General features: G+C 46.1%; 2 protein-coding genes across 4 annotated transcripts in view; one reads left to right on the forward strand and one right to left on the reverse strand.

Moving 5' to 3' along the window:
• Window positions 1-1,307: 1,307 nt before the first annotated feature.
• LOC149366367 (uncharacterized) lies at window positions 1,308-40,605 on the reverse strand. The gene is made up of 8 exons (XM_089570555.1): window positions 40,504-40,605; window positions 37,683-37,789; window positions 35,077-35,275; window positions 31,738-31,789; window positions 18,568-18,674; window positions 9,519-9,607; window positions 7,607-7,832; window positions 1,308-1,331 (listed from the first exon to the last, which is right to left on the reverse strand). The coding sequence occupies exons 1-8, from the start codon at window positions 40,603-40,605 to the stop codon at window positions 1,308-1,310; spliced, it is 906 nt and encodes a 301-aa protein (XP_089426681.1).
• Window positions 40,606-62,080: 21,475 nt separating this feature from the next.
• LOC149366368 (uncharacterized) overlaps window positions 62,081-71,848 on the forward strand; it is a 12,976-nt gene continuing 3,208 nt past the window's right edge. The window contains exons 1-8 of one of the 3 annotated variants that reach the window (XM_089558176.1): window positions 62,081-62,210; window positions 62,858-62,950; window positions 64,194-64,289; window positions 64,910-65,005; window positions 65,847-65,942; window positions 67,255-67,350; window positions 70,880-70,975; window positions 71,365-71,460. In XM_089558176.1, coding sequence (XP_089414302.1) covers window positions 62,093-62,210; window positions 62,858-62,950; window positions 64,194-64,289; window positions 64,910-65,005; window positions 65,847-65,942; window positions 67,255-67,350; window positions 70,880-70,975; window positions 71,365-71,460 — 787 coding nt within the window. In that variant the 5' untranslated portion in view covers window positions 62,081-62,092. The remainder of the gene's footprint in view (window positions 62,211-62,857; window positions 62,951-64,193; window positions 64,290-64,909; window positions 65,006-65,846; window positions 65,943-67,254; window positions 67,351-70,879; window positions 70,976-71,364; window positions 71,461-71,848) is intronic. The other 2 variants (XM_089558261.1, XM_089558341.1) reach the window with 2 other exon arrangements.

The raw sequence follows: 71,848 nt of genomic DNA on the forward strand, positions 1-71,848 counted from the left end.
TGTGCAGGCGAACGGACGGACAAAAATATGCGGTCAAAGAGACGATAGAGCTTCATGCGCTAATACCACCACCCCACAATTTTTTGCGCGTAGCATATCACTAGAGCTACACTACAGCCCATCGAGCGCGGCGGTGGAGCTACCATTGACCTTTAGCGTGACCACGTGACACCACTTGACAACATGACGTCACAGCAGAGGAGAGGTGGGCTGCCGGCTCGCGCGGTCGGCCGCGGCGGTGGAGGCTCCACATCAGAGGCGCGGCGGCGGACCACGTGACAACATGACGTCACAGCAGAGGAGAGATGGGCTGCCGGCTCGCGCGGTCGACCGCGGCGGTGGAGGCTCCACATCAGAGGCGCTGCAGCTGACCACGTGACGCTACAGCAGCGGTATAAAGCTGAGCTTGCCTCGCTCTGCGGGCACTTACGAGGCGGCCAGGTGTTGGGATGCCGCCTAGCAGCAGGGCTGATTTGAACGAGAAGCGAAAGCTTCAGCGTGCCACAGAGACCGATGAAGAGCGGGATGAACGTCAACCAAGGAAAGCCATGTATTACCAAGCTTAGCCATCAATATGCTTCGCATCTGACTAGGCTTAACCTTAGCTAAGCCTCAGCCATTTTTAGCCTAATGTTCTGTGGAAAAAGAATAATGAATGAATGAATGAATGAATGAATGAATGAATGAATGAATGAATGAATGAATGAATGAATGAATGAATGAATGAATGAAAAAAAAGAATGAATGAGGCCTTTATTGCAAGGAAAGGACGGTACTCGGCCGCTGTTGAAGAAATAGGAGGAGGGATGGTGGTGCTGTTGTAGAGGCGACTTCTAGTGGGTTCTCTTCACTGCCTTAATGCTGCGCGTCCTAAGTCCGTCGACCTCTCTCGCACTACTCGAAGCATGCCGCCGTCACTACCCTATGCCGCGATGGCGTGTTATAATGCCCCAACTTCCTGCCAGACATGGTAGATCAAAATCCCTACCGAAAACTGTTCAGTGAAGGATACCCGGTAAAGTAATTATGCACTATGTTGACGTCAAAATAAAGCAGATAGCAGGCTTTGGTGGCCCCTAGTGGCTCCTAGAAACTAGGTTGTCACTTGTAAAGGGAAAAGAGAAAGGGCGTCCTTTGTAGCTCTCGCGGCAAAGAATTTCCAATGGTAAGACAAGCTCGTTTGTAGCGTGCATTTCAAACGCTGATTCTTTATTGAATAATCTTTTAAACATGCTCTGTATGGGAGTGTTTTTAAGATTGATGTCAAGTGGAACTGCTTAGAAGAAGGTTTCCGACCAGTGACGCGTTTAAAAGTAGTATGGGAAAAACTCCTGCAAAAGACAAAAAAGAACGGTTAGCTTGTTCTATTCTTTTTGTTTTAAAAAACGCTGCAAGATTTTGCTTTTAGGGATCCTAAGATTGCAGGGCTATATTCAGTGCCACTTCGATGGGGCGAACGTCACCTAATATTAGCTCGTGAGTATAGATATTCGCCTTGGGTGAGCATACGTTGTGTCACCAGTAGTTTCATTTGTTTAATTATTTATTCCTTAAATTATTTAGTTATTTACAAATACTGCTAATCCCATTTGGGATTGTGGCAGGATGGAGTAAAGTTAAGAAGATAGTGGTCTAGTACTAATTACAACATTGAACAGGCCAACGTAAGAAGAAAACAACACATGGTACAAAGCAAATACAAGAAAGCTATCACGTAAACAATAAAACAATACACGAAATAAGGCTACTGTCGGCAATATTTCACAAAGAATGAAAGAAATGTGGGAAATAGGGGTGCTTTTAGAATACACATAATAAGTACACAAGAAATATTATGAGCGTGCACTGCCAATGCATTGACATGGTATATGGGGTCTTTTAACACTGCACAGGTGAAATAAAACTGTTCTGCATGAGAAAAAGCTATATAACCATCAGTATACCACAACAGGAACAATCGAGATTTAAAGCCGTCACATGGTGTGAGCAGCAGTACTAAATTTTGTCAGTTATGAGCTATTATTGATGAATGGATTAAGGCTCCTGATGGACTACTGCTTCACTTTAGAGCGCTTAAATAACATGTAGTATATAGTCGTATTTGAAGAAAACAACTATTACATCTGGAGCCCAAATTGCGTAATTCTGTTATAAACCTTCCTTCGCTGACTTTAACGTATATGAGCGCTGCGAAAACACCGTAAGCGGGAGGATTACGAACACGACGTGAAAGCACCTCATGGTGATCCAGCTTAAGAAGAACGTTAAAACGATGCCACTTCTCTCCACCAGGATGAATTAAACGCACTATAGGCAGAGCTCCGATCTCCGCATAATCTGCTGGAATATCTCCACCAAGTTCCTTTAGGCACTTCGGAAGAATCACAAACCTGGGGGCATGTTCTGACCCATCGTCGACTTCACCGCGTCGCCGAATCGGGCACTTCGAACTGCCTCCTCGGAAAATTCCCCCTTGAGAGCCAGTACATGGACACATGTGCGCAACTCTAGCCATTCCGTCGTGCGCTTTCCAACGCTGTTTCTGTACCTGTCACTGTTCCTGCCACAAGATACACCCTCGAACTAAACGGTCACATCGGCTTCAGCCCAAACGCGGACGGGCACACAAACATATTCTGGCCGCTTTCGGAATTGACACTAATTAGTACGTTGTTCTCTATCAGACGGAAAATCTGCAGGAAAACGATCAACACTGACACGGACGCGAATGTCTTGCTGGTATGTTCCGATTGGGGAATTTTTCCCTTCTCAGGAAATCTGAGGGTTAATATTAAACAAAAAATAACATTTTGGAGATCAAGAGAATTTGATCTACAAATGTTATCTCACGTATTCCATAGTAACGCAGTTTTCACGCTCCTGATATGAGAGATGCCTTGAAATAGTGAATTTTGAGCTACTCCATGAAGTGCATTACTCTGACGAATTTGGGTTAGTTTGTTAATTAGGAACAGGCAAAGCAGCGCAAAAAACATGGACGACTGAAAAAAGACAAAAACATGCGCTGACCAAATTTGATTAAAGTCAGCGTGTGTAATTGTATTTTATTAGTCGTTGGTGTTCTTTGCCCTGCTTTGCCTCTTCCAGGCGTAACACACCTTCACACCTCAGCTCGCTCGTGCCAGGAATCCACCTAATATTGGAGCAAGACGTCAAATACACCTTTCTTTCTTTTCTTTTTAAGAAGACCCGGAGCTGTGTGTGCACAGGAAGCCCGCACTTACTAGCCGCTGCCTGAAATGCTACCGTTACACCCTGTGAACCAGAAGACCTCCCGGAAACTTAAATCATTGAGAACGGCAAATGCAATTTGCTGCTCAGAACGCGAAGGAAAGAGGGAAGAAGCTGCCATGCTGGCTGCTCCTTAGAAGAACGACTGCACCTAAAGCATTATTTGACACCGTCCGTTATCCCGAAGGTCACATAAACCTGTTACGAACGAAGCGAAGACCAACGTTCGCTCAGGAGCTCCAGCAAAGCGCTGGAACCCATTCTGCACCGACAAAACACCTGCGTGTCCCACAAACACATTATAATGGTCAGCCGCTGTGTTTCGCCACCCAAAGACCAAGTGGTCAGAGAAAAGCCGCTTAGTGGGGGTCTACAATATCACATGTTCCGTATACTACGCCTCGTATGCCGGCGAGACAAAGAATTGGACGAAAGATTCGCACAACACAAAGCTATGTCCACGAAATGGACGGACGTTTTGAGCCCGGAGTGACCTTTGAATGAGTGAAAGTGCTGGTCTCGGAGGTTTTTCCGTTCAAGAGGCTGCATTTCTAATGATGCTACATCCTGAATCCAAAAGGGAACATCAGCAGGCGTCCAAGGCATCCGCCTTCTTCTTACTCGAATGACCTCAGTCAGGTGACTTCAAAGAATCATGGTGACAACATAGTGCAAAAAGACAAGGAACCAGAGAAAGAAAGACACAAGACATGCGCATGTCCTGTACCTTTCTTTATCTGGTTCCTCGCCTTTTTGCGCTGTGTTGTCACCATGAATCTTTACCAACTAGCCGAGTTGAACGTCTTGCTAGACTTCAAAGAAGAATCGAGGTGCACAGCCGGTTGCATGCTTTGCATTTACTCGCCCCTCAGAAAGAAACCGAATTGGCCGTGGAATCTTGGGATCTTAATTTATAGGCTTGATTGATGCGCAATCTCCTGTACGCCTCTTTACATCATCATCATCATCAGCCTGACTACACCCACTGCAGGGCAAAGGCCTCTCCCACGTCTCTCCAATTAACCCTGTCCTTCGCCAGTTGCGGCCACCGTATCGCTGCAAACTTCTTGATCTCATCCGCCCACATAACTAACTAATGAACAAACCTCCTATGAACGCCTCTTTACCACGAGATGCAAATCTTAGTGCCAGAGAGCCCAACCATTATGTGTGTCTCCAAGCTTGGTCTTGTAGAGCAAAATAAGCATCCCTTCATTTTGCCTTTCACACTAGTCTGGAACTTACGAAGATCATCATCATCATCAGTCTGGCTACGCTCATTGAAGAACAAAGGCCTCTCCAAAATTTCTTCAACTAATATTGTCCTGTGCCTGTTGCCGCCTTATACCCGTGAACATCTAAATATAATCCGCTCTCCTAACTTTCTGCAGCCCCTACTACGATTGCCTTCTCTTCAGTCTTTTACCCTTAAGATCAATCGGTTATCTTGCCGTAGCACTCCATGCCCTGTCCAAGCCCATTTCTTCCTCTTGATTTCGACTAAGATATCAGTAACCGGTGCTGCACCACTCTGCCTGCACCACTCTGCCTTCTTCCGGTCTCTTAATGTTGCTCCGATCATTTTTCTTTCCATACCTCACTGCGCTGTCTTCAACTTAAGTTGAACGCTCATTGCTAGCGTCCACGTTTATACCCCATAGGTGTGTATCGGTGAGATACAGGTTTTGGGCAGTCTTCTCTCGATGGATATTAGAAATGGAAAATACCTGTCTGTAAAAGATGACCATAGAATTCGCACGCTCAAATGACCGAAGAGGAAGCCGTGGCGTAAACTGCACAACGAGCAGGGTTGCCAGGTGGGTGGAAAGCTTTCTTTTGTTGCAGAATCTTAGATAAGCGTATGTCCTGCAACTGTCCAGCTGACTCCTTTATTTAACGCCTAATTCCGGTTCAGAACATTAATTTATGTTTCATAAGCCTACTCGCGTGGGTTTCTAACACTGCTTGAAGTAGCCTGGTAGGGGCAACAAACACGAAACAGTAAACCCAGATTTTGCTCCAACGATCCCCCCCCCCCCCCAAAAAAAAACGACTAAGATTTCAGGAAAACAGAAAATCTAGCTAATTGTCACTGGTTGTGCATATTTCACAGGCAAGCAGACGAATGTGGTGAATGGCGTTATTTTTTATTTTAACTTACATTTTGCCAATCAAGCTTGAAGCTGAGAACAGGAAAAGATTACCTCTTCGAACACGAACAGGAATATAACGCGAGCGGTGAGATCCCGATCGAAGCCGAAAACAGCTCTTGTTCGACACATTATTTCTTGCGCAAAGTGTTTTCGTAAATAACTGACAAAAATAATTTTTTTTTTTTACTCAAATGGTAGGATACTGTAAGTTTATGTATTACGAGCTCGATATAACAAATTCGAAGTGCAACAGGCCAGACCACGGCAAGAAATTTCGGTGTTGTACCTCACTGTGTTTGCATCAAAAACTTTTTCGACCGTAAGCAATGAAGTTGTGGCTCTCCTATGTCACTTTAAGGAGGCTTTGTAACGAGGATTTTCTATGATTTTATGACTAAGCATAACCAAATCGAATCAAAACCATAAAGTACACCGCCACTCCAGATGATCCACAGTGATGTGCACAACTACAGTTATGTGCATGACTGCTGGCCACAACAATGTTGGTGACTATAAAGAAAAAATAAGAATTACTATTCTATTACCGGGGTCTAATTAAAACTGCGCTTTCCTTTCTTTGACAAAGAGTTCAAAATTCCTGGAAAGGTGAAAAAATGAATACAGCTCCTGCCACCAATAGCGGTATCGGCAAGCAAGCTGCGTGGGTATAGGTAGTTTTTTTTTAGTGTTGGCAGACACTTGAAGGCCAACAAAAAGGGTTAAGCTTAAGTTAAGGACAATGCAGCGAGCTATGGAAAGAAAAATGATAGGTGAAGCGTTAAGAAATTGGAAGCGGGTGGACTGGGTGAGGGAAGAAACTCTGGTTTATGACATCCTAGTCGAAATCAAGAGGAAGAAGTGGGCTTGGGCAAGGCATGTAATGCCAAAGCATGATCTTGTCCTTAAAGGGAAACTGCATATGTTTTAGAAATCAGCGAGCTTAAGAGGGTAGAATGTGTGAAACTTGGAGGTAAAGCATGCGAAGTCTTTTTGGGCTAGCACTTGAAATAGTGAAGTAATCGCCCATTAAAATCCGGACGCCCTTCAAGCTTCTCCGCAGCGCACAACGCCAAGTTGGGGGGGGGGGGGGGGGGGATGATGACGTAATAGAAGGCATCGGTACATTTGCAACGCACAAATGCCTGCTTTGAAAGAAAAAAAAACAACGCCACCGAAGGCGAACCCTGCCGAGAGTGTTTGGCAGCGTCTAAAGCGTGAGGGCAGGATGTGGCTGACGACAGCGGTAATTTGAAATCATACCTTCCGTGACGTCACGCTGAGTTTTCCTGCACTCCTCCAGTGCATTGAGGAGAAGCGCAAATTTCAATCGTCGATTACGTCACTATTTTAAGTGCTAGTGCAAAAACACTTGGCATGCTTTACCTACAGCTTACATAGATTTGAATCCTTGAATATCGCGAAATTTTCAAAAAAGTGCTGCAGCTGCCCTTTATGGGTAACGGAGGGAATTCCAAGAGAAGGAAAGCGTATAGCAGGGGGCGACAGAAAGTCAGGTGGGTGGCAGATATTGAGAAGTTTGCGAGGATACGGTGGCCGTAGCTGGCAAACGACAGGGTTAATTGGAGAGACACGGGAGAGGCCTTAGTCTTGCAGTGCGCGTAATAAGGCTGATGATGATTATTGGGTTCTTTGCAGTTCACTGGGGCTAGACTCGGATGCCGTTCATTATTAAGCAAGAGTTACATATTCATTTTCAGTCTTTACGTCGCAACTTTAAATCGGGGGGAGAGGAACATTTAAACTGTTAACTGTATTAGAATTTGGTAGTATTGCATTCTACTCATTTCATTCAAATTCTGCTCATTGTTTATTTGAACTGTTGTACGTGATTTGCATATTGTTCCAACTTCTTTGACTTTGTGTTTCATTCATTGTTTGATGCACTACGTCCCCCCTTCCCCCTCTCATGTATTACCCTGCAAAAAGGCCCTGAAGGGTTCCAACTGAACAGACCTGAACATAGGAAAGCAAGGCAATATAATCAGATCTTACAAGCGCACAACTTTTATGAAATTGTTTCAGTGTGCCTTAAAAACGGTCCCTCTGTGATGACAAACTGAGTGCTTTCTACTTGTTGCATCTCTGGAGCCATTCCTGCAGCGTTGACGCCAATGTTGCGTCAAAAAGCGAACAATTCAATGCTGAAGCTGTTGCACGTGATGAAGATAAAAGTTACTTACTTGGTACAAGGCTAAATTGCGCCAATAAGGTATTGTGAAGTTAAAGTAGTTTGTGCCAAAATTATGTCTTGTCGGTTTCGAAATTTCCGTGTTTCCACCGATGTTCATTGAGGCGACCCATTTCGTAGGAGTGTTGTGTATCGTTAAGATAAGTATAGTGCCCGTTGGCAGAAGCCTACCGGGACGAAATGTCACATGTCTGTTGGCGATAAGGATGGTTACTGGGCTGAAAAGGTAAAAGCGTTGTGTGTTAATTGAGGGAACACTAAGAATTGTGTTTTACGCAGAGGTGTTTTAAGGTGAAAAAAAATGAAAAATTCACATGTGCACTGGACGCAAGCTCCGCGCACAATCCCGTAAAAGCAGGCGTGAACACTGACAACGTTAAATATTGGAGCGCTTAGCATAGAGCCGAAACACTCCATACAAATTGGAAACTCAAAGCTGAACGCTCAATATCCAATGCTTGTGTGATGAGCATGTGATATCTCGCAGCACGTGATATTTGGTAGCAGTGTTTGTGGCCAAATGTGGAGATAAAGTTTCCTTGTCACTTCCGAACGATTTTTAAACATAACTGTACGAAGACATGCGAAAATTTCGTCGCGAAAAAATCTGGAAGCACACAAAATACTCTCACCAACAGCTTGACTCCAGCGTTTGCTTGAACTTTTTCGCCCCCCCACAATGTTACGATCTGATTTTATTTATGGCGCTGAGTGTCCCATAGATACTCAGGCTGTGAGGGACGCCGTGGTGAAGGGCTCCGGAAATTTCGGACAACTGGGGTTCTTTAACGTGCACTGAAATCGCGCAGTACACGGGCCTCTCTAATTTCGCTGTCATCAAGATTCGACCGCTGCGGCCGGGATCGAAGCCGCGTCATCCGGGCCGATCGCCGTAACCACTCAGTCACCGCGGCGGCGCAAACATACATCTGAATGGGCCCCTGTAAGTATGCGTGATGTTCTGGCAGCAAGCGAAAATAACGAAACCATCGAGCGCATGGGCAGTTGAGGGAGCCGCTCTGCAATTGTTATTTGCCGTCATCTGCGCTGTCTTTGTGAAGACAAAAGCGCTCCGCCCGCGCGGCATGTACTGATCATGTTAGTTATAGGATCCCGCTGTACGCACCGCTCATCTCGTGGCTGAAAAAAAACATCGATTATGCGTCGGCCATCTGGGACCCGGATCAAGCATACCTTATATAGATGACTTGGAATCTTTGCAAAACCGTGCCGTTAGATTCACCTTCTCGGATTATTCTTGTCATACTAGCGTCACCGCACTAAAGGCTCGCGCCGAGCTTGATACGTTATCACATCGTCGCAAACTATCAGGCGACCCTTTTCCATAAACTTTACCATCATGTTCTGCTCCATGACGATTTTTTTCAATAACCTAAATGTTTTTTTCCACGTCGCGACCACCCGCTTAAAGTTAAGCGCATATCATGCCACACTTCTTCTTTTGCGAACTCTTTCATACTACGTACTATAGTCGACTGGAATAATCTACCATCACACATCGCCTCCGAAAGGAATCTTAACAAGTTTCAGGAACTTCTAACCCAATTGTCTGTTTAGCTTTACTAATTGATTGTACCACATGCTGCATTCAGCTGTATTGTTATTTTGTTTTGTTCCTGCGGTTGTTATGCCTCTAAAACAGTGTCTGTTCTTTTTTCGTGTAAATTACAATGTATACTACAGGTTTTGTTTGTTTCTTGTTTTGTTTTCTACTTGTGCTTTCTGTATTTATGTATTGCACCTGGGCGCTTGCTCATTCTTGTTTTGTGTTCTTGTGTGTCAATGCTCCCCCCTATGTAATACCCTCGATTGAGGGCCTTTAGGGGTTTATTGAATGAAATAAAAATGTGAACAGCGGTAAGTAAAACCGCCAGAATACATACCTATCAGTATTTGCAGTCGTAATCACTTTTCTCGTCATCCTCGAACCGTAGCCAGGGCGGTGCCAGAAAGCTGAAAGTTCTCCCAACACCTGCAAAAAGTAATGTGTCCGGATACGTTTAGAGGGAGAAAGGTTGAGAAAACATAAAAAACTGGCCGGTTATTATAGTTCTGAAAAATGCGCCGAAAGACTTCAAAGTTACCATCGCTGGCACTAACTCCTGTCCTGAGCCACATGTCTTTTTTTATTGATATATTTAATTTATTTCCACAAAACAAGAAGGTACAAGTTTGTGGTGGAAAATAAATGAAAAAAGCTGCAAAGAAGGCAACTTGACTGGCCCCAAGTTTCGTTTACAATGGCTCCAGCAGGGCTGGAGGGACACTTGTTAAACAAAAATAAAAAAGAAGACCGAAAGACCAAATGCAAATTCTTATAACTGCTTTAAGATATGAAGAAATGCTTGAAAAGGAGGTAAGAAAGGAAAAGAAAGAAAAAGTACAAGTACAACTGTATACAGTCAAACGCAAAAAAACTTCACGCAGATTTCCTGAGGGATAAGTGATCACATCGATGTTACATCTGGAAAGGCCATCAAGTAAACTTTGAAGGCGCTGGCATGACATTTGCTCACCATAAGTACCACTTAGGTGAAGAACACACCAGGTCTCAGGAGATCAAAATAAGTAAGCGCTGCATGTTCTGCGTGATTAGCTAGCTGTGAACGCCAATAATTTTGCATGTCTTCTGTGAGTTGACAATAAGGGGTGGTTTATTAGTGCAGGGAAATTTAGGGTTCTAAGCACACAGAAAAGAGGAGCGGAATGAAAGTCGTGAGGCTTATTGCTTAAGATACAAAGAAAGTTCTTCTGAAAAACAAACAGCTTATGGATGTTTCTGTTCGTAGTTGTCCCCCATACGAGAAAGCAGACATGGTGGCTGGGAAAATGTATACCATAAATAAACAGTGTTACGCATTGATGCAGGTACCCGAGGCAATGGACAACACCCAGCACCTGTGACAGTTTGCCAGCGCTGAAATCTCTATGCGATTGCCAGGACATGTCGTGATCAAGGTGGCCAACCAAACCTTTGACTGATCGTAAAACTTGAATTGTAAAGGTGTTAAGAAGCATATCTCCAGGTAAAGAGAAATTCATATTTTTTAGATAACTGCTTAAGGCTTTGGTTTTTTTTTTATGTTGATTACTGGGCAGTTTTCTAGAGACCCCTGATGTAATTTAGAAAGCACGCTGTTAACACGTAGGACTAAATCATCTGGGGATTTGGATGAAAAGAGAAGAGTGGAGCATGTGAGGTAATTTAAAACTACTTGCTTTATCATAAATTTGCTTTCTTACACTAGAGAAAACAAAGTTAAACAAATTAACATGGAAAAGAACGTTGTCTCTGCTTGAGTCGTGCTGAACCGGTTATATTTTGAGCATTTATTTATATCACAAAGACAACGCAGTCAATTCATGGATGCTATTCCTTTTTTTATGCGTCCCCTGGAGCCAAGAAAATTTTGACCACACTTTCCAAGCAAACTCGCCGCTAAGTAAAGCGCGAACCACGGCGGCCACGCAGACTGAAAATGGTGGCATTCCTGACGGAGGAGAAAGCGCGCTCCGCCGAATGCCAGCTTTTCTGCACGATGCGGGCAAGCAATGAACCCTTGCAAGAAGCATTGAAAGCGCTTCTGGGGGCCAGTGATGGTAGCGGCGTGGCTTTGCTCGTGCCGGCGATAAGGCGAGCATAAGATCATCGGATAGGTCAGCCAGATGTGCCGACGCCCCTTGGCTCTCTGCTGGGCATCTGCTGATAGAGCGCACTGGCATGCAGTTTTTCCCAGTTTGACCACCGCTCGCGTATTTGGTAAATTGTTTTTTGAGGAAAGGTTTGGTTTGGTTTGGTTTGGTTTGGTTTATCGGGTTTAACGTCCCAAAACGACTAAGGCTATGAGAGACGCCGTAGTGGAGGGCTCCGGAAATTTCGACCACCTGGGGTTCATTAACGTGCACTGACATCGCACAGTACACGGGCCTCTAGAATTTCTCCTCCAAAGAAATTCAACCGCCGCGGCCGGGATCGAACCCACGTCTTTCGGGTCACCAGCCGAGCACCATAACCACTGAGCCACCGCGTCGGCTGTTTTTTGAGGAAAGGAAATGGCACAGTAACTGTCTCACATCTATCGGCGGACACCCGAACCGCGTTGTAAGGGAAGGGAGGAAGGTAGGAATGAAAAATGAAAGAGAGAAAGAGGTGCCGTAGTGGAGGTCTCAGGAATAATTTCGACCACCTGGGATCTTTAACGTGCACTGAGATCGTACAGCACACGGACGCCTCTTGCGTTTCGCCTCCATCGAAACGCGACCGCCGCGATCGGGTTCGAATCCGGGTACTCCGGCCGGCGTGGGTACGTATATATAGACGCAGTTGGTTCGTCAGTAGACGTTATACCAGACAGCGCACCGAACGCTCTTGCCGATGGCGAGCGCAGCGGTCACTACGCCAGCCACTTTTCTTCGTCGAGCGCGGTCGCACCTTGGCTGTATGCCCGTGGCTGCAGCTTTGCGTCCGACCCGCCGCAAGAGCCGTTCCCTAGCAACCGCCGCACCTGCGCTTCGCTTAGAACGAAAACGATTAATGAACTGCGGCAGTCCAGACTGCTGTGCATTATGCATGGCAATTACACGATTGAAGACAATGTCCTCTTATAAGACATTATTGCGTATGCCGGCCCAAGATGACAATCACTCTGATAAGACATTATTGCGTATGCCGACCCAAGATGACAATAACTGCATCGAACTTTAAGGCGAAAATTCGAGGAAACTACCTATGTGATACCAACAACGTAATCTACGTTCTTGGTTAATCATTTCACAAAATTCAGTATACACCGTGTTTCGTCTACACTGATCATTTTTTACCTCTTTTCCACTGTTAGCGCTGCTTTTTCTTTCGTAACGTATTGCTTATCCCTGAAAGAGCACCACATCTTAGTACCATACCCCTTCACACTAGGCGTTGTTTAATCAAAAATGGTATTCAGTTGGGTTCTTATCGGTCTGATTTTTTTTGTTAGCATTTTCTGGTGCATTTGAGAACACAACGAAAATAATTATTATTATTTTTTATTTTTTCCACAATTTGATTGCAGTGATACTCCACGAAGATTTAATCATTTTTGAGTGTGCTTAGTTGACTACATTTATCTCTCACTGCCGATTGATACTGGGGTGTTTGCCGCTGCGACCAGCCATCCAGAATGTACCCTCCCCGCATACGTGCACTTACAAAATGTGTGTTTTGCTTGTACCATACCACTAGGAAGAAGGCTAGACCCTGGTCGAAACGTTAGAATAAAGACAGTTGTTTCTGTAGCGATAACTACACTACTGCAGCTACACCAGCCGCTTCGCCTCTTCAGCATGGTCGCACTTTCGTCATGGTCGCACCGACCTTGAGCGCTTGCCTAAAACCACCGCCATGGACACCCGAACGGCACCGTACAGCCGTACAGGAAGGGAGGAAGCGGGAATGAAAGAAGAAAGAGAAAGAGGGGCCGTAATGATGAAAATGAAAATTGTATTTCAGGAAAAGAAATTACGGAGTAACTGTCTCGTATATCTCGGTGGACATCCGTCATCCGTTTGTAGAGGGAGGCAGGAAGTGGGAGTGAAGCAAGAAGCAGAAAGAGGGACCTTAATGAAGAAAATTAATTTGAGGAAAGGAAATTGCGCAGTAATTGTTTCACATGTCTCGGTGGACACTCATCATCCGTTTGATGACGTCAGAGATTGAAGGTTTGAAGGTTTATTAAAACGAAATACAAATGAGTTGTAAGTTTCATAAAAAAGTTAGTACAGTAGTAGGTCCCAAAGTGAAAACTGTCTGGGGGACCTCCCATCAGGAATACATGAGGAAAGTGCATAAGTTTGGCAGAGGAGCTATAAAAGTATACAATCAAGTTAAAACCTATTAGTGTAATTTGCGGCAATGAATAAGTTATACAATAGTTAGCGGGCATAATTTAACAAAAAAGGCATAAAATAGCAAAACATAAGAGCAATAGAAAGAACACAAAAAGACATCAGATAACAATGGGCATTGAATAAATGCATGCAGATATAATACACAGGCGGAGAAAGGAAAAAAAAAAAAAGAGGTTCCAGAAGATTAACAATATGACCGTTTGCTGTCAGAGTGGGGAACATAAAATAAGATGAAGGCAACCTTAAGCATGGCATGAAGCTGAATGGGTTGATAGGAGATGTTTTTTTAGTAAAGTGTAGAAAGCGGGCTGCGAACGTGCGGATTTGATTGCTAGTGGTAATGAATTCCAGGTTTTGATGGCGGAGAAAAAAGCAGTTTGTTTTCCATAATTTGTGTTCACTTTTGGTAGAAGCATATTATTTTGTTCAGAGAATCTAGTGTTATTGCTATTAGAAAGGAAAGATACGGAAAAACAGAGAAGTTGATTGTTATTATTGCGAGCGCGGTAGATTAGAAGACCTAACCTAAGATTAAGGAGGCATTTCAATGGCAGAATGTTTAGGTCAGAGTAAAGAGGTGAAGCAGTGGCTGTGTATGGGCTGAAAGATAAAATTCGAAGCGCTTGATTTTGAAGATGAGAAATACATGACATATGGCATGAATAGGTATTACCCCATGATGATAGGCAATAATTAAGGTGACTGTTAATGAAAGCATAGTACAGGGATAAGAGAACATGGCGTTGAAAGAAAAGTCTAGTTTTTATTAACACCCTTATTCCAAATGAAATTTTTTTACTGATAGATTTGGTGTGTAGATGAAATTTTAGATGACAGTCAAGCGTGATGCCGAGAAATGTAACGGATTCGGAGGCAGTGATAATATGATGTCCCAGATAAATGGCTGGGCTCGGGATGACATGCTTTTGATGAGAGCGGAATATCATGAAAGTGGTTTTTGTAGGATTAAGTTGTAGCAAGCTATTTTCACACCATAAAACAATATTCTGTAAGTCCATGTTTAATTTGTTTATTAGGCTTGTGAAATTGCTATCCTGAGTGAATAATGTCGTATCATCCGCGTAAAGTATACATCTTGTGTTAATTAAGGACAAAGGTAAGTCATTGATGAAAATGAGAAAAAGAAGCGGACCTAAAATGGAACCTTGTGGCACTCCTAAATTAATAGTTAAAGGGGAAGACAATGTTTCTTGTAGCTGGACAACTTGTGTACGGTTAGTGAGATAACTGCGTAAAAGAGCTAAAGCAGGCCCACAGATGCCTAGAGATTCTAATTTAGTGTACAGTATAGTGTGGTTAATTGTGTCAAATGCTTTGGTGAAATCTAAGAAAACAGCACCGGCAAACAACCCATTATCAATATATTGCTTAATACTGTCTGTGAATTCGATTAAAGCTAGTTCTGTGGAGTAATTAGGCCGGAATCCAAATTGCTGATCTGCTAACAGCTGGAATTTAATGAGGTAGTTCATTATGCGATTAACAATTAACTTTTCTATTATTTTACTAAAGAAAGGCAATATAGTTATTGGACGGTAGTTACTTAGGCATTCTTAGTCGCCTTTCTTGAATATCGGCGTCACCTTACCTTTTTTAAGTTCAGTTGGAAAAACACCAGCCCTAAATACTAAATTAATAATGTGACTAAGAACACTAGACAGCTCACGACCCACCAGCTTTACTTTGAAAGAAGGAATTTCATCGATCCCAGGAGCGGTATTTTTTAGGCTAGAAATTATTTGGAAGACTTCGTCTGGTGAAGTAGGGCGCAAGTAAAAAGAGTGAGGGCATCGACGAGGGCCACAGTAACTACTTGGAGGCGGGGAACCGCGGCGCGAGAAGAAGGAATTAAATGCATTAGCAATGTCAGTTTGATCAGTTAAAGTACACTCACCGTCAGAGACTTTCGTTATGCTCGTTTTGTTTTCGGCTATATTCAGAAATTCCTTAATTGTTACCCAATTCTTACGAGTGTCATTTCCATTTCTAAGTATTTCATTTTGGTAGTAATCTTGTTTGGAGCGTTTAAGTGCTGCGGAGAGAGTATCTGAGTATTTTTGATAGCGCTGTTTTAGGCACACGTTAAATGGCTGCTTTCTAACCTTTTTGAGAAGGTTATTTTTTTTATTTATACAGCTTAGAAGGCTTTTGGTTATCCATGGATTCCGGGGAACTGAATACCAATGAGTGATGGGAGTTACCGATGTGCATGAGCTAATTATTTCTTTGAGCTTCGCAGAAAATTTACTAAACACTTTATTGGCGCATGTTTCTTGTAGTATGCTATCCCAGTTAGTCTCAGCCACTATCGCAACAAACCGGTTTCTATCAAATGTTTGCTTATAACGTTTTCTGGGGGGCGTGTTATTAGGGCATTCAATTAACAGGAAAGTGGGATAATGGTCCGTGATATCAAAGTTGATGACTCCTGCGATTTGAGGCGTAATGACATTAGATAATATATGATCAATGAGGGTGCTAGAGCCTCGATGAGCAATGCGCGTTGGTGACGCCAGTAATGACTCCAAACCATGGCCGAGAAAGCAGTTTGTGTATACAGAACAAGAGCTGTCAGAAATGTCAGTTATGTCAATATTAATGTCACCTACGATTACAATGTTCTTGTTTTCACGATTTAGAATTTGGAGGATGACTTCTAGTTCGTGGCAAAAGTGCTCGTAAGACGCGGATGGTGAGCGATAGATACTACCAATGACAGTGTTTCTGTGTGAAGCAAAAATTGCTTTGTCAAATTCTAACCATACTGATTCGCACTTTTCTGTTTGAAACGCGATGTCGTGACGGCGTTTGTATGATATAGCGTTAGAAATAAAGATAGCAGATCCTCCGTGTCGATCAGCTGACCTGTGATAGTATTCATTGTGATAGCCAGGAAGAGCAAACAGCCTATCATCGTCGGATGACAGCCATGTCTCAGAAAGACAAATGATTGAAAAGGCGTGATCAACGAGCGTTAAAAAGTTTACTAAGTCATCGTAATGCCTTGGTAAACTGCGAGAATTAAAATGATTGGTTGGTTTATGGGGTTTAACGTCCCAAAGCAACTAAGGCTATGAGAGACGCCGTAGTGGAGGGCTCCGGAAATTTCGACCACCTGGGGTTCTTTAACGTGCACTGACATCGCACAGTACACGGGCCTCTAGAATTTTTCCTCCAAAGAAATTCAGCCGCCGCGGCCGGGATCGAACCCGCGTCTTTCGGGCCAGCAGCCGAGCACCATAGCCACTGAGCCACCGCGGCGGCAGAATTAAAATGAATAATAGACTTATAGGTATCAGCTGAATTAAGGAGGAGGCTTTTAAAGTGGTCTAATGAGAAGTGCATGATGATTATTGATATGTGGTGCTCCTTTTACGTGAAGACTGAAAGATCATCAACTCCAGAGATACGGTAGACGTCGCTATCCTTGGTCTCCCTTGCCTTGATACGGCCATTGTCTACCCACACAAACTCCCAGTTTTTTTCTTTTTTCAGAGCCAGTGCTTTGCCAAGAAGACGTTTGTTCTCTGGGGTTAGGTGATCGTTCACGTAGATGGGCTTGTCATTGTCAGCATGGACCTTAAATCCGATGGAGCTCATGGAGATGCGTGCTTTTCTTGCTTTGGAAATAAATTCTGCCTTCTTAACGCGGGAAAAAAATCGTGCTATGATGTTCGTGTCGGTTTTCGCAGGAACTCGATGCGCAACTTCAATGTCAGTGCTAGAAACTGAACAACCTATTTTCGAGCCAATTTCTTCCAGAATTGCGACGCAGCTCTCACCCTGAGTCGAAGGAACTCCCTTAACCTCAACGTTATTTATCCTGGAATATTGCTCCTGTTCAGACAATCGCTGTGATAACTGCTTATTGCAACGAGCAAGTTCCTTATTCTCTTTTGTCAAGTCAGCTTGCCAAGTAAATGCCCCGCCGCGGTGGCTTAGTGGTTATGGCACTCGGCTGCTGGCCCGAAAGACGCAGGTTCGATCCCGGCCGCGGCGGCTGAATTTCGCAGGAAACGAAGTTCTAGAGGCCCGTGTATTGTGCGATGTGAGTGCATGTTAAAGAACCCCAGGTGGTCGAAATTTCCGGAGCCCTTCACTACGGCGTCCCTCGTAGCCTGAGTCGCTTTGGGACGTTAAACTGCCATAAAATAAACCAATCATCAGTAGCATTACACAGCTTAACCACAGCGAAGCTATGCGTAGTCACGGCCCTTATCTCGCTAATTAATGACGCAGTAATTCTCTCTCATCTCGGGGGACACCTAAACCGCACCGTACAGGGAGGAAGGAAGTGGGAGTGAAAGAAGAAAGAGAATAAGGGGCCGTAATGAAGAAAATGAAAATTGTATTCCATGAAAAGAAATTACCAGGGACTGTGTCGCATATCTTGGTGGACACCCGTCATCCGTTTGTAGAGGAAGGGAGGAAGTGGGAGTGAAAGAAGAAACAGAAATACGGGCTGTAATGAAGAAAATGAAAGTGACGAAGATGACAAAGGAACGCCCAGCGAAACACTGCGGCGAAAGAATGACTTTGCATTATATATATATATATATCTATATATATATATATATATATATATATATATATATATATATATATATATATACATGCACAATACTATATAATGCCAGTCTAAAATCCGCTTCTCATTACTTCAGTAAAAGTGCCAACGTGAAAATCGCTGCGAGATGATCACACACGATGCTAAAGGTGTTAATGCTGTGTGTAGTGTAGCAACTAATCTCGCCGAAATTACCGCTTAAAAAGAGGAAACAAATAACAACGTCCCAGAAAGCATTGGTTTCCGAAACCCCTATACTTGTTTTTCAGCATCGTGGCCAATTCATTCCCCCACCTTTGCTATAATGAACCCATTCGCTTGTTTTTCTGTCTCATATGAGTTCTAAACAAAAAGCGACAGTTGATCAAGGAGCCTGCACTAATAAAAAGGGCTCATAAACTGCTTAGCCTTCGAAGCACCAACGAGAACCGGCAACGCACAGCAAGCGTAGTACTTACTATGTTGTGCGGTATCGTTCCCTTCTCCCAGTCGTCATATACATGGGAAGATACCATCCACGTGCCATTGGTGTAGAGCCTACAATATGTTCTGAGCTCGTAATCGCCTGAAATAGGTTAAAAGACTGTGTGGTACAGCGTAGACAAGCTTCCATCATTCACTCTGCCTGCTGTGCTTGTGAGTTTTTTAAGACGACGAATGTTTCAACAACTCATCCAAACTTGCGCTTTTTTAGTACGATATAGTACAGTGCCAGTGTGATTCCAGTCCACGACACTTGCGTACATGCATACATTATCATCTGGAGTGGTGCCACAGGACTGGAAGGTAGGCAAGGTGATTCCAGTACCAAAAAAAGGTTTGCCATCTTCATGCAAGAGCTATCGTCCCATATCCCTCACAAGCATTTGTTCGAAGTTAATGGAACATGTAATTTACTCTCACATCGTCAATTCCCTTATATCAGTAAATTTCTTTCATCCTTGTCAGCACGGTTTCCGAAAAGGTATGTCATGTGACACTCAACTAGCTCTCTTCATTAATGACGTTAGTACTAACCTAGACCTTAACATACCAGTGGATGCATTATTTTTGGATTTTGAGAAAGCTTTCGACAAAGTTCCCCATAGACGGCTTTTTCTTAAACTTTCACGACTGAACCTTAACCCTCTCATTCTTGATTGGATACGAAGCTTCCTCACTAACCGTCAACAGTTCGTACATGCTAATGAACACTCCTCCCCCTTGCACCCCGTTGTTTCTGGTGTGCCACAAGGCACAGTACTCGGCCCTTTGCTTTTCTTAATCTACATTAATGACTTGCCTACTGGTATCACTTCTAACATGCGATTGTTTGCAGATGACTGCGTAATCTACCGGCCTATCACTAACACCAGCGATCCCGAAATATTGCAAGCAGACCTGCACTACATCGAATCTTGGTGCAACAAATGGCTCATGTCTTTAAACACTAATAAAACATCGTTAATTACATTTCATCGCAGGCAGTCCTTTGTTTCACCAAATTACTATATCTCTGGCTCTGTAATTTCCGCTGTTGAATCTTATAAATACCTTGGTGTCACCATTTCTAATTCCCTGAACTGGGCTTCCCACATTTCTAACATTACTAAAGACGCCAACCGCGTGCTCGGTATTCTACGCCGTAACCTGCGTCTAGCACCTCCTTCTATAAAACAGCTTACCTACATAACACTCGTCCGTCCCAAATTGGAGTACGCATGTGCAGTTTGGGACCCTCATCAGACAAATATTTCTCTCGCCCTCGAATCCATTCAAAATCGTGCAGCAAGATTCATTCATTCGAACTACTCCTATCATTCAAGTGTCACTAATATGAAGTTGCAATCTAATCTTCCATCCCTCGATTCGCGACGTAAAATAGCCAGACTATGCCTTTTTCACAAGTTTTACCACTCATCACTTGGAAGCTGTGTCATCGTCCCTGCACATCGAGCCTCTCACCGCCTTAACCACGGTAAAGCAGTCTACCCGCCATCAGCACATACCACTGCGCATCTGAACGCTTTTTTCGTTCAGACAGCAAAGGACTGGAATCACCTTCCTGCCGAAGCAGTTCGCCACATCCATCCAGACCGCTTCAAGTCATTCATCGAAAGAATAACATAACGCCTGTAATAAGCCCACCCCTCATGTAATACCCCAACTGGGGCATTTGAGGTATAATAAATAAATAAACATGCATAAGCGCATACATATGGATACATACTGCATGTGTATTGCATACATACAACGTCAATCAAATGCATACGCATTGCATTTGACGTCTTTTGCGTTCATAAGCTTCCTGTTTAGGGTGCTGTGGAAAATAAATCACCAGACCTCCCACAAAGGAGGCCAACTTCAAGGAATTACTTAGCCACTCAGTGCATGGCCAATAGAAATTAACGGTAGAAGTAGCAATACACAGATATTAATTCACTGAATTAATCCCTTTGTGTGATCCGCAACATTCACCGAGAAGACCTGCTCGGCTGCTAGTTTTTTTCCAGCCAGCCCCTACTAACGACCTTCGCGGAAACCGTCCGCGAAGAAGTGCAGAATGCGCTTGGCACCCTGTCATCGACGCCTCTAAAGGAAGCTCACGAGATAACCTATGTTTTTTGCGGAACGCAGTGCTAGGTCCAGACGAAACACCCCAATGGGTCTTCGGGCGGGATATAGTCGTTCCAGAGCACCACCCCATGGCCCACGCGCTCCCAGCCAACAAGCAACGCTCAAGCCTCAGAAAATGCGACACCTAGAGGAAATCCTACATTCGCCCTCTCTGTTTCCACTGCGTTGAGGCCGACATTTTTTTGCACTGCCCGTACCGACGTATCGGATCCCGTAGTTCTGCAATAGACGCACCGTGACTACGCTCAGACCAACTCGCGAAAGAAGAAGACGACTACCTGCGCCGAGAGGAGAATCTGCCAAATAGCGCTTTGCTCTCCCTATCGCCGTCAGCCTCGCGCTTCTCGCGTTGTCAAGCCGTAGCGACGCAGCTGCAGTGCGAGGAATGTTTCCCAGCTCCCGAAGGCGAAACTAGACTGCAATTTTTGGAGATGAGTTTGCTTAACCATGAACCGCTGAAGATGCTCCGCCGACCACAACTCATGCGTCCACCATATCCACTACGACAACGCTGCACACGAGGACCAGCTCGACAAAAACAGTACCCAACATCAAAAAAAAAAAATTAGGGGTGCAATTTGACGATCTAAAGGGCGCGAGGCGAAAGCCATATCGTGCGGATTTAATTTATAAATTGGTTTTTGAAGAAAGGAAATGGCGCAGTATCTGTCTCACATATCTCGGCGGACACCTGAACCGCGCCGTAAGGTAAGGGAGGAAGGTGGGAGTGAAAGAAGAAAGAGGTGCCGTAGTGGAGGTCTCCGGAATAATTTAGACCACCTGGGGATCTTTAACGTGCTCCTCTTGCGTTTCCCCTCCATCGAAACGCGGCCGCCGCGGTAGGGTTTGCACCCGGGCACTCCGGCTCGGTAGACGAGCGCCTTACCACTTAGCCACCGCGGCGGGTACGGATTTAATTTGCATCTCATGATTTCCGTTGACGCTCTGCAGCGCGAGTGCGCTTGGTTGCTGGCGAAACGGGAGATGGCTTGGGAGTCATCCGTCTGAAACAACTCGAAGCAGAGGCCTGGCTCGGTCGGATGGAATGCCAGCGCCACACGACGTTGGCTCCACCAAAGCACCAAGCGCATGCTCAGTAGGGAGCGGCGCGGCCACCCCCAACCGCGTGGCGATGATGTCATCAAAATGATTGACAGCTATAGTGTGACAGTTTTCGAGGAAGGACGGACGGACAAAGATGAGCCATTAAAGTATTTGACCTTAAATCGACGCCTTTGTCCAGAGGAATGAGTACATCATGCGTCGTCAGTAATCGCAGCACCCAAAAAAGGCGACATCAAACTCCAAGGACAACCTGCAAAACCTGAACACGAACCGCCGACCTTAAAGTCTTAATAGACAACTGAAAAGCTACTGCCCTAGTAGGAAAAAAGAGGGGAGTACTGTGGGATGAGTGGAATATTCTGCACGCAGCATAAGAAAGTGACGACCACTTGGGGCGGCCCGGAAATCCGCATCGCTAATGGGCACCTAGTTTCACCGTCAAGACTGTACCGTACAGGGGAAGGCCAAGAGAACCTCGCCGGAAGATACAACTAAATAAGGAAAAAAAAATGAGCATGACGGCTATACCAGCAACAACAATGTGAACATGAATTCTGAGACGCGAACATAACACGGGCAGACAAAATACTTAAAAACTAGGAAATCCCAGGGCATTGATAAAACATGAAAGCTAAAAACGCCATTACAACAAGGCTAAAGTGATGAAAGGGGAAAAGTACAGAGCGGCTAATTAAAACAAGCTCGTTGCATCGAGGCCGAGCCTCGGCACGGAAAGCTCAACCCCAGTTAAATCTGCTACCCCAAAAGCGCTGTCGTTCGACCAAGAAACTTAATTCTTTTGTAAGGCTAATTTATAATCCACTGACGCATTTTTTGACCGCTCGCAAAATGTCTTGAGATTCTACAATTTCGCGGGTGAGCTGGTCTCTGTTGTTATTATGATAGAGCATTCGTCTAGCAGCGTTCTGCACTGACAGGACCTGCAGCGTTGGGCAAGGATGCCATCGATTTACACTTGTTGCAATTTACTGCGCGTGTTACCGACGAATTGTAGAAAATTGTTGGCGCAAAGCCGAACCTCTGGGGTACCCGACAAAGGCAGCCGTGCTGTAAGCGCAAGCCTACGTGGAACTTGAAAGTCGTTTACAGTCCTTTCCGGTTCTATGCAAATTGCAGAAAACGTTGAGACTGAAATTCATACCGACGCAAGCAGCGTGGGTCTATGCGCCTTCTTCGTTCAGAAAAGGGAAGGACTGGATAAACTATTCCTGCTTGCCAGCCGTCGCCTTTCGGAGGCCGAGGCCAACTATTCCCCGACAGAGAAGTGCCTCGCTATTGTATGTGCAACGTCGAAATTCCGCCCCTGCCTGTAAGGCCGATCATTCTGAACAGTCAGCCATCACCACGCCTAGTGTCGGCTTGCCTATTGGAAAGTCTCCTACGGTCACCCTTCTCGGTAGAGCGTGAGCCTCTAGGAGTTCGACATCACCGTTTTCTACAAAACTGGTCGTAAGAACACCGATGCCGAATGCTTCTCTCGAACTCCTGTCGATAAACAGGGAGAAGAGGATAATAAGGAAGCCTTTTTGGGAGTAAAATGTACCAGCTACTTCGCGCAACACCAACACTGGGACCCCGACGTGCAACACCTCGTATAATATCTTTAAGGCAAGGCTTCCTTGAACTCAGCACCATTCAAGCGAGTTTTGTTGCGAAAGCAGCACTACGCTAGTCGCCGAGCCACTTCGCGGAGCTCTGGAAAGGCAAAAATTGGGCATGCGCGAAGAGTGGGTGACGTCGCACGGCGCGCAGCGGGGTTGGAGGGACAGGCCCACACCATGTCATAGGTGTCAGAAGACACTGCACTACAGTGTGGGCAGCTGCCGCTAAAGGAGGGGTCAAAATGTGTTAGCGCTGCCGGGCACAACAATGTATTGGTGAGAAGGCGGAGAAGGAGCCGCTCATCCGCCTTCTTCAGGCCTTTACATGGGCTAGGGTAAAGGCGATGACAATTTTGATAATATGTTGTAATATCTTTGAATGTATATACCGGATTAAAATCGGGTTCCTGATCGGATGGGGAGGAGAAAACAGCCCGGTGAGAGAGCGCGCGGGCGGCTGCGTCTGCTGCCTCGTTTCCTGCCAACCCCTGATGAGCAGGGGCCCATATGAGGTAAAGGTGTGCGGGGTCCGTATCCCGTATGCAATTTTGGTATATTCGATAGGCTAGGAAGGGAGTGCAGCCTTGTTCAACGTTCCGACAGGCCCCTCGCGAGTCGGTGATTATGTATTTTGAATTGGAATGTGAGGCCGCGAGAGCGATCGCGACCTCTTCTGCTTGTGTTGCACTGCGGGCTCTGAAAGTTAGGCCGTTAACTGTGTTGCTGTTGTGAACTACCGCGGCCGTGTACCATCCCCCATGGTGAGGGCCGGAGGCGTCCACGTAGTATACACCTGTTTTGTTGCCATAATATCGGGCTAGCGCTTCCGCTCGTGCCAGGCGCCGACCATTATGGTCTTCATGTGACATGTTTGCTGGAAGAGGCCGCACGTGGAGGGCACGTCTCCACAGTTCCGCGATGCGAAACCTGTCTTCCATTGGAGGGGTGTGTTGGATATGGAGTCGAGCAAGAAGGCGGCGACCCGACTCCGTTAGCGACAAGCGCGTGTACTGGTTTGTAAGGTGCGCCTCCCGGAGCTCCCGGAAAGTATTCACCACCCCAAGAGCCATAAGCCGGCTGTTTGAAGTAGTGATGGGGAGGTCAAGGGCACGTTTAACAATTTTGCGAAGGATGACCTCAAGGGCGTCCTCCTCTTGTTTCCGTAGGTGGAGATAAGGAGTCGAATAGAGAATTCGACTAGTTACGAAGGCGTTTGCCAGCCGCAAGGCATCCTGACCCACGTACGCGCACAGTCCTCAGCGACTCCAAAAGAGCAATACAAAATTACTCGGCAGGTTTTATCTGCCACCCCGCTGCACGCATCCTTCGTGGCTGCACTCCCGACCATAAGATCAACCTGGTCTGGGTACCCGCCCACGCGGGAAACTCTGGAAACGAAGGGGTCGACCGACTAGCCCAAGAACTAACCAACCGGGCGGCCGGCCCCACGGACCCAGACGCTCTTGCCGAGGCTCCCCAGACCTTTGCCGAAATTACCAACCTCTACAGAGAGATGAGACGCCAGTTCCCGCCTCCACACCCCGACTTGAATCGAGCGCAAGCCACCTTGCTCCGCAGGTTGCAGACACACTCCATCCTTAGCCATTCTAGACTTTCACTCTTCACAGACGGGGAATACGACCCCGTCTGCCAAAATTGTTACCAGGGAGAAATCGCCACCCAGGCTCACATCCTCTGGGGTTGCGCGGGAAATCCGCCCCCTGGAACCTTACTGCCAGCTCCCTCCGAAGACGGATGGAACCAACTCCTCAAAAGGCCAGACAAGAGCATCCAACTGGCACTCATTTCGTGGGCCCAGGAAGTCGCCCCCACCTGGGGGCCACACCAAGCCCACCTACCCTAAATCCCGCCAATCTATGGCAATAAAGTTGTTTCTCTCTCTCTTGGATCAGTGGACACCTCAACCATGCTTTAAGTGGCGGTAGTGACAGGTGTGCGCCGCATGCGTTGCACTGACAACGTTGTGCCAGAAACGCGGCGCTGAAGCCATAGGCCGTCGGCGTTCGTTGTGTTCATTGGCGTTGGCGTTGACCACGTTTTACACTCCGATCATTTTAAGGAAAGGAATTGCGCATAACGGCTCCCTGGGTCAGTGGACACGTGAATCATGCTTATAGGTACGTGGGGTGATGAGAGAGAGAGATGTGAGCTGCAGGCATTGACAAGGCTGTGCCATAAACGCGGCGCTGAAGCCGTAGGCCACCAGGGTTCATTGTGTTCATTGGCGTGGGCGCTGTCAACGTTTTACACTCCGATCATTTTAAGGAAAGGAAGGCGAGCTTGCGCGGCGAGGCACGCCAGCTGTGCGTAGTGACGTCACTTTCTGCTCGCGCGTGCGCAGTATGGTCATGCAAGAGCAGGCGAAGCGGCGAGACTACGGGCAATGTAGCTCACGCAAAAATATATGGCTTCGCACAGATGTTGCTTTCGCAATCCTCCAGGTTTAACCACAGCTAAACCACAGCCAATTTTGAGGCGAAAAGCTTTAGTGCTTCATACTGTCGTGACCAAGGAATGTTAGGAAGTGTGTCCGCGTTCAGGCGTCACTACTTAAAAAAAATGCGTTGAAGCTGGGAATCCAACCAGGGCCTTTGAAGCGGAGACGCTACGACTCCGCCTAGAAGGCTCAGGGTTTGAGCATGAATAAAGGCGCATCTAGTGAATGCATGAAATTCATAGAACAAAAATGAGAAAGAAAGTAAATTAAAGGAAATAAAGATAAGAAAAGAAACAAAAATAAATATAAAATTGAAAATTATTCGAAAAAATAAACAGTACGCATGGAAACACTTTCTCCTTGCACCTCTTTAGAGAGCCAAAGTGCCCACTGAATTTCTTTTTCTTCCTCTTTCTGTGTGCGAAATGGCACGCTCGTGAAGAAGACCACGTACCCCTAAACGTTGGGAACAAATTACGCGAAGAAATTATGCAGGCTTCGCACGGCGAATCAACATCGGAACACCTCGGGTTTACTTGCAGCATTTTACTCCTGGCCCCGGCTGTCCGCCGATGTCGCCCGGTATGTCAAACGTGCCTGGACTGTCAACGATGAAAACGGGCGCAGATCAGGCCAGCTGACTTTTGAAGCCCGCACCACAACCCAGTAGCCCATTGAACAGATTGAAGCGGATCTGCTGGGTCCTTTGCTAACGTGAACATCAGGCAACACGTATGGATCATCGTAGCGACCGACTACCTGACCCACTGCGCCGAAGCCGAAGCTCTGCCGAGTGGCACTGCGGCGAATCTCGCAATTTTTTTTTCCCAAGCAGATCTTCTTGTGTCACGGCACCCCGCAAGTTCTCATCACGGATAGAAGAGCATTTACGACCGAGCTCACCCAATCCATTATGAACTGGAGCCACACAAGGCGCCGACTAACTACTGCGGACCACCCGCAGGAAACTATCGCGGACATGCTCGCCATGTATATCGACGCCAAACAGAATACCTACTATGTCATTCTCCCTTATGCCGTCTTTGCGCACAACACTGTGGAGCAGGAAACGAAACAGATGGCACCATTTAGGCTCGTCTATGACTGGGAGGCAGGCGTAGTAGGGGCTGGCAGAAAGTTAGGTGGACGGATGAGCTTAACAAGTTTGCGGGGATACGGTGGCCGCAGCTGGCAAGGGACAGGGTTATTTGGAGAGATATAGGAGATGCCTTTGCCCTGCAGTGGACGTAGTCAGGCAATCGCAACTATTGATGGCATGCTTCTAAACACTACTGATGAAAACAAAACGGACACCGCCGCCTACCTTCAGCGCGCAGAACGCCGACGACTTGCCCGCCTACGGATCATGAACAGCGCACCGACGCTCGACGCTACAATCAACAACGACGCTACGCGAAATATGACCCCGGTAAGCGTATGTGTGTGTGGATACGTATTCGCCGTCGGGGACTCGGTGAAACGCTTTTGCGCCGCTAATTCGGCGACAGCAAGATCCTTCGCAGAATGGGAGAACTTGACTATGAGGTCGTTCACGATGCAGTTGCAGCATCTCAGCGGCACCGTTCACACCCAATTGCGCATGTCTTGTCAATGAAACCATATTGTGGACGCTAACGGACGCTTTTCATTTGCAGCCTCAGTGTTTTTCACTTGTGCATTAAAAGTGACATGCAGCGAACTTTTTGTTCGCATATTTATTTGACGTTGGACACCTTCACCAACTCTAATTTCACCCTGCACGTAGCCCTTGTGCATTCTTTACGCAGTGAACATTGTTAGCCCATTTGTCAGATTATGCAACTGATAATTTCATATGGTACGTCACTACTTGCCGATGCACCTCAATGCGCACTTATTGCCCGGATTTTATTGTGTACTTTTTATTTCTTTTCTTTTAACTCTTCCGCACTGCTCCTTCCTTATTTATCTGGCAAATCCACTTCCTCCCGCTGTGTAGCATGCCAGTGATTTGATTTTTAAGCGCCTGTTAAATTCTGTTTTTTTTTTTTTCATTAAAGGCTTCCCGCTATCTCTCTCTCTGTATGGAGCATATGTGGCGGACAAACCACCTGCCTGTAAATGTTACGAAGACATTCTTCCACATTTTCAACCTAGTCACAAAAAAATTTGCAGTGGCTTAGCTCAGGTTAAACCGGGTAAATTGCGTTAGAAATGGTGCGCGCGTTCTTCTAGCGATTCTGCAGCGCGTTGTCTTCGTTTAGTAGCATTTCGGCGTTCCTGACGGGTCAGGTGTTGAGATTCATCGTTGACAGGTGACCTGGAACCACACTGCGAGTTAGAACATTGTTGCCGAGCTGCATCCTTAGCACGTCGCTTGGCAAGACGTCCTTCACGCTGTTCTGGGGTGTCTTGTGCACATTGTCGCTTTCTCGCTTCTTCCTGTCGCTGCCACTTCTCCTTAGATGATTGCATAGCAAAGCATTCATGCCAAGGAAAGCGCGCATTTATACGCGCGGTGTGGCGCGGAGCGGCGCCGCTAACGCGCGGATGGATGGATGGATGGATAGGAGCGCCCCCTTTGAAACGGGGTGGTGGCAATTGCCACCATGCTCAGCTTTTCTTTCTTTACTATGTTTTTGTTTACTGTGTTGGCAATTCTCATTAAGACTCGCCATCATGTTTACCTATGGTTTCCTACAATGCCCTTATGCCACATCTCTGCTTTTCAGCCACCAATCCTCCAATCGCTTTTTGCTAACTTCCACTGCAGATCTATTTACATGACCGTTGTTATCTTGAAACCCCAGGGCCTCAGGAAGAGTGACTGTGCCTGCATCAACATCCGGATGGATGCCATCACATTTGATTATGAGGTGTTCAACTGTTTTCACAGATCTACCACACACTGCACATGTGTCATCTTCTTCGTTAAATTTCTTTTTGTAGCTGCGCATTCTAAGACACCCCGACCTAGCTTCAAAAAGTAGGGCACTGCCTCTTGAGTTATCACAGAAAAATTCTTTCCTGATCTGCCTTTTCCAGTATCGATATAGTTCTACACTATGTTTCTTTTCCATTGAATTCATCCAATTTTTAACTTCCGCATTTTTAACCTGTCGTTTGATGCTCTTTCTTTCTCCGTCCTCATGACCGGCATACTTACTGGTTAGTTTTCTAGTTCTTTTCCGCCACTGTCAGTCAACGCTCTTTCTGTATAAATATTTAAATACCTTAACTGCCCACCTGTTGTCATCCAATTTCCTCAGGCGTTCTTCATATAGTATCTTAGTCTTAGCTTCCCGTGCTTCGAACGATGGCCAGCCCATATCCCCTTGTGCTGCCTCGTTTGTGGTTTTGCGCGCCGGCGGCGCTGCCATCTGGCGGAGCGCGGCTGAAGCAACGGCGCGCAACCTGCTCGGCGCAGCGGCCGTTCAAGGTGATCCGTCCCTACCGACCGAGGCTACGCGACGAGGCAAAACCTGCAGTAGTATTGCTAACGCAATAAAGCATGCGTGTACCTACACTATTACACTTCAATTTAATTGCTATCTCCTTTAAATACCTGGGTGAATTCCTGAGTCTTGCCATTAAAACTATCAAAGATTTCATCATCATGTTGCTGGAGCTAACAATAAAATTTTACATGGTATATAAGCATATACAAAGCTCGACCCAGTTTGTGCTACGCATTTCTCTATAGGAAATTATGCCAAGGCATCTCAAAGTACGGGGTGACCCCTACTATATTCATCTTTTAATAAAATTTCAGAAGCAAGTGCTCGCATTTAAACATCTTACACTCGGCAGTCACCCTTAATCCTTTTTTCCACTCAGTTACATGTTCTCCCTCTCCCCGTGCTTCAGCTTTAAAATATCACTATTCTATTTCTCAAGCTTCTCCAAAGCCAACTCATGCTGAGCATCGTTCGTCAAGATATGATGATAAACCGTTACAAACATCAAAGTCGCATATTTTGCGGTGCGTGGTAACTTCCCACCAGCAAATGCAAAGCTTTCAATTTTCCCTACATCATTTCTGCAATCTTTAAATTTAGACATGACACAAAACAATGCTGAATATCTTTGTTTAAAAAATTGCGCCTTCACCTGCTTAATATGTAATCCTGAATAACTACACATCTATAGCGAAATTACCCATGGCAGCCTACACTTTTATGGCGTTCACGTTAGTTACTCTGTTAATGTCTTCTGTCCAGTATTCCTTATACGAGGTCGGTTAGAAAAGTATCCGACCTTTGGCCGAAGAAAAAAAAATGGCATAACTGGAGCGCTGGAAACCTAATTACCTTCGAAGTAGTCTCCTTGGGACTCAACACACTTCTCCCAGATGTGCTGCCATTGTTGGAAGTATTCCGAAAAGGCCTTTTTCGGAATGGAGTTTAGCTCAGCTGTCGTTGCAGCCATAATGTACTCTCTTGTCTGAAATCGCGCTCCTTTCAATGACCTCTTGATTTTGGGAAACAACCATAAGTCGCAGGGGACCATATCAAGAGAGTAAGAAGCCTGTTGAACTACAGGGGTCTGGTTTTTCGCCAAAAAAGTCTTAATCAAGTGCGAAGAATGTTCAGGAGCATTGTCGTGATGGATGCGCCAATTTCCTGTTGACCACAACTCCGGTCTCTTGCGCCGCACAGCATCACGTAGGCGACGGAGGACATCCCTGTTTTACTCTTTGGTCATTGTTTGACCCTGGGGCATGCGTACTCGTGGTGTGGCACACAGCGAGAGTCCAAGTAAGCAGTCAGCATCACTTTGGCGTTGCTGAGCATTTGGCAGGCCTTCTTTGGTCTTGGGGACGTGGAATGCTTCTACTGTGACGACTGGGATTTGGTTTCCGGGTCGTATCCGTACACCCAAGACTCGACACCAGTGATTATGGTGTTGATGAAGTCGGGGTCACTGTTTGTGGAATCCAGCGTGTCCTGTGAGACTTCAACACGAAGCTGCTTTTGCTCCACCGTGCTCTACTGGCGCGAATTTCGCCGCAACTCTCTTCATGGCCAAATCTTCGGTGATAATGGAATGTGCAGAAAAACTACTGATGTCCACCTCTTCCGCAATTTCTCGGATAGCCACACGACGGTCCCGCATCACCAGAGCGCTCACTTCGGCAATGACCTGGCCATTTCGGTATGCTGATGGCCGACCGGAGCGTGGCTCGCTCTCCACCGATGTGCGGCCATCTTTAAACCAGTTGTGCTATTGCTTAATTTGTGTGCTCCTCTAAGCATCATCACCGAAAACCGTCTAAATATTTCGAATGGTTTCCACTTGGCTGACGCCCTGTTTCTGGCAAAATTTGATGCATTAGTGCTGCTCCTGTCGCACCGCCATTTTGCTTGCACTAAAAAACCGACGAGAGCACTGCGCACTACCTCACTCAAACGCTGCCTCCCAGTGACGCTATCGGCAGGCGGGAAAAAATTCGTGCATGTGCACGACGGTTCAAGGTCTGCTGATGCAAGCGCGCTTGTTTCATATCGATCACGTGTTCGCAAAAAAAAATAAGGTCGGATACTTTTCTAACAGACCTCGTATATCCCTCTACATATTGCTTACGGTATTTTGTTCTTAATTTATTTCCGTTGTATTGTTAGTTTTGTGTTGTTTTGTACATTATTTTGTGCATTTTTATTTATGTTCCTGACATTGTTAATACTGTTAGTCCACAGGTTGGTTGCTTCTAGTACGTTAATGAAATTCAAATTGGATGTTCAGCCTATGGTTTTTCTACATTGAAACCACTTCCCCCATATTCCATGTGTCAGCTGTAAATAAACTTTCCATTTCAAGTTTACCCAGCCGGTGTGCACGCAGCTTTACTGCTGCCCGTATTCACACTTACTGAATTTCTGCATACTTACTTATAAAATATTGAATGTCAGTCGTTCTAACGTATTCTTCGTTGAAATATAGCTGAAATGAGAGAGGGAGGATGAAAGTAGCAGTTAAAGGCAGTCTTGAGTAACGTTTATGACAGATAGAGCAGAACGAAACGCAGAACCTGGTAATCCTTTTCACATGATTGCGAAGCAGCTCTGACAATTGCAACCATTCTCGCCGTGTGCCCTCTATGCTGGAAGACCGCTACCCCAAGACATCTGCTCCGGAAGCGACAACGATACTGTAAGCAGCGCACGACGCAGGTGCGGACCGTTTGATGCTTGTTGACCCTGACCAGTATTTCAAAGCAAGTCCACTGTGTGGCAAATTTGGATATTTTATAGAAAAGGGAAGTAATGAAACTTTACGGTCAGAAGCCCTTCAAAACATTGCTGGGAGAGCAAATAAAAAAGCAGAGACGCATATAGTTTAGGCAGGGCCAAAAAAACTCGTTTGCGGCTTCATTGAGTTGAAGATTCGACACTTCGTGTATACATTTGATGCTCAGGAGGTGAACACCAAGTCTACCAAACACACGGTCACTTGCTTGGTACACTGCAGGCAACGTCCAGAAGGTGTCCCAAAAAGTAGCAGCGCGTGCTGGTAGACTCGTGTTTTCTGCACAGGAAACGCCGTGTACACTTCTATGACGGAAGCCAACAGTCAGCGAAAGCAAGGAGCACAGGGGACAGAATAAAATGTAGTTATTCTTGAAGACAATTGACTACAATGGTTGATTCGAAAGATGGACGAGGGACTCTCAAGGCTCGGTTACACTACACATGAGCACCCCGAAAGCAGATGATTGGAGCTACGGCGACGTAGCCTCGTTGGTAGAGTACCGAACGCAAAATTCAGAAGGCGATGGGTAAGGATCCCACCACCGGCGTGAGGTTCGTGTCATCGTTAAAAACATTCAGCGCATGATACACCCATTGATGAACGCCAAAAATTAAAATAATACATCCCGTGTGCTCCTTTGTATTGGTGACTGTTGACTTTTGTCATGTATGTAATCACCAGCCCCTCGTCCTCCTTCTCTTTTCTGCTCATTAGTCAATGAGGGCATCGGTTCTGGCAGCCTTCATGCCATAGAGAGCAAAGAGGGTTCTTGCACAGTTCACGCCCTCACCACTCTATCAAGTATCACGTGGGACTAGCGGTATAATAAAGTACGTAATACGTCCGACGCTATGGACTGTGTGAAGAAACTTATTATTGCTACATAATAGGGAGAGAGTTTGAGGTATCCCCGAAAGGGCCACCTCTGGCAACCGCTAGGTACGCTCCTCAGTACAGGAGCCCATTGGCGACAGCTGCGGCTCGGGCGCGCTCGACCAGGGCCTTCTGGCTCACCAGGTCGGAGCAGCCGAGCAGGGCTGCCTCCCAGTCCTCCCGGGTGGGGTTGGGTTTTGGGGTGAGGTTCGGGGTTGACTGACATGCCCATACCATGTGAAATATGTCCGAAGACTTTACCGCACAGTACGGACACTTTCCTGTACATGCAGGATCAAAGTACTTTAAAACTGCCGGGCACAGCAGTGTTTTCGTCTAAAGACGGAGGAGTGTGCGTTCCTCCGTCTTTGTAAGGCTCTTACAGGGCTTAGGGTCAATTGCGTGGTTGAATTGGTATAAATCAGCAATTCGTCGAAAAGTGATGGCCGGATTGGGTTCAGGATCCGTTTCGCAAGGGTCTGAAGGTGTTGCCCGGAGAGTGAGTGTGCGGGCGGCGGCATCTGCCGTATAATTGCCTTGGAGGCCCATGTGAGCAGGAGCCCATACGATCGTTCGAGACGCAGGGACCCCGAGGTAGTCGCTATTTCGAAGGATACGGTACGCAAAGAAAGCAATGTATCTCTGTTGAATATTTCTGCAGGCTCCTCTCGAGTCGGTAATGATGACTCGCGAGTCCTGGTCTGCGGCGGCTAGCGCAATGGCGACCTCCTCCGCATGTGTTATGTCTTGAGCTCCGAACGTTAGGCCGTTCACCACGACGTTTTGAACGAGGGTGGTGGTTGTGAACACTCTCAAGGTACACCACTATATGAATGGAAAGGGATGCACATCTCATCACGTACCAGCAATACCTTCCGCGTAGGAGCTTGAAACGACGCCAAGTTCAGGACACCACGCATGATTTCGCTGCAGACCTGACCATTTAATGTCAAGTATGTCACGTGTTCTGGCACCGTACAAGGGATAGGTTCTGTTGAAAATAAAATTCAGGTTTTCGATGGGACAAAATCAGGGAAATAATTTTTAAACGCTTCTTTTATTCTGCTGAACACCAGCAGAATGAAGCAGCATAAGCTGGACACCAAGAACCTTTCACCTATCTCCCTCCAGCCGTGCCTGGGTAAGCTCATGGAGCCCGTGTTTCTCGCGCGGTCGCAGAACTACTTACTCCGTTGTTTCATGCCACACAGCATGATCACATTTAGGGCTCACCTTTCCACTCAGAATATGATGTTGCAACTCTCTAGGGAAATCGTAGACCCCACAAATGGCCACGGTGCACGGCTGATTATGGGGTTGGATTTGAATCAAGCATCGGATAACGTCTCGGACGAGACGATACTCTGAAAGTTCTCGGAACTAGACGTAGGGCGAGACACCTACCTGTACATAACAGGTTTTTGTCTAACAGAGCTGCAGGGCTCACCTCAGGAGAACTCAAGTCGTAACGCATGCCTCTGCGAAATTCGGGTACGCCGCAGAGGACAGCCGCAGGGGGTCGCCTCGCTTTTTATTTAATACCGTTCTGATCACGCTCCATAGGAAGTTTCTAACTTGCAACTTAGGAAGTTGCAAAGATGTAACTATATCTGCCTCCGGCTGATCTAGTTACATCTTTGCAGGAGAGTTGAAATCTGGGTTATTTGGTACATACTTAAGAAAAAACCAGCCAGAAATACAGGGACAAACGAGAGACGAGGCACACACAACGACTGGTCCAGTCGTTGTGTATGCCTCGTCTCTCCTTTGTCCCCGTCTGTTTGGCTGGTTTTTTTCTTAAGTTGTTACATCTCCTTCGGAGGCTGTTCTCGCCAGCCCTGACCAGGGTCTTGGCAAGAGCGCAAGAGGACGCCGAAAGACCTGAACTGCCGGCCACGCGGAGCGGCTGAAGATCCAGAAGATCACCATCTTTTTATTGACATATAAAGTTTTTTTCTCTCCTTCTGTACACATATGAAACGTATTGACACATCGTGGACATCGTTTTCATAATTATCAGCTTCAAACTAGAGAGGAGAGGTTCAAGCAAGAAGGCGATGCTCGATAGTGTGAATATGATATTGCCTCCAAATTTGCAGTCTTACCTTTTGAGTTCTATCGTCGATGAGCTCTACGGCGAACGAGAAGAAGGTGCGCGGAGGAACCCTGTACTTCGTTCCCTCTTCGTATTCTAGGCCGAATGGGTGCTGATACCCAGCCTTCACAGCTCCACGGTCTAAGACCATTGCCGCGTGAGGAGTATGCAGCAAGTTTTCGTGAGCTACCCAACAGCTGCTTTTGGATCTGCGGCAAACCAAAAAGTCAGCGCTTTCATTTATTGCCATTGAAAACCTGGAACCTTCTACTGAAACTGGTCGTCGAATTAACATTCCATGAAATGATAACGGGCAGGTGCAATAATGGCAGATTTTGGTGGTGCTCTCCTCTCTCTGGTCGTTTCATTGGCTGCCCGAATCACTGTCCTACCAGTCATGAAAGTCTGCCACGTCCTCTTAATGTAGCGGTTTAATGTGAAAAGGAAGGCGCACCATAGCAGCCATTCTGGCAGTTACAGCAGGGCAGCATTGCAATAGATGTCTGCCAGAGAAACTCAACCTAAGCAGCGCCAATATTCAGGCTATTCCTTACGGCCATAATATCAGTGTATACACGTACATTTCTCAGTTGCTTTCAGTCGCCCTTAGATCCGATAGCAGAAAAACCCCTTCAGCAGTCTGTCTGTCATGCTGGTTACTTTGTGTGGAAGTGGGAGGTTTAGGAGGACAAGATAGCTGCATGTAGTGCTGTACAGAGAAAATCACTCTTTAAAGAGGAAAAGACTGCGGCGTGTGAAAATTACGTCTATCTATTAAAACGAAAACACAAAGAAAAGTGTGCAACATCATGTTAATATCAGGTCAGTGGGAACTGCCTTTTTGCTGCAGCGGATGGAGTTAGGATTGTGGAGTTGCAGGTTACAAAAATTTATGCGGGATTGTTTAGTTTTCAAGGTGCCTTTGGAATGAGCCGGGGGTGGATTGGAATAGGGAAGAATGTGAAAACACTCTGCATCGCCGAACTTAATTAATATTTCCCCAACGGGTGCGCACTTCATTTGTATGGGCACCATTTTTTCTTTTAGAATGTTGTGACACTGAATGAAAAGTGAGGTACTATTGTGGAGACTCAAATAAATGCGAAAAAGCCCAGCTGCCCACTCTATCGAAATGAAAGTGTGTTAGGAAATTGCCATCTCATTTGGGTTGCCTATACTATGCTTTTCTAAAAACTTAAAAGGCAAATGTGATTGAAATGTGGGTAAAGAGCAATAGAATTTCGGGATTATCGAGCCCGATTGAAAATTTGGGTTGAGCTATTTAGGCGGTTCTGTAATGTTCGCTCTTAGTGGGATAAGGTTTCGATTACGTTGGATGGGAAGTAACTTCTGAGCTCTTGAAATGCGTGCCGCATGTACCATTTCATTGGCCAGTGCTCTAGAGGCACTTTTCGGGCCCTTCGGAGGACAGGAAAGGAATCAAGCAGTGGTTCCGTCGCAGCCATCAAAAAGCGCATCGTTTTTTTCTTCCGTCGTGCCAGGACCAATGCGTTGCAACATACATTAAGTTTCCTCGACGCAGGCTGCAACGGCCTTGTTACGCTCCTTCGGTCGCTCTCGAGGCACAGCTTCAGCTTGCTCCTCAACAAGGACCGGCGCCAAAGTCACTGACATATGTGTTTTCAAAGCGGTTGCGTTTTTGAAGGGCGGTTTAGGTTCTCGTCGCCAGCTTGTTTTCCAGTTTTCTACGAAAAACAGATGTATTCTATACTTTTATTTGTTGCTTTAGTAGCTCAACATCACTGACAACACGAAGAACTTGAACCGGTCCCTACGTCGCACCGTTGTGGCACGCGAAACTCTCGGGGAATGTTCGAATGCAATGTATATATACCAAGGCCAATGCTTTGCCTGCAGGTTTTAACCGCTTTGAGTCTTTTTTTTTTTGTCCATGTTCGATGGGAATTTTCAGCCGCAGGATGTCTTTACCGCGCGGTGCACCCCTGAAGAGCCGAGCGCTGGGCCGGGGGACCGCCTGTTCCCATTGGATTGATCGGGACCGTCGGGTGCGGGTATTGAACTCCCGACCTCTCATAGCTGAGGCTAGTTACCTGAACCTTAGTGCGGACTTCGCTGTGTCCTGTCAAGGATACGTGAATATAAAGTTTTTCAAAGCGTAAACCGATTAGTATGTTGGTTCAACTGCCCGCTCAGGCCTTGTACAATGGGATTACTTCTCGGTAATTAATTCTGACACACATTGACTCTGAGTATATAACCGCCGCTTGTTCAATTGATTAAAGTGACGGACAGAATATGAGAGGGTGCATGTTATTTTATAAGATGAAAGTAGTGTCTGTTTAAAGACAGCAAAGTAATGATGAGGGGGAGAAATGCAAGGAAATTTACTAAAAAAGAAAGTGTATCGGTCAGGCAAAGACAAGATTTATTTCTGGGGGTAAAGTAGGAACGGAGAAATCAGGACATTTTTATATCTTCACGAAAATGATCACATACATGCAAGGGTAGTCGAAAGACAAAGCGCACGTAATTATCTGTCAGCTAAACCTCACAGTGGCTCAATGTCTAGAGCATAGTTAGCGTACATCACAGGGCAGCGTCTCCAGTTCACGCCGGTAGGATTATCATACGTACCGGTTGTCATGGTCGTAGAAGAAAACACGGAATACCATTCCTGGGAACGGCGGTATAACATAGTGAATTACGTGGTCGCCTGTTCCGTAGTCCTTCCTGTATCCAGCCTAAAAATGAAAGTGGTGGATTTGCGTTAATGAACTCTTGCTGTTATTCGAATGAGGTAGCTTCCAATACTTCTTGTAATTTTTAAAACATCCTGAGCCCTCTGACTGTCACCCACGAACTGCCAGCTAATGGTTTATGGTTTCATACGGTCTCTGGAATTAGGACTGTATTTTAACTCCAATCATGTGTGCTGGCCCTTTGAGCTTCGGGCAAACAATCTTCCACCTTTTTATCCTGCACACTGGAACTTGGTTAAGCATAGAATCATTAAGTCTTGAAACCACAGTCTGGAAGAGAGCTCTTTAAAGCAGGTATGCCGACTAGTGCAGGCTGGGTACCCGCCCATGTCCTAATCTTCACACGCTGACGCCTTGCAAAGAACAAAAGAAACAAGGATAAGAAGATCACGGTTATTCCATAGGCACACGGCTTTTCACACAACCTGAGAAAGCTAGGAGGAAGAGCAAGAATAGACGTTTCAGTGGTTTAATCATGGGGATAAATAAGTACAGTCTTTGTCAAAAGTAACCAGGCTGCATGGTTTGCTTCTAGCTTGTATACTAGAGCCCTTGTGGCTTTCCTAAAGCTCAAAAGGTGTTGGAAGGTAAGAAGACCCCCAGTCCTTACCTTTAACGACCATTTCAGCTACAGGGAAACTGTGAGGGCTCCACTGTACGAGCTAGAAGGAAACCATGCAGCCTGGTTACTTTTGACAAAAACTGTACGTCTCCCTCCTCAATCGCGGCTGACAAAATTGAATACCGCGAGGACTCCACCCCGTGATGCCGTACGATACCGAGCGCACACCGACCACGGCGGGCCTTGCTCTGCGGGAACAAAAGAATGACACACTGGCTGACAGAAAAGGCATTTATAGCTACAAAAACAATAATGACAGCTAGAAACAAAATGGGGTAAAGAATCGAAGATGTCCGACTCATTAGCGCTGTTAGGAGCGAAGGTTCGCCCACGCTAGTGCAGGGGATACTCCGAGGTCGGACGGGACGATATGCGGAAGAACATTGCTCCCCACGAGGCTTCGCCATTTTTCCCGCCGGTGAAGAGCGAAGCGTCGCGTCACTCCCCCGCGCGCGCAGCAATCACGCCACCCGTGGCGCTAGTGTCGCTGCGACGCCGGCGCCCTACCTTGTTAGTTCAGGTAACCAACCATGCTAAGGAGTGTGCATCGCTGGAAAGCCAACCACAGGGGACCGGTGGGGGAAGGTCTCCTGCTCCGGAGAGCTTGTCAAGTCTGCAAGCGTGTCCGAAGGCTAATTGGTCCCACCATAAATCATGACGAGAGGTTCGTTTGTTGTGCGGAGGGTGGCGTGTAATCGACTCCTTTGTCTTGTGGCCATGTGTACGTATGCCGAACCGCTAGATGCCTTAATAAAAGATCACCAGAGTACAACCTCAGTGTGAAAGAGCCTATATCAGTCAATTTGGGTATTCACTGTTGAGGTTGCAAACGACACCCGAGTTCAGCAACACGAGCGTACTCCGTAGTTGCGAGGAAAAAACCACCCGAGAAGTTATTCACTCCGAAACAATGGCGAGCTTAAAAGAGTGGTCTCTTAGCACTCCCTCCATTTCCGTTTGGATAAGGACAAATGTTATTATCAGCAGTCGGGTGATAATGGTTTTCCCGTGTGATTCTGTTAGGACGTCTATCAGGCCTTGTTTTTCCTCTTGTTGTTTGATACTTGCTGCATATTTACCGAAGATTTCTCTGAATCGAATGTTCAGTTGTTAGTCAGTGGGATTTCTGCGCTGTTTTATTTTTCGGGGGGGGGGGATAAAAGAAATGCGCATAGATCGCACACTTATCGTTCGGAATACCTGACGCTAGCACTTGCGTCGAAGATTGCGCGTATCCTTCAGGTTTAGGAAGAAAATTTTATTCACGCCTTCATAAACGCATAGACAAAAGTGGAACAGTCTTGCGCTCTTTATTTTCACTTTGTTATCTTTTCCTTAGCCAAAACTATAGCCAAAACTATTGGCGCGCAAGGAGCAGCTAGGAGGTTCGATTTCCTAAAGGGGAACGTCAACGGTTACCGCTTTTGTTGCGAAAGCAACACTACGCGAGTCGCCGAGCAATTTCGCGGAGCTGACGAAAGGCCATACTACGCATGCGCAAGGAGCAGTGACGTCACACGGCGTACAGCTGGCGCGCCGCCGCTGTCGCTGCGCGGGTGACTCAGAGATGCCGCCGCCGCGCTTGCCAGTTGCGCATGCGCAGTAGGGGCGCATAGTAGCGCTGTGTTGTGTCCCTGCCTGCGTCCTTCTTCTTGTCCCGTTCGTTGCGCTGTAGTCATGGGATATCGGAACCAACTCGCCCAGCAACTTACGTTGTCAAATAGCTAGCGTGCCGGGGCCGCCGCCGCTGCCGCGCGCTCTCCATCGCCTCTCTCTCTCTCCTCGTTGCTTTCGCAATCCTCCAGGTTTAACCGGAGCTAAACCAATGCCAATTTTTTAAAAACGATTCTGTATAGCGCCCTCGCGTGTGCCTTAAGCTTCTTCGTTTTATACAGCCAGTATTAAGTACGAATTGGCTATAACATTGATAAATCATGAGGTACTTTTAGCGCAGCCATACGAGCACTTCTATGTTGAGTTTATATCCTGAGTTTTCTTCTACTCACCTCTCTGGATAATACACACAAACTGAACCTGCCTTCGAGAGTAGAGAACAGTGGAAACTGGTACTTACAGGAAAAGTGTAATGGGAGCCGTTCTTCGCCATGACTTTTGTCTGCAGCGCGAGCAGTTCATAAGGCATTTCCATGGAAGGGTCAATTGGTATAACAGACATGGTCGTTTTAAGTCAAGCACAGCTTAGTCGGCTGAAGTGTGAAGCCTCTGGGCACTCCGCGTAACGGCTGTTGCAGTTGCGTGGCGCAAGAAGGTTCTGGAAGCGGGTCAGCTTCTCCAAAGTAACGATCAGTGAATAGACCCATAACTTCTAGCTTGACGTGATGGAAGGTTCCGACTGCAAAGCATACAGAAGTCCCTGCAGAGTTATTAGCCTGCTCTAGGTCATAATTCTAGGGGTAGCGACTGCTGGCGCTCGATAAGGCGTTAGAAATAGGTAGAAGCTAATTTGCCGGTCCAAGCGTAGCTTTCCTAAAACTTTCGTGAAAACTGAAAACATGGTTCAAATGTTCCTTACGATGCCGTATAGACAACTTATTTGCATATGTTTTTGAATGACATACGAAAAATGACTTAAAATAGATTATATCTACACATACAAATCAAAGACATGGAAAACGTGCCAAAAATGACCCTTGTGAAAAACGGAGTGGGCTTCAGAAAAATACTTAAGGTATTACAACCAATGCACTGACAGAAACTAGACACATGTAGCGGCTTTGAGCTACTCTCAAACCCACGAACCACGTAGGAGTAATGCTAAGGCTTCCAGATGTAAGGAAAGCCTATGGTAGCCTTTTTTGTTAAAAGAGAGCAAACTGGGGCAGCTACTTTTACATACTACAGTCACCTCATCAAGTACACGAAGCGCTGCATTCCCGGTATAGAAAGTCTGCATACTTCTATGGCTTTCACCATCTTCCAGATAAAAATTTAACTGCAACTTAAGCGCCTAGCTTCATCAGGTATTATTGAAGCCTTCAAATTTTGTTCGGTGTCGGTCCAGTAGACCTGATTTAGTGCGTTCTTTAGGTGCAGTAATAACTGGATTTACTCAGCGTTAGAATCTATATTAAATGAAACAATTTAATTAAACAATGTAAAGAATGTAAATAAGTACACAGTGCTTTCGCGCTACTCACCTTGCGTGCAACCTGACCTTCGGATTCCAGCGTAGGAAGGAGGCACATAGGTGAGTTTCTTGAACCCAAGAGAGAGAACAATGCTTAGCCAAAGTACCCGCCAAAAGTGAACGCTTAACATTGAGTGTCTCCCACAGCGCCACCCTCGCTGATAGCGGCGGACGTAGCACGCCTTCTATTACTGCCAGTGTCACGTGGAGCGTGGTCGAATAGTGAAGGTGGAAGCAGTGCCAGAATCTTTATATCATACCTATGGATTCAAGACTGCCAGAACCGAGGACCTTAATAAGCTACCCAACAGACAAGGGAAGGGAAATGAGGGGCTTGTTTTTACGTACACCTAGAAGAAGCCAACAGGGCCCGAAATCACTAACATTTGGTAGTGTTTTTATATCTTTCTTTTTGTGTGCTAGCAGTAAAACCCCCAATCTGAGATTTAGCCGTTGTTTGTCATTCCGGAGCCTTACTCCGTGACGCTAAGGTTGCTCGGTAGAGCAACCTGGGTTTCAAAAGCATCACCGCTGTCAGAACAAGATGTTGCAGGGCAGCGTCGCATCAATTAACCGGACCTTGAATGATATGAGGACTCCCATCAGCCTATGAATATACAGTGGAGAATGACCAATCCCGCATAAGTGTGTACTAATCAATTAACACTATGGCGTCATGCCCTAAAGAGGGAAATGAAGCCCGCTTTCACTGATAATTGCATAAAGCCAGTTTGGCCTTCAAAATCAAGAAAAAACCGAAATAAAAGTGGAAACCGAACTGATAGCGCACGTAATTCGACTTTCGCCTAAGCACGCGGAATCGCCCGCCATTGTTTTTCAAATGTGTGCTGTTGATGAGTGGGAAATATTTCTTTAATTTTTATACTGCTTAACGACAATTGATTATACAGTGGAAAGAAGCAATGAAGGTCGATTTTCGCAGTTAGGCCAAATGCTAATTAGGTACGCTAGGAGTTCGGTTTCACTTCGTTTCCAGTGTTCAGATCTTTTGATCAAGGATGGTGGTTCATGATGGTGGTCCACGATTAATGGTTCATTCCCCAAACGCGAACTAATTATGGACGTCAAATGCTCAGCTATTACTTGCCATCATTGCTAAATGCCCTTTATTAGCCTTTCAAACATTTATTTTGCATCCGATTGATTTTGCCATTTTGTCTGTTTTTATTTGTTTTTTTCTATCAGTTGTGACTAGCTTATTTTTTCCTCAAGCGCAACTGTTTTGTTAGTTGTTGCCAATATACGCAATTAAACAATTCTTGAAACCTTGTACGGGCGTGCACGCGCTCAATCAAGCTCTAGTGAGACCTTTTTGCCTGCGCCCCTAACATCTGGGTGAAGTAAATGAAGATTTGATTTAATTTGATTAGTTCATGGGATAGCAATAATCAGTTAATGTCCATTTATGCAGAGTTGGTCATTTTCTCTATTCATAGATCCCTGCAAATCTTCCTACCCTGCCCCCGTGGAGCATTCGTGCTGCAGTCAAGCGATCCACCATTGTCCTTTTATGGCAGGTGCTGCCATCGGTGGTACTTGGGCTCTCGTGTTCGGTTGAGACCCAGGTCGCTCTTCCCGAGCAGCCTGTCACGACTAACAAAGCTGTCACCTGGCACGGTGGACAGACTGCTCACCTGCCCTTCGAGTGGTAGACAACCTGTCCAGGTACATATATGCCTGAGTACGTAGCCTACCAGCCAATGGGTAGGTAAGCAGCCTGCCTCAAAACCGGCTTCAGACAAACCGGCGGACAATCAGACAAACACACAACGCCTAAATGCGACAAATGGCCGCTGTAACTACTAGCGCATTGAAACAATCACATGGTGCCAGTAGAATACGAACCCACCTCCTAAAAATTTCGCATACGGTGTCCTACCAACTGACCTAAAGTGGCGGCGGTCCAATCATCCACAGTCGCATGTATTTGTGTTGGCTGCAACGCAACCATTCGAGTGTTCTGTTTTTGGTGCTACGCAGGTCTTTTCTTTCCTTTTTCTCTTTCCTCTGATATTTTAACTCTCCTCTATCTGCACGTGGCAGCGGTGGTGGCTCGGCTGGAGCCAGTTGGCAGGCCCATGCAATTTCCATTTCATCCTTCTCTCAGTCGCAACAACCAGCACCACCCTCGTCCGTAACTGCAGACGTACTCGGTCCTGAATTACCACGAGTGTCATCTAGGACGTGAAGGAACGGGGAGGGCGAAAGCTGAGCGAGAACCCTCGTATGCCCCCTGTGACATCGACTGCCAGAGGGGAAGTTACGACATACAACAGAAGGAAGCCAACAGTCATCAAAACTGAGGAGCCTGGGGGGTGTTTCTATTCTCCTTTAAAATTGTGTTGTTAATGAAAAAAATGCTGAAAAGAAGAATACTAATAAGAAAAACCCTCATTTGAGTTAAGTTACAAATCCTGCAGGATGTATTCAACAAAGTCACGGAGTGCACATCAAACCACTTTCGTGCTTTCAGTGCGAAAGTACCTCCGCCCTAGGCTGAGGTGCTGCTACGGCATCCGCTAGCGGCAGTATGTACCGTACAATCCGTTCCCGTCTTCCTGCCGGGAAGCTTCTGTGCAATTCTGCGTTTGAGCATGCGGATCTTACTGGGAGTCCCTACTGCTTTCACTCAACACTTTCGAGGTGCTCTTCGTTCTGTCATCGGCTTTAGGGACATTAGTTCTATCAGACGGTTTCAAATGCCTCATGTGTGGACGGTTACGTGTACGTGAGCGTTAGAAATGCCAAGACTCGCTAACACCGTAGAGCAACAAGTCAAAAACCATCTGTGCATGGCAATTAACACTGAGTCGAAAGCGGTCAAGTCGAAACTCCTGCAGCTTCCAGAACATCTGGAGGATGTGTAGATTCGGGACGTCGTGCCTTCTTTTGGCAGAGTAACATCAATTGATGTTGTAAACTCGGGAGTCACAGAAATGGAGCAGTTGCGTGTTTGTGTTTACGCTGGCTGGTGGTTGTGGCAATCAACGACGTTCGCCATATTTTGGCTGCATGTGGAGCTCAGTGCCCGTTTTAATTCTCAGAAGGCTGCCCTAGTGTCTACGGTGCCGCAAAGTAGGTATTATCCGTCGTAACTCCCGTTACCCACGCTGTGGTGAATGCCGGCGTTTTGACCACTCTACTGAAGAGTGCATTGTCTCCTAAGCGAATCAGCTTCGAGGTGGCCGCTAACCTACGGATGAAGCCCTACACGAGCATTTCATGGATGCTCCTGAAGAACTGAATGCAACTGGCCGCCTACCAAAAGTAGACGCTACCGCAGCTGTTAATAATGCCTCATCGAAAGATGAATACGCGATTTCCGCGTATTCATTCCAGTGCTACGCGTGCTGCTGACGTGCTTATTGCATCTCACCCTTCTCTAGAAGGAGAGGAGGAGGAGGAAAACTTTTATTCCTATTTACAGTGAGAGGTCGATGGGGCGAGCCGGGAGGGCCCGCCCCTTACAAACAATAGGAGGGATCCCTAGTCCGGGATCCCTGTAGCTTCCGCAGCAGCCCGGCTCTAGCTACCAATACCTGTTGGGCATTGAGTTCGGAGCAGCCGAGCGGGGCAGCTTCCCAGTCCTCTCGAGTGGGGTGGAGGTGGGTTTGGTTTGGTTTATGGGGTTTAACGTCCCAAAGCGACTAAGGCTATGAGAGACGCCGTAGTGGAGGGCGCCGGAAATTTCGACCACCTGGGGTTCTTTAACGTGCACTGACATCGCACAGTACACGGGCCTCTAGAATTTCTCCTCCAAAGAAATTCTAGCCGCCGCGGCCGGGATCGAACCCGCGTCTTTTGGGTCAGCAGCCGAGCACCATAACCGCTGAGCCACCGCGGCGGCTGGGTGGAGGTGGGGTGGGTAGGCAGGATTGGAAGGGCATGCCCACACCATGTGGTAGGTGTCCGAAAACTCCTCCTCACAGTGTGGGCACGCGCCCGAGAAAGAAGAATTGAAGTGGTTAAGTACTGCCGGGCAAAGTACAGTATTGGTATAGAGGCGGAGAAGCCAGCGCTCCTCCACCCTGATGAGGCCTTTACAGGGAGGGAATTAGAGACCATGAAAGTTGTGATAAAGAGAGGTGATCTCTTTAAAGGTGATGGCCGGATTGAAATTGAATTCCGGATCAGGCTGCGGATCAGGCGACGCCCGGTGAGTAAGCGCGCGGGCGGCAGAGTCGGCAGCCTCGTTCCCCTCAAGACCCGCATGAGCCGGAGCCCACACGATGGTACGATAGGTCGGAAACCCTGTGTATTCGCATGCGTGGAAAATTTTGAAAGCACGGTCTGGAATATACCCTTGTTCAATATTGCGGCAGGCGCCCCTGGAGTCCGTAATAATGACTCGGGACTCTGGATCTGCGCCGGCCAGTGCAATGGCGATCTCTTCCGCAAATGTAATGTTTGGGGCACGGCAAGTAAGGCCCTGAACTGTAGTGTTTTGGTGGATGACGGCCGCCGTGTACCAAACCCCATGGTGCGGGCCGGCTGCATCCACATAGAAGACACCTGGCTTATGGCCATATTGTTCAGAAATAGCCTCCGCCCGCGCGATACGGCGACCATCATGGGTGTCTGCAGTCATGTTCTTCGGAAGGGGTCACACCTGGAGTGCAAAGCGCCAGGCTTCAGGGATGCGGACCCGTTCTTCTGTCTGTGTTGCGTAGGATATGCGTAAGTCGGTCAGAAGGCGGCTCCCCGCAGGTGTTTTGCTCAGGCGCAAGTATTGATTGTTAAGATGAGCTTCTCGTAACTCCCCAAAGGTGTTGGTCATCCCCAGACCGAGGAGACGCTTGTTTGATGTCGTTATGGGGAGGCCGAGCGCTCTCTTATAAATCTTGCGGAGAACTACTTCATTTCATTTCATTTCATTTATTTGTCCCTTAAAGGCCCGAAGGCATTACATAAGGGGGGGCGTACATACAGGTTGGAGGGTAGTGGCAGAGAACACAAAAAAAAGAAAGGGGGAAAAATACACGGGGTACAAAAAGAGTACAATAATATACTAACTAAAAGCAAGAAATAAACATACAAAAAGAAAACAAGGAACAGTTGGCACTTCGGTGTCGCAGTATGAATATGTTTATGAGAAGTGATTAGCCAGTTTCTCGCGGAAAAGCTGGCGATCGGAGCATGTTATTATGTTCTCGGGAAGGCATTCTCATCGCATTTGCGTAGGTGGAGGTAGGGAGCCGAATATAAAATCCGGCTGGTTACGAATGCAATGGCCAGCCGCAGGGCATCTTTGCATCGTAGTCCCCCCCTTTTATTGGATACCCGGCGGAGCATCCGACCCACCTGGTCCCCCACCTTACGTAGCTTGTTTAGGGTAGTGTCTATCTTGCGCCTATGATGAATGAAAAGCCCCAGTACCCGGATCTCCTCGTGTTCGGGTATCGGTCCGCTAAGTAGGGAAAGGGAAATTTTGGTTGTGCAATTTGAGTTGGGGCGTATGTGCAGAAATTCCGATTTGCTCGGGGAGCATACAAGACCACAGCGACGGGCGTATTCGTCCACGATAGCTGCCGCTTGTTGCAGGTTGGTCTCGATGCCTCCAACCGATTGTTGTGTTGCCCAGAGGGTGATGTCGTCCGCATACAGAGCGTGCTGCACACCGGCGACCTCTGCCAACTGGATAGGGAGCTTCATCATGGCCAGATTAAATAGTAATGGCGAGAGGACAGCTCCTTGTGGGGTCCCTCGTGTGCCAACTTGATATGGGCCATATTCTGTGTCTTGTAGCCGGATATAGGATTGGCGATCTGTAACGAATTGTTTGATATAATTGAAAGTATTGCGCCCACAGTCTGTTTGCGACAAGTGGGATAGGATGATCTCGTGGGTCATATTGTCGAAAGCCCCCCGCAGGTCAACTGCGACGACTGCTTTATCATTGCTGGGGTGCTCGACGGGGTGGAGAATCTCCTTGTGAAGTTCCAACAGGACATCTTGTGCGGACCGGTGTGGGCGGAAACCGTACATGGTGTCTGCGAAAATGTTTTGCTGTTCCAGGAAAGCCGACAATCTGTCGCGGACCATAGTCTCCATCAGCTTCCCCACACACGAAGTAAAGAAGATGGGCCGGAGGTTGTCGGTGTTAATGGCTTTACGTGGCTTGGGAATGAAAGTTACTAGTGCCGTTTTACAATCTATGGGGAATGGTGTGCCTCCAATCCAGATAGTGTTGAAGTAATCGAGGAGAGTTTCGTAGGCGGGATCTGGGAGGTTGGCAATAAGCTTTACCGTCACCTTGTCCAGGCCCGGTGCTGTACCTCGCTACATTTTAGCCAGGGCTGCTTTTAGGTCATGGAGCTGGAACGGTTGATCCAAATCCGCGTGCTCGGAACCTGCATACGAGTACGCCTGACCACGGGGATCCTGGTGTATGCTCAAATATTTGTCGCGGAGCGCATCGGCCAGTTTGGCCGTGTCTCCAGTGAAGTTATGTATAGCCCTTTGAAGCTGTTTTTGTGTCTCAGTACGGGTTTGTGCCGGATCAATAAGGGCGCGGAAGAGGCGCCACGTACTCCGACTCGACATTTGCCGAGCTGCAGTGCTGCATCGGTGCGCCCAATTGGAGTCGGCGAGTTGGGCCGCGTAGTGTGCCGCCTGTTGGGTGATTTCCGCGATGCGAATTTTGAGTTTCCGATTGTGTTTTTGACGACGCCAGCGGCGGACTAGGCTGGCTGTGTCGTGCCTCCCAGAGGTGGAGGAGGTGGTTATCCACCGCCGGGCTCGCCTCTGAGAGTTGAACATTTTGCTCGACTGATTTCAAGTGGGATACTAGGTGTTGGGACCACGTTGAGTATCCTTGGTCCATTATCGATTGAGGATCAGTGTAGCTGCTCCTAAATGTGATCCAGTCGGGTAATTTTGCATTGGCCTGTGGTCTTGTGAGTGGCTTGGTATGGATTGTAGTGGTAATTATGCAGTAGTCGCTACCAAGGGATTCCTCGGTGTTCCTACAATCTACTATAGCGAATATTTTTCGTAAGGGTGAGGTCCGGACACGTATGGCGTGTAACGGAGTTACCTATACGAGTTGGTTGTGCGGGATCCGTGTCAAGAGTAAGGCCAGGTGTGGAAACAAGCTCCGCCAACTTGCGTCCGCGTTTCTCTTCATGTGTGTACCCCCATAAGGGGCTGGGAGCATTAAAGTCCCCAACGATTATGAGGGGATCCTGATTCACCACCTTCAAAGCCCGGCTGAAGATATCTGCGAATGTAACATTTGGTAGCTTTGGGGGACAGTAAATGTTGAGTATGTGCAATGGGGGGTCCTGTTTGCGTAGCGCAAGGATCGTCACCATTACATAGCAGAAATTAGCGCTAAGATCCAAGTCATCCTGGGAGGCCGTGTAATTTTTATGTACGCAGAGGCAGCTCTGTGCATCCTGCTGGTACACCGTGTAATTGGCAAGGGTGGCACCATTTCCTGGCTCCTGAAGGGCCACCACAGCAGGTAAAGCTGCCTCCTGTCTCTGAGTTGCCCGCGGATTCCTCTGCAGCCGAAACGTCTGTCACGTGCATCAGTGCCAAGAAGGCCGCTGAGTTCCCGACTAGTGCAGTAGACCTGTCGGCTAGTCCGTCTTCTCCAGTGGGATTCGAATGTGTGCACCATGGAAGAGCCTGAAAGCCACCGCTCTGTTCAGCAGCCTGCGAAAGCTGAAATTCATTGCCCACGCTAGGAAAATGTGGCTGCAAAGCGGTGCGCATCGCCAACATATTAATCTTCTGAGGAGTCGGAGGTGTTTCCTCACGCCGGACATCAGCCCCGCCGCAAATTGTTCAAGACCAAGCCATCGCTCGACATAAAATAGAAAGGGTGCTGCTTTCAATGAGCCCTCCCCTCTTACCAATTGGCTGACATCATGGACAAGTAATTTCAGCGCCAGTAATTGCCAGCATGGCGACCGCTCAGCAGCTAAACTTCGCTTCTGTAAAAGTCTGCGGGCTCCATACTCGGCATAATCGAGTACAACTCCTCCGCCTCTTTTCGAGCAGTCGGCTCGACTTTGTTCCCGAACAGAGGACACAAGACTTCTTTTCGGGTAGAAATCGTGTTTAACCAGATTTCTAAGAAACTTGTCCGGGGTTCAAAAGTCTCGTAAAATCGGGATTACCCCAATGCGAAGGGCCTTATTTATAGTCTGAGAAATGTGGGGGCTCTTATAAGAGGAGCAACGGCCCAGTAGCGTTCTTTTTCTGTTTGTACTATTGTACTATTGTACAAACTGCACTCCCCAAAATCAACAGCGTCTTGAGCACTATTCTCCGCGACAGCGTATCTAGGCCCTTCCCAGCATGCGACGGACGCACTACGTAACAGCTACTGGTGTTATCATCGCTGCGCCGCTTCGAAGGAACAGCTAATCACACACAGCGCAATAGAATCGCGCCACCGGAGGCGGGGGAGAGACACTTCTCGGGAACAATCACGTGCGCGCGCAGCTGATATCTCCGCGCCACCAATTGCCATCTCTCCTTAGCGCCTATCTCGGTGGCTAGATGAAACGAAAAAGTCGGATGCGTGCTGTGCGATGTCAGGGCATGTTAAACAATCCCCGGGGGCCGATGTTATTCGACAGCCGTCCACTGCGACACCTGTTTCTCTCTCTCTTCTTGCACTAATTATTTATCCCTTCTCTCAAGGTGCGTTTTTGAAATCCCATCGTTAGGTAGCCCGCACATGACGTGATACTGCACACTGATGATATGCAGACGGGCGTCCCCCCCCCCCTTTCTCGACCGCTAGTGTAGTGCGCCCCACTCGCCATTCATAATGGACAGGACGCTTTGTGCTCGAAGCTTTCTCTGAATAGTGCGTGTGTGTTGTAAATATCCGCAGCGTTTGCTCCCTCTCCCTGCAATAGGAGCAAGCGACCGTTGCGGAGATGGACTCATCTCACAGCATAAAACCACTTTCGCTGGAGCTAAATAAAGTTATTCTATCCTATTCTATCTTATTCTCCTGATTACACACTCTAAACACGGATTAATAAATGAAGGGAATAAGCTGTCTTTAGCGCACTCTCTCAAATGGGCAGCTTATGCTGCCTGAGCTCTGAATATCTTTACATCACTAAAAATATGAAATGCTTGCGTTTGGCGACAGAAAAATATTCTCTCTAAAATACATGCAAAGATCTGGCTGTTACAAAGTTTGTGACGAAATTTAAAATCTCCTCATTTTTCTACCCTCAGGACCTCCAGTGCCGTGCTTAAAAGCCTCCTCCCATTGGTAACTCCGTCAAGTTACGATGCGTCGCGGTGGGAACATGCCTCCGTTACCAAAAGCAAACATTCCGAATATATATATTGATAGAAACCGACATCGAAACTTTGGCAGCATATTCAGCCCCTAAACGGAAGTGTGCTAGTGAACAACTATTGTCCTTTTTTACTCCCACCTATGCTTATTCTTGTAAAGCGTGTAATTCGAACAGTGTCGGGACACTCGAGCGTCAGTGGTGCAAATTTTTTCACCTTTCCATTTTTTTGTAAATATTGTATTTCGCGTATAAAGCTTTCCGGTGTTCATTTTCGCTATCGCTGCCCTCTGCACATCTCCTTGCTATCCTCGCCTTGTCCCTCAATGAAGACGACATATAAAAACGAATGTGCGCCTCATGTTAATCGAAATCTGTTCGTAACGTGCTGCGGCGCTGTGAGCTGTATCACTGCATCAATGTTGTGTATTGGCTGTGTTCTTCCGCTTACATCATAAATCATCTACCAATCTGTCAATTTTACAAGTAACATCTAAGTGTCTCGAGCGCTGCAGATTAAATAAAAAAGAACACGTGTACATTTCACTCTACAAGGCTATGTAAGAACGCAGGACTGGAGCAATTCTGGACACTTTCCCAACGTGGTTCTCTCGGCTTGAATCTGAGATGTCTCAAAGATGGAAGATCAGCTTGGTTTGAGAGCGCAATTACAAAGTTTGCCTTACCTTTGCTATGGCGCTCTGGGGCCTATATTCTTTCCTCCAGCTTTCTGTGATTTGTCTCATCGGCAACCTGTTTCCGGCATTAACAGACTTGACCTTCTAGCCGAAATACAGCGTAACGCTTTTTATGGGTGTCCACAAGTTACTTTTATTTCGTTAATGCCAGTGGCCATTCCCTTCAGTTGTTTGGCAATATGAGCTTTATCCAGTCACGTATTAGCCTCATTACCGCCCCTCAGTAAAAAAATAAAATAGAGAATGCTTTCCACATTCGAATCAGTTCGAAAGAAAGCATTTGTGCTACGTAGAAGACGACGATGTGCAGGCAGTGCCGGGAAGACTGTGGACATCATCATCATCATCAAACGCTGCGCTCACGCTAGGCCAGTTGCGAACAAACAACGCGACAGCGGACGATTTTGTTCGATGTTGGTACCCATCAGATTTCCGCACTGATAATTTTCACAAGCTTACGGTCCCATCAGACATGAGCCGAGGGCAGCATCAACGTGCTGGGTCGCTGGAGCGCGTATAAGTCTCGTACCGCTTTCTCACCCGCACATGGAATAAGAAGGGATTGGTGCCGTGCCCAGGTAATGTTAGCGGAATAGGTGTATCGCACTTTCCACCACTGAATGACATGGGTGAGTGTTTTTGAAGTAAATTCGGGATATGTTTACACATGCGTTTGAAGGGACACTTGTACCACTGTGTTCATTCAAACCTCCAAGGATATGTTGCAAGATACACTTGAGTCACATACAGAAAACTTCGTTGCCTTCGGGCACTTCTGTTATATGCACGGAAAGGTAACTTTAAAGCATTCACTGCGACACGTGCTAGAGTAGATGACACATCAGTTCTCTCTCCACAGCGCTGACGTCTCATCAAATAGAAAGGTCTTTCACCTGAAAATTTATTTCCTTCCCGCAGCCCTAGATGTACACCGAGCGATCCGCAGAATCAAGCATTCATTTATGGTACGCGATGCCCGGCTTACGTACATGGTGGGCTACAACCAATCTCTGTTGCTGCAGTCGTTCACTCTATTCAATTGCTTTAAAACATTCAGACATTCGACGTCTAGTTTCAGTTGCACAACACATGGCCTATCGCTCTAGTTTTCCTGTGCAGCATTGCATGAACACAAAAGCGCATCGTTTTCAACAAAAATGTGCAAAAAGGTAGGCTCACTCTCACTCTACGCTGCTAGAATTTTCTTTTACTATGCCGACAGAGAAGTTTCTACCCGCCCAGAACGTTTCCTTTGATGTCTTAGGCCTCTAGATGAAACTACACCAATGAAAGATGTCATAATAGTTCCACAGTCACGACTTAATACTGAAAAATAACTTTGATTAGAGCCTTACCACCTCTGTCCTGCCAGCACCGGGTGACAAAAGGAACTTAGTGTGTAGCTTCATTTTTCAGCGAAAGAGGTGTGCCACTTTTGATTAGTATTCACACAGTCTCATTTAGTTCTGAAAGGAAATATTCGATTGAAAACTGGGTGCAAGGTAGGAAGAGGGAAATTTTATGAAATCTACGTACAATATTGAATGCATTTTTTTTTTACATTTATGAGGAAAGTGGGGTGGTCTGCGGTTCCTACAAAATAAAGAGTTAGAATTGTTGTAAAACGTATTCGGACATTCTTCCAAAGCACGGTATTAGTACCGTGTAGTAGGTGTTTATGTTTACCTTCCGGTTTCGAGTGTACTGGATGTTAAAGCAACAGCTAAGAGTCTTGCAGTGATTTAAAATCGATTATTTTGGCATTTTCTGTGAACGCGCTATGTACAGACGATCAAACTATGGCGATCAAACGTTTGCGGGACGTGAGCATGCGGAAAAAAATTTATTTCGCCGCAATGACATAACCCAGTCGTCTGAAATGTGTCAAGGTATAAGGCGAAGGTGCATGCTCTATCCACTGGTAATAATGCCGTGGGAATGGATCGCGAGGTAGAAGTGCAATCGACGCTTTTTCTGAGAACAAGCGTCCCGTTATACCTTGGTTGCGATAGTAGATGCTTGCCCTGAAAGCCTATGGGTTGGCTTCCTTTTTATTCTTTGTCTGATATTTCGGACACCTCTTCCTCACTATCTCTGGCTCCAAGAAGGAAATGTGCTGCAGCTACAATGAAGAGTCTCCCATGTTATCAGGGAGCCAAGCATAAAGAATTACGCGCAAGTCTCTTTAGTTGCCTCTCTGTGGTTGCCAATAAGGAACTTCTCTGGTGCAGTAGTGGAGGGGCTTCCACGTTATCAGGTCTCCGAGCAAAAGAAGGTTCCGTTTGGTTATCGCATTGTACGAGCACGTCTTATCACGTCCTGCTGTTATGGAAAAGGTGCTATCAATATACGGATGCAATCGAGGGCGCCTTACGGTGTGCTCAGTGCATTATTGCACAGCTGCCCGTCATAACCTGTCAGTACATCTTGATATTCCTTGAGTGCTACAAACAGGAAGTAAAAAATCCAATGAATCTTGGTCGTGGAGCTACTCGTCTCCAGGATGTGAAATATCTAACGAACGCGCTGCAATCCAGCTAGCCTATGAAACAGGGATCCGCATGTTTCCGTGTTGGAGGAAACCTATGCCGATCTTTTCCTCACCACAAGTAGGCAAAACGTCCAGATGTTTTTCGCATCTCTCCCCGTGGTGCGTGATAATTAATGAATCTTCTCAAGCATAAGACTGCCATTAATTTCTAGCCGGTGATAAGAAAATCAACTTTGATCTTCATTCCTCAATACAACGGCGGCTATTCTCGGAAACTGAGTTTTTCCTGCGGTTTAAACATCCTTTTGAGAGCGTTTGTTATTCTCCTCCGACAGTACACGGCTCCTCCTTTGTTGCTTCTGGGGTGCTTGGTCCACAGGCATCCATGATTGCAAGCTGCTAGGCTAGCGCCTGTACTCTATATGGTTATATATATAAAGTTATATATAGGCGCTCTATACAGCGGCTATACTCTGTATAAAAAGTCACGCACTTATCAACCAGCACTGCCTGTCGAGGGCCCTCTTCAAGAACCACAGCCCTGTGAATCGCGTCATATACATTCTCAGTCACGCAGCGAATGACCATGGCACTGGTCAGGATCAGCCGTGTTCGCAAAGCCCGCCGCCGTAAACATCAGAACGCCTTACTTGTCGAGGTACTTCTGTAACTAACCGGTTCGTGAATGTGTATGCTTCATCACAGCAACACCGCCGAAACATAACGGCGTGTTGTTTCGACGGGGATGCGGCAGAAAAAGTACTAGTGGTTTTAAGAAAACATGATAAATGGAAGGAAAAGATTTTTGCTGGCCCTGGCATAAGCTATCGCTGCTGGAATCACCTGAGCTGGGGCTGCGGAAATGAAGAATAGCAGGCAGTGTGCAGAAGTTAAATTAAAAAGGTGAGGGGATAGTAGAAAAGACAGTGGGAGAGGTACACTGGGGAAAAAATGTAGTTATGTATAAGCAGACAAAGTGGTAATCTTGTTTTCTCTTTGGCTCCACCAAAGTTGGTAAACTGGTTTTTGAGCAAAGGAAATGGCGCAGTATCTGTCTAACTTATCTCGGAGGACACCTGAACCTCGCGTAAGGGAAGGGAGGATGGTGGTAGTGAAAGAAGAAAGAGAGAAAGAGGTCTGAAAGCTTTTTTTTTAAGGATCAAAGTTTTTTTCTTAAAAGGACGTTTCGAGATTGCGGCATGATGCTCGCATGTATAGTTTTGTTCAGGCCATTTTGAAATTGGGCGAAATTTTGTGAAGCTGAACCACCATGTTTAGATATTTTTGCGTCACTTCTCTACTGTAAGCAGCTGAGAAATATGCTAAACTTTTCATCAAGCAAGCGCATAGCTAAAAGTCATTATTTCTAGATTTGGCTTCTGAACAAGGCACAGCAGGCTGGAAAACTAAAAAAAAATTGCACTCAATTCTGTAGGAATACTGCAAGCAATCGCAAAAAGAAGCATCAAAAATAGGCATTTGTCCAACTTCCGTATAGAATGTACAAATGTAGGGTTAATATATTTTTAGGCTTATAAGTAAATGTAATACAGTCTTATGCCACAACCACAATACTGCGGAGGAGACAAAAATTATACAGTTAATGTTGGTGGAAACAAAACCAAGTAACTGGTTATGCAGTGGAAAGAGTATACAGTATACATATTCATAATACAAAAAGCAAAACATAAGAATAAGATTATAAGTATGACGAGAAATATAAGCAGAAAAAAATGTGATGTAGAATTATTGAATGTAAAGAAAATTGCAAAATAAAGGCTTGTCAAAATCTACTCAAACAAAAGAAAATTCTCCAAAGTGAGTCTAAACGTAGAAAAATATTGTCGAAATAAACAGGAAGTACACGCGAACAAATAACTTTTTTTTCTAAATTGAAAGAAAACTGCGCAAATAAAAACTTAGTGCGAGCTCCAGACCTAGCCAGGTTAGTAATCTGCAAGTAATTCTTTTTAACAAATAGAAAAGAAACTGTTTCCCAGCAAGTTAACAAATGTGATGACTAAATTTCGTTGCATTCCATTTTTTAATAGGACAACAGAAGAAGGAGGCGAGCGCCTTTAAGATCAAAGGCTAAAAGATGAAGGTCATTCCAGTGTCAGTGAGCTGAAGGCGTTGAGTCAAAGAGCCCCACCAGAAGCAGTCACCAGGTCAAGAAGGATATTCAGTCAATTTAAACAGCAAAAAAAAAGCGGAACAGGAAAGGAATGGGGTGATATCAGTGTTTTGCTACTAATGGCACCGTGATGAAACCAAGCTTTTGCTGTAGCCTCCTTAGTTTCTCATCTGCTGTCTATCAGGGCCTAGCTTCTTCAGCATATGAATGCGCCTGCCTCTGGAAGGTACAATGCCTGTACACCTGTGTGCGAAAAGGGAGTCATCCACTGAAAAAGGAAAGAGCGCGAATTCGTTCTATATTTATATTCAGTGTTTAACGACGCAGAGTTTCACAGCTTGTTAATGGAGTGATACCAAGTTCGCCTTGACGATCGATAGTTGTGTGTTGGGGTATTGCAATACACAAGCCAGAGGTATAATACGCTATTAACATTGGTGTTTTGATTCCAAGATTTCTTTGCTTTGTGTGTTTTAACGATTTTCTTATGTAACATGGGTCCTGGCTTGAGTTCAAAAACTGCTCTTCGCTCCCGATAAATTCTTGGTTGTTGGGCGCCTGTGGTCTTTGCTTCTGTGTTTCTCCTCGTCTTTTTCCGCTGCTCCCTCTAGCCGTATAATAGAACAATTTGGAAAGATATCTGCAGATATTTTGGCTGACTAGAGCGCCATCACAGTGATAAGAAACCCTTGTCGCATGTTTACTGAAAATTTGTGTTTGCGTTCTTCCTTTTCTAGAATGCTAGCCATATCATCAGGCATAGCAGCGCAAGGTAGTCAAGGATCATATCTGTTGTTCCGCAAGCACTCCTATGTGCCGTTACGCTTGCGCGCCTATAGCTGAGTATTCCTCATATCGATGGACGCTCCCCTACCCCTCTATCTTTCGGCTGCAACACGGAACCTTTGCATATATGTGGTCGAGCGGCTTCCAAGATATCAGATGACCTCAGAAAGGAGCGCCTTCGCATAGTGCACTGCATGCCAGAGCCGTCCCCAGGAGTTTGCCATTTTCGTTTTAAATCATAAGGTGGCCATGAACGGACGACCTAGTTGATAAAACAAAGCATACATTTACGTCCCCTCTACGCTTAACAATTGAGCGGTATACCACTTCGCTGTATTGTTGGCTATCTTAGTTTGTAACAATGACCAAAATATCTAACTTTTATAAAGTTAGGTCATATGGTGCGCAGCCGTTAACGTGCCATGTAGCGGAGTACAATGAAAATTGACGCCCGTTCTTGCGCGCTTTGCAATCTATTCCCAAACATTTCGCGCGTCGTGCAAAAGAGCGTGCTACCGTTATCTGCATGGCACCTGACATCCTTCAGGCAAAATGTTTATATGCTACTGAAAAACTTCGAAATGAACGTGATTTTCTGCGACCTCTGCCACATGGCCAATTCCTTCATAATAGTCCAGGCATTAGTCTAAAGTATGTTGTGAAGTTGAGCTCTCCTTGGACTTGGCAATTTTTGTTGCAGCAGTTTTCTCTCGCACCACCCCTAAGGAAAGAAAAGCAAGGCCTAATGAGGAATATTACTAAGCCTTTTCGGGTATGCCAAATGTTATGGCACATAGGACCGAAAGGTATCTCATATTCATACTGAAAACTGCGCAAAAAACGAAGACACAGAACGAGAAGGCACAACACGGGCGCAGACTATCAACTGAATTTTTATTCACATGAAGAGGCCTATATACGTATCTTCTACCCACAGTGAGACAAGCACAAAAAACACAACAATCGCGAAAATCAACCCGAAACACAATCACACACTATCCCTTCGCGTGCACCGTGATGCAGCCGTCAATTACACTTCCAAAAAACCGCGCACAAACAAAATCACGACAACTTTAACGGTCACGCTGATATCACGCCAAAGACCCATATCGCCTGCTCGTCTTAAGAAAATTGGCCAAAAAGGTTATCTCCTTGTCAAGCAAGGCCACAGATGGTGATGCCACACAGGAATCCGAGTCTTTCTTGATTAGGTAAGCCTCCACCATCTCCCTGCATACCTGATCGCTATGTTTGAACAAGACGCTGGTCCTGTTCAAACGAGGGTAGCACTTTTCGCAACCCTTGCAATGCATGGCGAGATTGGAGGAAGCCGCTCCCTTCAACGACCTACGATGCTCCGCCATCCGCTCGTTTACACAACGACCCGTCTGGCCGATGTACTTTTTTCCGCACGAGAGCGGCACCTCGTAGACAACTCCAGTGTTACACTCTGTGAACCTAGTTTCCTTCCTGTGCGCTACCAAACAACCAGTTCCAGCACGACTGCCCTCAGACTCTAGCTTTTTACGCACAGCACTGCAAATCCGCGCAAGCTTATTTTTGGCCGTGAAAATCACGTCCACTCCGTACCTCGCCCCCACTTTCTTGAGCCGGTGTGAAATTCCATGGACGTACGGAATTCCCACCACACGTCTCCGTCCCTCGTCCTGCTTGTTATTGGAACCACTACTTCCCTTCTTGGCCAGGATCCTCTCGGAGATCTGAGCCAACAACTGCTCCGGAAACCCGGCTTCCTTCAGCCTCTCCACCTGTGCCAGGAAGCTAGCCTCAACTTTGTGGTTACAGGACTTTGCTAGGGACGCTTTTAAGCAGGACGTGGCTATACCAGCCTTGACTATTTTGGAATGCCCCGAGCTAAAGTTCAACAGTGGTTTCTTCGTTCTAGGGTGATACTCCCAACACACACCATTATCCAGGTACTCGATACTGAGGTCTAGAAACTGGAGGGTATCCGAGCTGGGCATCTCGAAAGTGAATCTGAGGCCACCACCAGCATCCTTGAACATTTTTACGACGTCCGGAACCGCCCTTGGAGAGTTTGACTTCAAAATGATCAAGAAATCATCGACATAGCGGAAAACTCTTAGCGCTTGATCACCAAGAACCTCCGCCAGTTCCTGATCCATCCTGCTCAGATAAATATCGCTCAATACAGGTGCAACCCGGGAGCCGATGCAAACACCTGACTTCTGGACGTACACCTTACCGCTATGTCGATGATTTCTTGATCATTTTGAAGTCAAACTCTCCAAGGGCGGTTCCGGACGTCGTAAAAAATGTTCAAGGATGCTGGTGGTGGCCTCAGATTCACTTTCGAGATGCCCAGCTCGGATACCCTCCAGTTTCTAGACCTCAGTATCGAGTACCTGGATAATGGTGTGTGTTGGGAGTATCACCCTAGAACGAAGAAACCACTGTTGAACTTTAGCTCGGGGCATTCCAAAATAGTCAAGGCTGGTATAGCCACGTCCTGCTTAAAAGCGTCCCTAGCAAAGTCCTGTAACCACAAAGTTGAGGCTAGCTTCCTGGCACAGGTGGAGAGGCTGAAGGAAGCCGGGTTTCCGGAGCAGTTGTTGGCTCAGATCTCCGAGAGGATCCTGGCCAAGAAGGGAAGTAGTGGTTCCAATAACAAGCAGGACGAGGGACGGAGACGTGTGGTGGGAATTCCGTACGTCCATGGAATTTCACACCGGCTCAAGAAAGTGGGGGCGAGGTACGGAGTGGACGTGATTTTCACGGCCAAAAATAAGCTTGCGCGGATTTGCAGTGCTGTGCGTAAAAAGCTAGAGTCTGAGGGCAGTCGTGCTGGAACTGGTTGTTTGGTAGCGCACAGGAAGGAAACTAGGTTCACAGAGTGTAACACTGGAGTTGTCTACGAGGTGCCGCTCTCGTGCGGAAAAAAGTACATCGGCCAGACGGGTCGTTGTGTAAACGAGCGGATGGCGGAGCATCGTAGGTCGTTGAAGGGAGCGGCTTCCTCCAATCTCGCCATGCATTGCAAGGGTTGCGAAAAGTGCTACCCTCGTTTGAACAGGACCAGCGTCTTGTTCAAACATAGCGATCAGGTATGCAGGGAGATGGTGGAGGCTTACCTAATCAAGAAAGACTCGGATTCCTGTGTGGCATCACCATCTGTGGCCTTGCTTGACAAGGAGATAACCTTTTTGGCCAATTTTCTTAAGACGAGCAGGCGATATGGGTCTTTGGCGTGATATCAGCGTGACCGTTAAAGTTGTCGTGATTTTGTTTGTGCGCGGTTTTTTGGAAGTGTAATTGACGGCTGCATCACGGTGCACGCGAAGGGATAGTGTGTGATTGTGTTTCGGGTTGATTTTCGCGATTGTTGTGTTTTTTGTGCTTGTCTCACTGTGGGTAGAAGATACGTATATAGGCCTCTTCATGTGAATAAAAATTCAGTTGATAGTCTGCGCCCGTGTTGTGCCTTCTCGTTCTGTGTCTTCGTTTTTTGCGCAGTTTTCAGTATGAATTCCTACCAACTAGCCCAGTTTACCGTTCTTAGTATCTCATATTGGTGCTCGTGGTGCATCCCCTTGCGTTTAATGCGCAAATCGCGCTTCGAAATAACGAATGCTCCACGGCTAACAGGGACCCCTCGCTTCAGTATACCTCTCTGACTATACTCTCTCTGTTACGGACGTATTCAAAGGAAACTGAGCTCATTCACACACCTCCCCCCCTCCCCCCCGCCCCTTACTAGCTCTATGAGGAGTTTCTCTTTAAGCATGCACCGTTAGCCTGCCCCATCCCCCTCTCCACTTGTTACAAAAAGTGTAGGCAGTGGATCAACTCCGCCGAATCGAATTTCAGGTAACGAAAGCTACATATACATGATTAAAAATGGTTTATATTTGGTACATCCTTTAATGGTTCTTAATTCCCCCCACCAAATCGCAGTCGCTTATTCGTCTTCGTTGATTGGATTGATGGAGACAAAGACTGATGGAAGGTCCTTAGCGTACAGCTCTGGTTTTATATACCCCATACCTGACCTCACAACAGTGAACTGAATCACGTAACACAGCGTTATTACCACGTGGCTTGCTTAATGCCTCTGCCGACAACTTTCAATGTGAAAATTCAAAGCGCAAGGTTAACGTTCAAGGTCAAAAGTGGTCCACTAGGTGGAACATACACGGCTAGGTATATCTGCATAGCGACACCAGCCATGGCTTATCTCGAGGTCGTTTCAAGTTCATTCAGAGGCTCATGCCAAAATGCGTTCCAGTTATAGCACCGTACCTTTCGCTACAAAAAGATCTTGGGCCCCTGCCGGAAAAAATTTCTGCCTACGTGCCTGCACTATGGAATGTGAAATTCCATGGAATAACAAGCAAAAAGTAGATAAATAAGCAAGTACACATTCTAGGCAAATTGTAGCGAAAGAAATAAACTTCTTTCAGAAAGATTACGGTGTAGACCAGACAGGCAGACTCACAAAGAACATTTTCACTCTCCTAAGGACCATCCCAATCATGTACCCTAAAACTCCAAAAGCAAATCTCCAGACTGAAGACGGCTGGCTAAGTTCATAATTAGTATTTTTGCTATATAAAATCGTTAAAATCAAATCGATGAAGAGTCAACTGTCTGCCGAAACACCTTCTCATCACGAGGATTAACACTGTAGGTCCTAAGTGTTCAGCAGCAAAATTTGTCCCCTCTCCCCCCCCCCCCCTATAAAATTAAGTAGCCCTAATTCATTTCCTCTTCATTTTTCGTTCTCTGGATGCGATCAAAGCTGGCACAGGCGTGCTAATTTTATTTATTATTCTTACGGCGGCAATATATTAACTATTCTTTTCAAAGCTCTCTCTGAGTGCAAAACAACTAAAAAAGAGAGGTTGCAAGTAGACGTCAAACACGCCCCGAGATTTCTCCACCAGTTGCAATCCCTTTGTCCAGCCTTTCCCCCTTTTCTGAGTGGCTCGGCTGTTTCGGACAAATATGGCCTTTGATAAAGCCCTACTGTCAGCGGTAGATAAGTGCACACTGATATCATCTTCCAGAGTTTTCCCATAAAATGCCGTACCATAGCCGTACTGCCACAGGCGGACATCATCTGACATCAAGAATGGAAGGCTGCTTGAGCAAGCTCCTCGTGGCAATAGCTCTGCTCCTGGTGGTAGGCAGCTACCCTTCCCTAGGCATGAATTTTACAGCGCCCAGAAATGGTTCTTCGTATGAGTCTGGTACGTCAGCTTGCACTTTTTCTTCAGCCGGCTACCCATTTTTTTTCTTACCGTGTCCGCGCAACCATTCATGGTTTCGTTTCGAGGAAGGTCGTGCAGTGCGCAAAAGGACGAGGACAGGACGTAAAGCCAAAAACGAGCCAATTACCTACCTCGCAAGAACGTCCTATTATAGCATTTTTCAGGGAATTAGCCCAAAAGCTTAATCTTTAACAAACTAACAAAAGCATTGCCAATCGCGTTCTGTCAATGATTCCATTCTTAATAATGAAGATAGATATCTTTTCAACCTAGCATGAACAGATACATAGCTCGGTTTTAATGGCCAGGAAAAGAGTGTGTGCATCGTGATAAATAAGACGAAGCCGAGAAAGATCAAAAAAGTAAAAAGTGAAGTAAATTGTTTTTGTTTTGTCCATGGGCTGCTGTAAGTAGATATTAACTACAAAGTAGGGCCAAACGCTAAATAAAAAGCCACTTCTCCGGCAAAATGTCTTCCCTGTGACAAAGTGTCACATTGCAATACATATGGGAGGAATAGCCCAAAAGACGCCACACTTGATAGAGAAGAGCACAGGAGAGCGTTTCAAATGCAGGGCGTGAAGGTTTCCCACAATCTGAGTGTTGTGTTCTTTCTTCACCAAAAGGTCGACTTGAAAACTGCACTCTGGAACATATGAAAATGTGTCAAGAGTTTGGAGAAGTCTGCGATGATTCCACCGGCTATGCAATGTGCGTAGGTAAGTGAAAGCAACAGTCGGCCACGTACATTAAATGCCCGATCAAAAACCTAGCTTCCAAGTTAGAATTTGGAAGAATATTAGGTTACGGTATGCAGCTCCCTTCATTTATGGTTGGATGCCTCCGAGAGTGTTGAGATTTTCCAGTCAAGGGCTGGGCTGGGAAGCCACATGGACAGTATTTAAAGAAAGAACTGCTGCATGTAATCTCACAGAGGACTAGCGATGACATTACGGGAAGAGGTTAATAATGTGGTTGGTTGGTTTATGTGGTTTAATGTCCCAAAGCGACTAAGGCTATGAGAGACGCCATATTGGAGGGCTCCGGAAATTTCGACCGCCATTGGGGGTTCTTTAACGTGCACTGACATCGCACAGTGAACGGGCCTGTAGAATTTCTTCTCCAAAGAAATTCAACCGCCGCGGCCGGGTTAATAATGTGCCGAAGCTGTCACATCAATGGGTTGCCCGACAGAGGACACCTAACTAAGCATGCAATTTAACTTCTTTCGTGCCTTGCAACCAGAGTGAGATGTACTTGGTGTAAATTTTGAGCAGCGTCAGCGTTAAACCGATAAGAAAAAAGTTAGCCGACACTGCCATTTTCACTTATTGCGACAGTAAGCGCATGGGTAGCACGGCCTCCGTTTGATGAGTTCTTCAGTTCTACATAGTCAAAAAAGCTTAAAGAAGTTTGGGGTCGCCTAGAATAGACTGCATTGAAAGCGATGAAAAGAAATTTGGGTGCTAAAATCACATGATCGTTCTAACTCTTGTACCAAATGTTAAAACCACCCAATTGAATGAAGTAGCATATTCCAGAAGCAGATTTCATCCTATAAACGCGCAGCGCTAACGGCAAATACTTGGGCAAGAAAGAACTGGGCACATTTCTCTTGATCTAATGCCGTGTTCTTTTCTGCCACTTTTCCTCTTTCCAACAGTGTATTCTGTAAGATTCCAGCATACCAAAAACAAAATAGTTTCGACAGCAGAAGGTTTTACACGGCAACTGAAACTGAACATGCTCTGTTCGGCGCAGTTTAAAAATATTCTCATGAGTTTTACGCAGAATATAGTATCAGAGCGTGCTCGACAGGGCAAGGATTTTGATTCAAGGGTCACATAAAAGTGAAAGTTCTTAGCTCGGAATTCATAGTGCTGGACATTTTCTAGGGTTTGTTTTGGTCCAAGGCAGAGTGATCTTCAAGTTCTTCATTAAACACTCTTTTCTTGATTTCAGACCTTAATTTCACAACCTGTAATCATCACTACCGGGAATACTGTCGTCAACGAGGGAAATACTGCGATGATTCGGAAGGCAGAGTAACGTGTGTAGGTAAGGTGTTTTTAGGGCGTTGCGCACAAATTATTCTTGATCGATAAGGTGTTGCGAACTGGTTCTAGCAATTCGCACGGAAGGTACCCAGCATGGGCAGAACTCTCCTCCATGGCGCCATAGTATGTTCAGGTTAAAAAAATTAGATGCAAGCTTCATATGACTAAGGTAAAGGAAATGTCCCCCGTATTTTACCCATGCATTGTGCCTGGATTGTCCCTGGCCTTAGAGAAGCCCTAATGCAAATGATTTCAGCAAGAAGGAACAAGTTAGTTTCCCTTGATCAAATGCAGTGTTCGTCTCTGCCAGTCTTCCTCTTTATAATCAGGGCATTCTGCGAGATTTCAGTATAACAACACCTTAGTAGAAACTGGACATGCTCTGTTAGGCATACTTTGAAAATTGTGCCATCAGTTTCAAGCAGAATAAAGCATAGTACTGTGCTCAACACGGCTGTAGTTTTATTCACGGATCGCATAAAACTGAACGTTCGATAACGCGTCAGAATTGATCTGCTTCTCCTGAAAATTCATTTGCGTTGGGCATTTTCTGGGTTTTGTTTTGGGCCAAGGCAGCGCGATTTTTAAATTCTTCATAAAACTTCTTATTCTTAATTTCAGAGCGAAATTTCACATCCTGCGATCCTGACTACCGGGAATACTGCCGTCAACAAGGAAAATATTGCGACGATTTGGAAGGCAGCGCAACGTGTGTAGGTAAGGTCTTTGCAGGGCGCTGCGCACAAATGATTCTTGATCGAGAAGGTGCACTGCATGCGCAGAACTCTTCCATCCCGTCGCCATGATATGTTAGGGTGCAAAAAAATGAGTTGCCATGCTGCGTACGCCTGGAATAAAGGAAATATCGCCCGTATTCTACCCATGCTACTGCAATGTGCCAGGATAAGGGGATTATGCGCACCTCTCTCTGTGGACTGCTTGAAAAATGCAAGACACCTTTCGCACATGCCAGTGGCGACGAGAGAACCACTGCTGTTGAAAGCTGCTGCTCGACAAGTGCATGCAGGTCATAAGGCTTGCAAAGTATAGCTGGCGGTTTAGGATTGCTAAGCACTAAACAATGAGCGAAAGCACACTTTTTTCAGGTGTACACCACCGCCACGTACTTAGAAGAGCGATTGAGGTATCCACGTACCCAGGTAGCCAGTTATACGCGTCCTCAACTTTTTCAGTGTGATTCCAATTCACCAATTATAAACGGCAGCCGATGCCCCAGTGCCGCCTTTCTCCAGCAATGTTGTCAACGCCAACGCGTTTTGCTCTATTCCCGTGTTCCTGCCGCAGCGGTGTCCACGCCAACGCATGCTGCACATGTGCCTCTATAACTGCCGCGAGAAAGCTTCATTCGAAGAAAAAGTATCATAGCATTACAACTTTTTAATTCGGTGCTTTAGATGCATATTGTAATGATTGGTTCCAAACTAAATATGTTCTCCGAAAAATACTTGATACTCAGTGTGCTGCCTCACAATAGTTTTGTCCGTAAAACATCTGGTGCTTAAATATAACAATACCAAACCAGATTTATTGATTTCAGGGAGTAATTCCACCGTTTGCGATCAGTACTTCCGTCAGTATTGCCGTCAACAAGGAAAAGGATGTAATGACATGCAAGGATTCGCGAAGTGTGTTGGTAAGTAGTTTGGAAAATGCTTGATCGATGGAGCGTCATGAACCTAATGCTGTACACAATGATTTCTTTCAATGCGTGGGACCTGTGTTCGACATTCCACTTTTCTCGGTAAGCCCTGGACCTCCACCCACAGAAGCGTGTTGTTTTTTCGGCTATGCCAGTCTGAGGACAGCTCTGGGCGGCCTGAAGAGGTTTCCTTTGGAAGATAGCACACGACAGCTTTCGTGATAGCGACGCGCCGTGCTTGCGGTCATGAGAGATTTTACTCCTAGCTGACAATATCGAGCATTTATCTACGCATGACCTTCTTAACAGCTGTTTCTCTCTTACATGTTACTCTACGTTCGGTTTAATTTCTTGGAATCCGTAAATACATGCGTTCAGAGCCCCATACGGAGTGTCTGCTCGTGTTGTTGGACAGCTTCTCGTCGTCTTGCTTTGGGATGATTCAACCTTCTTATCGAAGGGCTATGACACTAATATTGAACTCCTAAAGTGCATGTCGTAAATATTAAGCCTCTTCAGCTTCTGGAAACGCCTAATGTTCAATGTATTTTCTGAGCTTTATGTTCCTTCAAGACACTGCGCTTTTTAAATGCTCCGACACAACGCTCTACTTCTTGATGTCAAAATAATTACACCCACTGCAACTAGCACTACCACCAGGACAAGGTCAGCTGACAACGCCACTTTCACTTATTGCTGCAATAAGGGTATGGGTAGCGCGGCCACCGTTTGATGAGTTCTTCACTCTTGAGTTCGTCAGTTCTACTTAGTCAAAAAAGCTTGAAATTTTGTGACGCCTAGAATAGAGCGCACAGAAAGCGATAAAGAGAAATTTGGGTGCTTTAATCGCATGATTGTTCTAACTGTTGTGCCAAAATTTTTCAACCGCCCAATTGAATGAAGTAGCATTTTCCAGAAGCAGATTTCATCCTGTAAACGCGTGGCGGTATAACGGCAAATACGAGAAAGAACTGGACACGTTTCTCTTGATCTAATCCTATGTTCTTCTCTGCCAGTTTTGCTCTCTCGAAGAGTGTATTCTGTAAGATTCCAGCATACCAAAAACGTAATATTTTCAAGAGCAGAAGGTTTTACACCGCAACTGAAACTGAACATCCTCTGTTCGAGGTAGTTTAAAAATGCTGTCATGACGTGTTCGACAGGGTTAGGATTTTGATTCAAGGGTCACATAAAACTCCTTGTTCATACTTCTGAATTCATAGTGCTGGGTATTTTCTAAGATTTCTTTCGTCCAAGGCAGGCTGACTTTCAAATTCTTCATAAAGCTCCCTTTTCTTGATTTCAGACCTTAATTTCACAACCTGTAATCCTGACTACCGGGAATACTGTCGTCAACGAGGGAAATATTGCGATGATTCGGAAGGCAGCGTAACGTGTGTAGGTAAGGTGCTTGCAGTGCGTTGCGCACAAATTATTCTTCATCGAGAAGGTGTTATCAACTGGTTGGAGCAATTCGCACGGAAGGTACCCAGCATGGGCAGAACTCTCCCGCCATGGCGCCATGGTATGTTCGGGTGCAAAAACGTTAGGTGCAACGTTTAATACGTCTAGAGACCAGGAAATGTCGCCCGTATTTTACCCACGCTACTGCATTGTGCCTGGATTGTCCCTGGCATTATAGAAGCACTAATGCCAAAGACTTGGGCAAGAAGGAATAAGATGCGTTTCTCTTGACCTAATGCCATGTTCTTGTCTTCCAGTCTTCTTTTTCGAGCAGGGCGTTCAGTGAGATTCCAGCCTACCAACACCGTAGTAAAAACTGCACATGCTCTGTTATACATACTTTAAAAATTGTGTCATCAGTTTCAAGCAGAACTAGTATCCTAGCGTGCTCAACAGGGCTGTGGTTTTGATTCAAGGTTACTTAAATCTGAATGTTCTGCAACGTGTCAAATTAATCTGCTTGTCCTGAAAATTCATACGTGTTGGGTATTTTCTGGGATTTCTTTTGGCCGAAGGCAGCGTGAATTTAAATTCTTCATAAAACTGCCTGTTTTTTATTTGACACGGCAATTTCACATCGTGCAATCCTCACTATCGGGAATACTGCCATCAACAAGGAAAATATTGTGATGATTCGGACGGTAGCGTGACGTGTGTATGCTAGGTCTCTGATGGGCGTTGCGCCAAAATAATTCTTGGTCGAGAAGGTGCGCCGAAACGGTTAGAGGGATTCGCAAATAAGGTACCTTGCAAATGCAGAACTCTTACACCATAGAGCCATTACATGTTAGAGTGCAAAAAATTAGGTGCAACGCTCCATGCGTCTAGAATCGGAGAAATGTCTCTCGTATTTTACCCATGCTACTGCATTGTGCTTGGTTAAGGGGTTATGCACACTTCTGCATGTGCACTGCTCCGCAGATGCAAAACACCTTACGCACATGCCAGTCGCGACGAGAGAACCATAGCTGTTCTAAGCTGCTGCTCAATAAGTGCGTGCAAGACATAAAGCTTGGGAAAAACGGCTGGCGGCTTAGCATTGCTAAGCACGAAATATTGCGCAAAACCACAGTTTTTTCTGGTGCACACCATCGCCACGTACCTGAAAGCGCGATTGAGGTGTCCACTGAGACAGGGAGTGAGTTATGCGCGCATTCAGCTTTTTCATTCTAATTCTTATTTACCAAATACACTGGCGGCGTGTTCCGCGTTTCTCCAGCAATGTTGTCAACGGCAACGCGTATTGCTCTCTTCTCGTGTTTCTGCCACAGCGTTGTCCATGCCAACGCATGTGGCTGTGTAACTGCCGCCAGATAGCTTAATCCGCGAATATTTTTTGATAGAGTAAGAGGTGAAAATGTATACAATAGGTGTATCTTACCGGTACTCTGCTATGGAGCAGAAACGTGGAGGCTAACGAAAAGGGTTCAGATTAAGTTGAGGACAACGCGGTGAGCTATGGGAAGAAAAATGATAGGTGTAACGTTAAGGTATCGGAAGCGGGAAGACTGGATGCGGGAACAAATGCGGGTTAATGACATCCTAGTCGAAATCAAGAGGAAGAAAAGGGATTGGGCAGGGCATGTAATGCGAAGGCAAGATAACGGCTGGTCCTTATAGGTAACGGAGTGGATTCCAAGAGAAGGCAAGCGTAGCAGAGGGTGGAAGAAAGGTAGGTGGGCGGATGAGATTAAGATTGGTTTGGTTTGGTTTATGGGGTTTAACGTCCCAAAGCGACTAAGGCTATGAGAGACGCCGTAGTGGAGGGCTCCGGAAATTTCGACCGCCTGGGGTTCTTTAACGTGCACTGACATCGCACAGTACACGGGCCTCTAGAATTTCTCCTCCAAAGAAATTCTAGCCGCCGCGGCCGGGATCGAACCCGCGTCTTTCGGGTCAGCAGCCGAGCACCATAGCCGCTGAGCCACCGCGGCGGCGGATGAGGTTAAGAAGTTTACGGAGATACGAGGGCCGCCGTTGGCAAAGAACAGGGTTAATTAGAGAGACATTAGAGGCATTAGAGACATTAGAGAGACAATAGGCGCAATCAGGGTGATGATGAGTGTAAGGTGTTGAACAAGATGATGTGGAATGCACAGCCCGAGAGTTAACTGAGGTGAGAAGAAGCGCAAGTGTGTGTCGGAGTTCAACAAGAAGCGCGTTCAGCTGCGGCGATAGTCTAGTGCCCTCACGCAGTGGCAGGAGAAGCGGACCTGTTCGCGCTGCCGCCGGTTCGAATCCCTGTCAAGGATGATTATTGATTTATTCTTAGTTATTTATTTCACTTGGCACCAACCCACAAACATCGCAAGATCATGCACTTGGTTTATGCATCAGAATCGTGATTTGGTACTATTACAAGTCTCCAGGGCTGCACCCGACTGCGGCCTGCAGGGCGAGTCACGCCGGCATAGTAAACAGTATTTGCTATGCAGGGCAGCCTGCTTCCTGGGAGTTTGCAGTTGTTTATAGACTTTGCAGTGAACACTTTTTGAGTATACACTGCTTACCCACGCACCGATGTCCAACTTTCTCGGGAAAAATTTTGAATACTTAAGAATTGTAAGATACTTCTATGCAAATATTGAAGGTAATGGTCCATTCTCCTTATATGTAGCAAAATCTTTATTTTAAAGTGTTTCCATCGATTGCATCGAACAGTTAAGACTGTCAGACAAAAACAATGGGGAACGCTTTTTACGATAGCAAAAACGTTATTAAAAAAAAGGTAAGATTGCCATCGCCTGATCTCCGGATATACTGAAATCTTCTATTATATGAAAAAATTGCCTTGATAAACGGCTTCCCTCTGAAAAATGCTTCTGTACAGATTTTGTGGGTATGCTATGCAACGTGTGTGCGTAAGCAGCTCTGTGTACGGGCACAAAAAATATCTAATCGAAAAAGCGCCCCGTCCACGCACCTCGAAGTTTGCACCATGCCATAATGGGTTGAACATCCCAAAGGGCAGCAAAATTGTATTACTAGTTATTTTACACACAGCACGGGAGCTTCATTTGATGAAAATCTATCATCCCTTACAACTTTTTTTAGAGTCTATAGACTGTCCTTAGATTTCTGTCTATAAAGTCTATAGACTCTCAATAGAGAAATACTAGGCAACAGTCTACAGGCAATACAAATGGTATCGACAGTCTATAGACAATCTATAGGTTTTTGACCATACAATCTTATTTGAATTTTGTATTTAAACACTCTATAGACTAAGAATCGACAAAGAAATATTTTTAGGAAGGCAGTAGAGTCTATCAGAAGTCCATAGGCTAAGGGATAGCATTACAACTTTCCGATTCAGTGCCTTAGATGCAAATTTAAATGATTGGTACCAAACTAAATATGTCCACCCAAAAGTTCTTGATACTTAGTCCGTTGCCTTAGAACAATTTTGTCTGTAAAATATTTCTCGGTTAAATACAAAGATAACAAACAGTCTTTATTGATTTCAGGGAGTAATTCCACCGTTTGCGATCAGCACTTCCGTCAGTATTGCGGTCAGCAAGGAAAAGAATGCAATGACTTGCAAGGATTCGCGAAGTGTGTTGGTAAGTAGTTTGGAAAATACTTGATCGTTAGAGTATCGGGCACCTAAAACATGCCTTTTTCAAAATAGTAAATTTAACACCGCATTGGAAGAACATTTCCTGGTTAACTAGTCTCTTTTGTTTTATTTTTAATGCTTTTTTTTCCTTCCTTTGTTACCACCGAATGATACTGTGTGTTGTATTTTCGTTTCTTTGTGTTTGATTGTTACGTTGTATGGCCCTCCTGCTTCAGCCACATAAACCTACGGTATTTCCAAATAAAATAAATAAAAATATAAGAGAAATAGCCCGAAAGACGCAACTCTTGACATATAAGAGGACAGGAGAGCGTTTCAAATGTCGGGCGTGAAGCTTTGCGATTATCTGAGTGTTGTGCTTTTTCTTCACAGAAGGCCGACATCAAAACTGCACTCTTGAGCATATGAAAATGTGTCGAGAGTTTGGAGAAGTCTGCGTTGATTCCAGCGGCTATGCAATGTGCGTAGGTAAGTGAAAGCATCTATCGCCCACGGATATTAAATGTCCTGTCAAACACGCAGCTCCACGTTAGAAATTGGAAGAATAGTATGTTACAGTACTCAACTCTCTTCATTTATCGTTGGATGCCTCCGAGAATGTTGAGATTTTCTAGTCAAGGGCTGAGCTGGGAAGCCACATGGGCAGTATTTAAAGAAAGAACTGTTGCATGTACACCCACAGAGGACTAGCGATAACAACTTCACGCGAAGAGGTTAATAATGTGCCGAAGCTGCCATCTCAATAGGTTGCCCGACAGGGGACACCGAACTACAAATGCAGTTTTACTTCTTTCGTCCCTTCCAACGAGAGTGAGATGTCCTCGATGCAAATTTTGAGCAGCCTCAGCGGTGGATC

The sequence above is a fragment of the Amblyomma mixtum genome, chromosome 1 (genome assembly GCF_055824585.1).
Source record: "Amblyomma mixtum isolate Tamu chromosome 1, ASM5582458v1, whole genome shotgun sequence".
Lineage (NCBI taxonomy): Eukaryota > Metazoa > Arthropoda > Arachnida > Ixodida > Ixodidae > Amblyomma > Amblyomma mixtum.

Coding starts and splice junctions, on each gene's coding strand:
- LOC149366367 (XM_089570555.1), bottom strand. CDS start 40,605: ATGTCTGTTATACCAATTGACCCTTCCATGGAAATGCCTTATGAACTG. Junction 37,790..40,503: donor GCTCCCATTACACTTTTCCT/GTAAGTACCAGT, acceptor TTTCATTTTTAG/GCTGGATACAGGAAGGACTA. Junction 35,276..37,682: donor TTCTACGACCATGACAACCG/GTACGTATGATA, acceptor GGTTTGCCGCAG/ATCCAAAAGCAGCTGTTGGG.